A 72,089-nucleotide genomic window follows, 5' to 3' on the forward strand; every position below is an offset into this window, starting at 1 on the left:
GATAGACGCATGCCTGTTGGATTGGCCGCCTTTCCATGCCCCAATGGTATCGAGCCTATATGCGTCGTTGGCTGCTTTCCGTATCACCTCCAAGTGAATGGGGGGTAAATTTAGGATAGCTTCAAGTGCCGCAGTCGGCGAAGTACTCATCGCTCCAGTAATACTTAGGCAACCAAGTCTCAGAATCTGCGTTAGCAGCCTCCTGCTGTTAGCAAAGTTCAGTCTTGGCCACCAGACGATGCATGCATACATCACAATGGGTTTTATTATGGATGTATACATCCTGAATATCCGTTTAGGTGAAAGTCCCCAGGTCTTACCTATCGCATTCCTACAGCACCAGAGCAATCTGCAGGATTTCTGATATTGTTCCTGGATATGATGCTTCCACGTTAACTTGGAGTCGAAATGTACTCCTAAGTACTTGATTGTTTGTGCCAGCTGGATTTCCGCCCCTGCTAAGGTGGGTAGCGTATAGCTGCCCCACCTGACGTTCCTAGTGAACATAACTAGTCCAGTCTTCCTAGCGTTCACCGTGAGTCCATTGCGGAGGCACCAGCTGTGGATTACATGCAGAGTTGCATTCAAGCGGTCACATACCGTGTCCGCAAACTTGCCGGTAATTATTACGGCTAGGTCGTCCGCAAATGCTTGCGCGAAGACGTTTTTGTCCTTTAGGAGCCACAGCAGGGTATCCATTACCAAGAGCCATAACAGTGGAGAGAGAATCCCTCCCTGTGGGCAGCCCCTGAGACATCCTGGTTCAATAGACTTCTGGCCGACCGATATGTGGATTTTTCTCCACTCTAGCATGTGAAGGATCCAACCGATTAGCAGCGGTTCGATTCCATGCCGTCTTGCCGCATCACAAATTGCCGCAAATGAGGCATAATTGAAGGCACCTTCGATGTCCATGAATGCGCCTAAGGCGTATTTTTTTTCGGACATCGCCTTTTCAATTTTTGCCGTAAGTTCATGGAGTGCTGTCTCCGTGGATTTACCTTTCTGGTAGGCGTGTTGCCTATGGTGAAGTGGCCACTTAGGAATGTGTGTATCCCTTATGAACCAATCTACTAGTCTTTCTAGTCCTTTTAGCATAAAGGACGTTAGGCTGATCGGTCGAAAGCTTTTTGCGTCTGTGTAGGTGGGTTTTCCTGGTTTGGGAATGAACAACACCTGCACATCCCGCCATTTAATTGGAATATAAGCGTGTGTTAGGCATGCACGATATATATTCCGAATGTGTAGACCCAGGGCATCCATTCCTTCTATTACTAGCGCAGGGATGATGCCATCTGGACTTGCAGACTTGTATCTATGGAACGAGTTAAATGCCCATTTCACTCGCTCCAGTGATACTACTTTGCATGCCAGATTCCAGTCTCTCGGTTGAGGGCTGTATGCACCTGTTGGCCCCGAGATTAGATTTAGGATGCTGCCTGGGAAGTATACTTCAAGCAAATGATTTGCCGTTTCTTCATCGCTTTCTGTGTACTTCCCATTCTGCAAACCTAAATAACCCAGTTTCTGGCTACGTTCTTTGACCAGAATCCGCTTCAGCTTTGAAGTTGCCTCAAGAGAGTTAGTCTCTTCGCAAAAGCGTCTCCAAGATGATCGTTTAGCCTTATGCTCTTCTTTAGATGTTTTGCCAAATCCAAGTTCCACCATGGTGTTTTACCCTTCTTTGGCATATTGAGTGGACAGCTTTCTTCGAAAGCTTCTCTCATCCTAGATGTGATAATCTGGGTTGTCTTCTCAATTCCAGCAATGGATTTGATGCGCTTCCCAGGGATCGTGACTCGGGCGCTCAATTCTGTTTGATACATTACCCAATCTGTCTTCCTCGGATTCCGAAATGGAGTGGGTGGAGGTGGATCCATGCCCATAACGAGATCAATGCGTTTGTGATCCGAGAGTGTGATATCGTTTGATACTCTCCACTCTCCGATCAGAGCTGCGATATCAGGAGATGCCACCGTGATGTCGATGACCTCTCGCCTGACCACGTTGAAGAAAGTAGGTTCATTACCCACATTTAGGATCTGCAAATCGGTTCCTACTAGATACTCCAGTAGTCTCGATCCTCTTGCATTGATGTTCGAACTTCCCCAGCATATGTGGTGAGCGTCGACATCACATCCTGTTATTACCCCCATACCTCTACTTTTGGCATATTGTATAGCTCTGACGAATGTTCCTCTGGGAACGTCTTCTGCGTCGTAGGGGAAATATGCAGAGCACTATAGTATCTCTTTATCTCCCTGTTGACTTTTTATGGTTAGCTTAGCTGTTGTGGTGTCGCCATCACATAGGTCGTTAACCAGGTTAGCCTGGAAGTCTTTGGAGACTACCATGCAGGTGCGGGGTCAATCGCTTCCATTGGCATACAACAGGTCAGCATGTTGGAAGTTTAGGCCCCTGACTGCCCCACCAACAACCCACGGTTCTTGTATGAGGTATATAAATGTCTCTTGCTGTACAAGACGATGATCTTGCTGGTCCTCCTGTATTCCTCGGAAACTAGGGTTCTTAGCAAGAAAAATTACGAACTCTTGCCCGCGTTTGAGAGAAGAATCCTCCGAAAAATTGTTGGCCCCCTACATGAGGATGGACGATTCCGTAGCCTACATAACGACGAAATCTATGAGCGATATCATCAGGTCAGGTTGTGATTAAAATGCGACTCAATAGGTTACGGTGGGCGGCTCATTTAATCCGTATGGATGAGGATGATTCAGTCCGGAAAGTCTATAAGGGTAATATCTATGGTAGAAAAAAAAGACGAGGCAGACCCTGCCTAAGATGGAGCGATGACGTATGTTAGGAAACCAGACAACTTTTAGGGATATCGAATTGGTGGACCTCGGCGTAAAACCGGGATGTCTGGAGTTCCTTATTAAGGCAGGCCTAGACCGGATACCGATTGTTGCGCCGTTGATGATGGCTTTCAATGCTGGCCATAAATCTGAAATTTAATGCAAAAGGAGGAAAGGGAACGGGCTGGAAATTGATCATTCCTTTCATGAACCCATTCTCAGAACCTACTTAACCGAAAAATCAGGAAAAAAAGTCACGAAGCTGTCCTAAATTTCTTCCTGTTCTTCACGAGTCAGTATTAGCTTCGGATATGACTTAGGCCCAATACCCTTAACTGCATCAACGTAGGTAATGTTTGGCTTCCTGGCTTTTACTTTTCTCACTGATCCTCCTGGGACTTCCTCCGAAGACTTGGGCTTCGCCTCTTCCAAGCTGATTTCCATTACTTCGACTCTACTGTCTATGTTGAGAGCTTTTTTCGGTTTGCGGCCTTACTTCAGATAGTGCAGATATTATTTGGATCCTTTCTTCTGGATCTCTGCCTTCTGATCCTTGCTGATTATGATCTTCGCGTCTTATATTAAGCAGCAGTCGAATCTGCTGTCTACTACTTAACTTCCCCTAAATAGTAAATTTCGTGTTCGTTGACAGATGAGATCAGACTAAGACTTCCAGTTCGAGTTCAAAGTGTTTGTTGACCTCATGAATCAGCTCAGAATCGAGTCTATCCAGATAACCCCATGACATTCCTAAATCAACAGAAAATTATAACCATTGCTTCGTCAGATTAAATCCGGCTTTCCAGCTAAGAAGTATCCTGGAAACAACTGAACAAACCCAGTGCAACCCTGGGAGCAGCCTGAATAGAACTTTGAAGACTGTAAGACAGGAAATGACAGAAACATCAATCTAAAGGTAAATTTTGCCCTCTGATAGCAAGAAGGACATTAGAAAAGTCCGGTAACATAACTTAAGTACCCCATCTCTTAGATAATGCCGCCTGTTGGGCAATACGGTACTATCTAGTTCCATTTAATTGCTCGTTGGGTAGCTTTCCTTCATCCCTCGGAGAGTAAACGTCGCTGGCATAGCATCGTAAAGTGGAGGAACGGCTAAAGGTTTGGACAAGTAGACTTTGATGAAACTTCTAACCTTGGTGCAGTGTAGGCATATGAAAAAGATACTTAGGACAATTTTGTTTTACAATTTTGAGATTCGATTCTATGTTGCAGACTTAAATACAAATAATTTCCACGAAATGGACTTGTTGTGAAAATGTCAGCAGCCAGACCCTCAAAATGTCCCGCTGGTCCTGGGATTCTTATCCTGTTTTAATTTGCTTTAATATTTTGTAACACTATCAATTTCGTTCTCCGGAAATATCCTCTGGTGTTCCAAAATCAGGCTTTCCTTTTACTTGAACCTTCTAACAAATCTCTTGTTTCAAGAAAGTGTCCCCTGCGGTTTAGTTCAATCGACGCTTCCTCCTTCCCTAGTTTGAGGAAAGGGCAAAAGGATACAAAGCTAAGGGTGATAAAGATCAGATAAGTTTCCAATATACTTTCTAAAAAATTTATACTATTTCGGTTTCGATTGGAGACTTCTGGGTGAGCTTTCTCATAATTTGTCCTTTATCATATCTCGTCCTTCCATCTATTTGTCATTCTACCTAAGTAAAATATTTACCTTTCACCAGAAAAACAGAATCTCACTTTATTCCTTCTTGGAAACAGTCTGACTTCTCCTTAATTACTCGTCACCATTATTTCAACCTAAAGAGCATTCCGTAACGACTCGAGTCCTGGGTCATATCATATTTCGTCGTTGTCTTGAATTACTTTCATGAATTATCGTTCTCGACACGAGTCCTTAGCGTCCTCGGGGCGGAAAGGACGAAAGACATTTCCAAGCATCCACATGACAAATATTTTCATAGGATTTTGGCGTCATGATAGGGGCCATTGAAGGGTGGTAGAGAGGTCACGATGTATGTAAACAAATGGGCAACAGGTTGTTTCGACGAGGGAGTCACGTGCTTGTGAACAGGACTTGCGCTGAAACTGCCGATGAATAGGACCCACAGTTTATCCAGGGATGGTTGTATGGCGGTTCTTTTGATTAGAATCACTTTTGCTAGATACGTTCCAAATGTTGAATGCATGGACCGACCGGTCTTAAAGTCTTTTGGTGTTGTGAATGGGAGACAGTTAGTTCCTTTAAAGGATGTGCTTAGAACGGTCGTGTTTTTAGAAGCCTCCTATTGGGAAAACCGTTATTATTCGAACCGTGATTTGTAGAGTTGATAGTGGTGCTTTAGAGAAGATAAAAAATCTTTTATTGGTTTCTGGTGCGAAGTGGCGACGTATAGTATGCAGTGGACCATCAAGTGGTAAAGTGAAAGTGCAGAATTAGTGATCAAAATTGAACTGCATTCAGTGATTGCATTCGAATTGGTGTTGGATTTTGGTGCGTGGGTTTCGGTTCGTTATTTTTTGCTGCTTTACAAGGATTCATCAGCAAAGCATCGTAAGTTGTACAATTATTTGCTTCTTTGGGAAAACTATTTAGTAGTTTTAATTGCTTAATTTAGTGACTGTTCCATAAATGAATTCCGTTTTTCCCCCGTTAATAGTGGATTTGATTTAAAATATTAGTATAGGAATGGTGTGCCAAATGTTGTGACCTACTACGCCAGCATACTTTTTTAATTACATAGACAAATATTGAGCCGATTTTTTTTTGGGATCTAAGAACAGCAAATTTTAATAGGTAGTTTTCACCTCAGATTTGCCGCATAATTTTCACCCCGGCATTAATTTTTTCCTTGCGAACCTGGTGTTGTACCGCTTACCATTTTTGCAGTCTATCGTATGTAAGAGCGACGTAAACCACCAAATCATATGTAACTTTCGTCTAATTTGCTAGAACATGACTTCGCCTTGATGGTGAGATGGTTGAATTGGTTAAGGGTGAGCGCCTCGATCATGTCGTCTCGAATTTGAACCCTGGTTGGTCATGGGTGTTTGTGTTCCGCGACTGCAGGCTTATCACAGTGTGATGGTAATGGAACTGAAGTATAGTCTCATTGAAAATTAAATAAGAAAAAAGAAAACGAGGCTATGTGGAAGCACTAAACTTCACAAGCGAGTTAACAGGGGATATCGAATTACATTGCCTATGAAGTTGCATAGTATGAAGATATTTTTCTGATAACTTTTCTAACAAGTTCATCAGGGTAGTTTCTTTTTGTAACTAGAAATCCCTAGACGATCCTGATTAAATAAACTTCGATCAATCCGCCTGTGTAAATCTTTTTGGCACTGAGTTGCTCATTAGCCCAACATGAAAAGGAGACGCTAGTTTTCGTATCTGCTTTCTGGCTTGTCAGGAGTTTCTATCAGATGCTTCATCTCTATCTCTCTACCCATTGCCGATCCCATCCGATGGCTATAATTCAGTTCAACACACTATGCCGAGTTATGATGTAAGGGTTTCTTGTCCGTCATAGATAAGTAATCTTCACTTCATCTTTTATTTGTTCTTCTTCATTGATTATGCCGACTTGGAAAGGTTGGACAAAGGGAATGTTCCAGTTATCCCCTCTATTATTGCCAGAATTCTGGAAATGACGGCGAGAACAGGACTGGTAGTTCTAAACACCGGATCCACCCCAACGTTCCGCCCCCCGGGCTGCTAAGGAAGCATGCCAGACGTAACCTTTGCGTCGGAATCACTGGTGTCGCTGGTGGACGGGTGGCGAGATCTGGAAGACTTCTCGGCAAGTGACCACCAATACATTGCTTTCGAAGTGGTGGACACAAACTCTCGGTGTGCGCCACCCCAGCGATCTTTCTGTGCATGGAACGTAGCGAAAGTGAACATCGGGAAGTTTGTCGAAACTCTGGGAATAGGTGGGGCCACGCTGGAGAGTACTCCTGGGGGCGGTGGCGCCGCAGCTGACACTGTCGTAAATTCAGTTATGAACCTGATAACGACGGTCTGCGGAGCCTCCATGCCCAGGAAGACATCGAGGCGCGGCAAACTTTCCATGTATTGGTGGACAGTGGAAATCGCAGAGCTCCGGAAGAAGTATGACAGGCTCCGCCGATTAACACAACGACTAGGCGACCGGGAGGAGGCATGCACCATAATGATGGAATACAAATCAGCCAAAAGGAGACTCCGCAGCGCAATAAACAAGAGCAAAGTTCGCTGCTGGCAAGATCTGATCGACGAGGTGAATGGGGATCCGTGGGAACTCGGTTACAAACTGGTAACCCGAAAAATCGGGGCTCTGCGGAAACTGTGTTCACTTAAGGCCGAGCAGATGGACCGCATTGTAAGGGCACTCTTCCCTGCGCACCCCATATGGGATGGTCACGTCAGCGCGGAGAACGCAGAGAATTGTCCACTCTATAAAAGAGTTGGAACAGGTAGTCCTCTCTATGAAAAACAAGAAGGCGTCAGGACCCGTTGGTATTCCAGCAGAGGTATACAAACTGATATTCCAACACCGGCCAGACCTACTGCTCGGCGCATTCAACGCTTGCCTGAAAGAGGGCACTTTCCCTGCTCGTTGGAAAGTTGCGAGGCTTACGCTGATCCAGGGAAAGGCGACCCTGAATTGCCGTCTTCATACCGCCCACTATGTATGCTTAACACTGCTGGGAAAATGCTCGAAAAGCTCATCAGAAGTAGACTCGCTGAAGCAATACGTGCTGCCGGAGATTTATCTCCCCGGAAGTTTGGTTTTAGAGCAGGGAGATCGACAATTGATGTTGTCGTGCAAGTCGTGGACGCCGTTCGACGAGCAGAGGCACATAGCCGCCGAACTCGACGGGTGGTGCTCCTCGTAACACTTGACGTCAGAAACGCTTTTAATTCCGTAAGATGGAAAAACATTCTAGGCACACTAGACAATACCTTCAACGTGCAGAACTATCTCTTACGGATTTTGAGGGACTATCTGAAGAACCGCTCCCTGCTCTATGAAACACTAGAGGGTCAAAGGTGGATGGGGGTTACGTCGGGGGTAGCACAGGGATCCATCCTAGGGCTGGACCTCTGGAACGCTACCTATGACAGTCTACTTAAACTCGACATGCCAGAAGAGTCGCGCCTGGTCGGCTATGCAGATGATGTCGCAGCGCTTGTTGATGGACGCACTGTCGAACAGGCGCAAAACAGACTCGGCATATTGATGCGACGGGTGAGCGGATGGATGACTACTCATGGTTTCAACCTTGCACTGGAAAAAACCGAAGTAGTCATCCTGACTAAAAGGAGAATTCCGACCATGCGTCCCATATCGTTCGGCGAGTCGATAAACGAGTCAAAATCAGCGGTAAAGTACCTCGGGTTGACTCTTGACTCAAAGACGAGCTTTTCTGAGCAAATCAAAGCAGCAGCGAACAAGGCTGCGGCTGGAGTTTCGGCGTCAAGTAGGCTAATGGCAAACATTGGGGGTCCTATGTCTAGTAGGCGACGTCTCCTGATGAGTTCAACGCAGTCTGTCCTGCTCTACGGCGCAGAGGTATGGGCTGGCGCTCTTAAAAAGGAGGTATATCGTAAACGCCTCGCGCATGCACAGAGACGGGGAGCTTTACGGGTGGCGTCTACGTACCGCACTGTCTCTGAACCGGCCGTGATGGTGATCGCGGGAGTGATCCCCGTTGCCCTTCTTGCTAGAGAGCGTCAGGCCATATACAAGCGTAAGGGAGATGAGCCAAGGGAGGTGGTCGCTCGCGAAGAACGCAACACACTCTAGACGAGTGGCAGCTTTCTTGGCAAAATGAAACTAGAGACAGATGGACTACGCGGCTCATCGGCAACTTAGGTGCGTGGCTGAATCGGAAGCATGGTGAGACTGACTATTTCCTTACCCAATTTTTAAGTGGGCATGGAAGTTTTCAGTCTTACCTGCACAAGATTGGAAAGGCGCGTTCTCCGGATTGTGTGTTTTGCAATGGAGTTGTGGATGACGCCCAACACACTTTTTTCTTGTGGAAGGTGGGATGGGGTTCGTCAGCAGCTCTATTTAAATACAGGGGATCTCTCCAGACAACATTGTCGAAGAGATGCTGAGGACTGCTGACAGGTGGAACCGTGTTGCCCATTACGTTCGGGCCCTTCTCGTTGCTAAAAAGATAGAACTCGACAGGTGGGGGAGCCGGATGGCAGGGGGTTCCTTGAACTGACAGTTTCCTTCCTCCTCTCCCCTCCCGTTGGTGAAATGAATTCCCTGATTTGAAGGCTCCGCAAGGCGGGAGAGTTCGGGGATTAGCCCGAAGTAATGTGACAAACGATTCCAGGCTAGCTCGCTGACGATGGGAAGGTGTTTAGTTGATAGTCCGACGACGTACCGAATCGGGAGTCCAACACTGTGTGCGCAAATGCATTCACCTACCCTACCCTACCCAAAAAAAAAAATTATTGCCACATCCATTAATAGCGGCGATCGAAGCATGTCAGGTTTTGGAATAAAGCAGCTTGTTTTCGAGTCTCTGTCGAACCTTATTAGTGTTGGCAATAAGTTCGTGCCAGCAGAGTTTTTGCTCCGGTTGAATACGAAGTGAAGGTCACTTTTCTCATCTTCATTTTCCGCTAACTCAACAATTTTATTCGGTTTTGGGATTTCATGTTTAACGGGCTTTGCCGAAACCTTCGGTAATTCTTACGTAGATGGCCCCAATCAGTTCCTAGGGAGAAGCTCCCTACACTATGGGTTTCCTCCAATTTAAAAGTGAAAGGAATTTGTTAAAGATTCTATTTCAGGAACCACAGAGAAAACTTCGGACTTAGGAGAATCAACGCCTAATGCCACCGTTCTCAAAAGGCCCGCAAGCAGTCTTACATGGCGTAACAGGGTTAGCAAATTATGAACCTTTGGTAGCGGCCCTCTTTTCTGGGCCTGAGTTTCAAGACTCCAATATTTCAAATGCGCTCCACATATCAGAACAGTAACTATAGTTTTTTGTAAAACAAAACCTTACTATCTGCTTGTCTGTCGCATGAACTTTCTTTAAAAATGGTTGCTGCTATTGATGCCAAATTTGGGAATTGTGAACTCCCCGCATGCAGCGAGAAACACCGTTCTATGTTGAATTTAAGGGGGGGATCCCCATACATTGTTTTCACCGAACACACTCGTGTGGTGTATTAAATGAATCAATCAGTACTTCCCAAAGCTGGCCTCAGTTCTGGCGTTTGGTGCTAAAAGATGAATTACGGGGGCTGGAAACTGATTATTTCTTTCACAGACTTTTGTATAGTAATATAATAGTAATATACTATCTACTTATATATATTTATTTTTGGAAATTGACCGAAGTCCCTTTAAATGATCCTAGAGTCATGAAATTACTCAAATTTCCTTTTGTAAGAAGTGCTCCAAATCATTCATACTGGAAGGGCCCAGCTTCCTGATTCCCGGCTTGTTCTTGGTCATAGGTCTTATTTGGATGGAGTCAAGATCACCATGCTGCTAGAACTTTTCATCCCTATGTAATTACCACAATGTACTTTGAGGCAAAAAACAATTTACTAGCAACCAGATCGTGGAAGTGCGGGTCCATTGCCGAAGTGGGACATGTCGAGTTTGGGGGGTCATTCTTTGAAATGACTTGTAACTCGCACATCTATATTTCAAACATCTTCTAGATCCAAAAACTTTTTGCACAAAGGAGAAGAAACAATTCGGTTTCGGCCAGGGTTTGGCCTTGACTCCACGTCTAAGGTTATGTTAACTTCCTCTGCATTTGGCTCCCAGGTAATTCATGTTTCCACAATGATTTGACAATAGCCCAAGTTGCCAATAACAATCTTTCTTTCTTCTTTTTCTTCGGTCTTTGTCCCGTTCACAAGCGGGGTCGGCTCGTCGTGATCGGCTTCGCCATTTGGCTCTATCGAATGCCTGATCTGGGTGCAATCTCGAGGCTTTCAATAACAATCTCATCATCATTATTAACGGAGCAACAACCGGTATCCGGTCTAGGCCTGCCAAGGCCAAGGAACTCCAGACATATCAGTTTTGCGCCGAGGTCCACAAATTCGATATCCCCAAAACCTGTCTGGCGTCTTCACCGACGCTATGGTTCCATCTCAGTCAGGGTCCTGCTTGTCTTCTTTTTCTACCATAGATATTGCCCTTATAGACTTTCCGGGCTGGGTCGTCATCATCCATACGGATTAGGTGACCTGCCCACCCCAACCTTTTCAGTCGGATTTTATCCAAAATCAGACGATCGTGGTATCGCTTATAAATTTCATCGTTATAGTGGTGGCTGCGGAATCATCCATCTTCTTGTAGGGGGCCAAAAATTCTTCGGAGGATTCTTCTCTCGAACGTGGCCAATAGTTCGCAATTTTTTTTAATAAGAACCCAGGTTTCCGAGGAATACATAAGGATTGGCGAGATCATAGTCTTGTACAGTACGAGCTTTGACCCTATGGTGAGACGATAGCTAAACACTTTTTGTAATCTGAAATAGGCTCTGTTGGCACTAATCGTGCGCGGATTGCATCGTCATAGCTGTTATCGGTTGAGATCTTCGACCCTAGATAGGAGAAATTATCAATGGTCTCAAAGTTGTAGTCACCTATCTTCATTGTTTTGGACAGTGCGATTCGATGTTGTTCGTTCTTCGGTTTTTGGCGCTGACGTTGCCACCATATATTTCGTCTTGCCTTTATTAATGTGCAGCCCGAGATCGCACACCACTTGCTCGACCTGGATGAAGGTAGACTGTACATCTCGGGTTGTTCTTCCTATAATGTCAATATCGTCAGCGCAGGCCAGTAGTTAGCCATACCGAATTCTTCCATGGCCGTGTACAGTTTTACCCTGGCCATGCTATCATAGGCGGCTCTAAAGCTGTTGAATAGAGGGTACAAATAATAGCCATATTCCATCAGTATTGCCATCGCTTGCCGCAGAGAGAAAATTTGATCTGTTGTTGATTTGCCTGGAATGAAGCCTCCTTGGTATGGGCCAATGATATTCTGGACATATGGGGCTATCCGGCCTAGTAAGATAGCGGAGAATATCTTATAGATGGTACTCAGCAACGTGTTACCTCTATAATTGCTGCACTGTGTGATATCTCCCTTTTTATGTATGAGACAGATAATGCCTCGTTGCCAATCGTTAGGCATTGATTCGCTGTCCCATACCTTGAGCACAAGTTGATGAACCACTTGGTGTAACTGGTCGCCTCCATATTGAACCAATTCGGCTGTAATTCCATCGGCTCCTGGCGATTTATGATTTTTAAGCCGATGAATTGCACGGACTGTTTCTTCGATACTTGGTGGTGGCAGTATTTGTCCGTCGTCTTCAGTTGGCGGGACCTCCAACTCGGTTGTTCAGTAGTTCATCAAAGTACTCAACCCATCGCTCCAATATATCCATTCTGTCAGAAATTAGATTTCCCTCTTTGTCTCGGCAGGATGAACATTGAGGTGTGTAAGGCTTCATCCTGCTGACTTGTTGGTAAAACTTTCGCGCCTGGGGCGGTTGCTCCCTGTACTTTTCTAGTTCACAGACTTGTCGGTTCTCCCAGGCTTCCTTTTTCCGTCGGCGAAGTCGCTTCTCCGCTCGACGGAGTTCGTGATAAGTCTCTGCGCGTGCCCGCGTTCTTTGAGAATGCAACATTACTCGGTATGCGGCATTCTTCCGTTCCGTTGCTAGCTTACATTCATCGTCAAACCAGCCGTTCCGATTCCTTTTGCGGCTGGGGCCAAGTATATTTGTGGCCGTATCCATGATAACGTTCTTCAGGTGATTGTGAAGATCATTTGTTGATGCTTCATCTCCAGGTCCTCTGTTGACTGTGGTTATTACGGCATCCATTTCCCTCTTATAGGTGTCGCGGAGGGTTGTGTTGTGGATGGCTTCAGTGTTCACTCTCACCTGATTGTCAGAGGTGATTCTCGGTGGTATTGTTATTCGAGCTCGGAGCACCATGCCAACGAGATAGTGATCCGAGTCTATATTGGCCCCCCTATATGTTCTGACATTCATCAAGGCTGAGAGGTGGCGGCGTTCGATCAACGCGTGGCCAATTTGGTTGAAAGTGGCCCCGTCTGGAGAGGCCCACGTATGTTTGTGGACCACTTTCCGGGCAAACCAGGTACTTCCAACAACCATTTCGTGTGACCCTGCTAACTGAATAATCCGCAGTCCGTTATCATTTGTTTTTTCGTGTAAGCTATGGGAGCCAACGTATCGCCTGAATACGGGCTCCTTCCCTACTTGTCTGTTAAAATCCCCAAGTATGATTTTGATATCATATCTGGGACAGGCTTCGAGGGTTCATTCTACTGCCTCGTAGAAGGTATCCTTCTCCGACTCGGCAGTCTCCTCTGTAGGGGCGTGAACGTTTATGAGGCTTATATTTCTAAACTTGCCTCGTAAGCGTAGAGTGCATAGCCGTTCGCTTATGTTTTCAAAACCGATAACAGCATGTTTCATTTTTTGGCTGACTAAGAAACTTAATCCGACCACATGGTTTACTGGATGACCGCTATAATATATGGTGTAGTGGCTCTTTTCCAGGAAACCGGTCCCTGACCATCGCATCTCTTGTAACGCTGTTATATCAGCCCTATATTGGGACAGGGTATCGGCTAGCTGCTCATCAGCTTCATCTCTGTACAGGGAGCGCACGTTCCATGAGAAAATGCGCAAATCGTTAATCCGTTGTCGTTGCCGGGTCCGTCGTTTTAAAGTCCATCCTGTCCGAGGCTCCTTTCGTGGCTCCGTAACATCGGTTTTCCGTGTGGGGTTGTCAGCCCTACCCAATTCCCAACCTGGGGAACCAGTTGGTACAGTTTGTCCCGTTTTTAGGCGCGGGAGACTCGCCTTCATCCTTCTCCGTTTGCAGCTTTTCGTTACGAAAGAGCTCCCAGCGGTCACCACGTGGAGGTGGAGATAGGGTTTGGTAGTAGAGCTGTTGGTGTTGGTTCTGCAGGCATTTCCCAGGTTTTATGCTCCATCGTGGGTACCAATGCACGTTTCGTCCTGGGACCAATACTACCCTTTGACCACCAGGTGATCAATGTCTCTTCTAAATGATGATGGATGGAGGAGGATGATGGTTGTGAACGCGAAACTGAAGCGTTGGCATGAAATTTGGTCTGATTTATCTAACGCAAAAGATCTTTTGTCCTCTTGGAAATCCAGAAGCGATTTCGTGTCTGGCTTAGTGATAGGCCACCAACATGGTACCCTAGGAAGAATTTGGAATATCTTGATTATCTAGCTGGACAGTACAGCTCCCCTTTTCCCTCTCCGTGATGTCCTTTGATATCCAACAGTGTCTCTGCCTTTCTCTCAAGAAGAGCCTACTGCCATTTTGCTTAACAACAAGCGTGCCTCTGCGCCTGGTGCTGATAATATCACTTACTAATAGGTACGCCAATTGCCGCCTGAAGCCCTCTCGGCTTTGCTACAGTGGCTTAATCTGATCTGGTGCAATTTTATCTCACCTGAGGATTGCTCGAATATTCGGGTGGTACCCATCTCCAAACCTCTTAAAGATCGTGAACTGTTGATGAGTTTCCGCCCTTTCGCCCTCATTAATGTGTTTGCCAAGTTATTAAATTCGATGATCAAGGGTTGTATCCATAATTTTATTGATGAATACATAGTCCTGCCGGTCAACTTTTACGCCTATTCTGCAAGCAAATCTACGTCAGCTTGCCTTAATGATGTTTTGTTGTATATCTCGATAGCTAAAGGGGGATCAGCAGTCAGCTTAGTCACGCTTATCAATTTCTTCGGGTACCTATATGTTCAGACATTCATCAACGGTGAGAGGTGGCGGCGTTTGATCAGCACGTGGTCAATTTGGTTGAAAGGGGTCCCGTCTGGAGAGACCACGTTTGTTTGTGGACCGCTTTCCACGCAAACCAAGTACTTCCAACAACCATTTCGTGTGACACTGCACGTTCCCATGACAAAATGCGTAGATCTTTATTCCGTTTTCGCTGCCGAGTTCGTCGCTGTATTGTCAGTTCAATCCGAGGCTCCTGTTGTGGCTTCGTAACAAGTTGTTTTCCGTGTAGGGTTGTCAGCCTAACCTCACCCGCAAGCTGTAACGTTTTGTTAAGAAAAAGCTCTCACCAGTCAGCACGTGGGGGTAGAGATAGGGTTTAGTAGAGTTGTTGGTGTTGGTTCAGCAGGTGTTTCTGAGGTTTTATGCTCCATCATGTGTACCAATGCACATTTCGCCCTGGGACCTGCACGACCCTTTGACCCAATCATCATCATCATCAACGGCGCAACAACCAGTATCCGGTATAGGCCTGACTTAATAAGGAACTCCAGACATATCGGTTTTGCGCCGAGGTCCACCAATTCGATATCCCTAAAAGCTCTCTGGCATCTTGACCTACGCCATTGCTCCAACTTAGGCAGGGTCTGCCTCGTCTTCTTTTTCTACCATACATATTGCCCTTATAGACTTTTCGGGCTGGATCATTCTCATCCATACGGATTAAGTGACCCGCCCACCGTAACCTATTGAGCCGGATTTTATCCACAACCGAACGGTCATGGTATTGCTCATAGATTTCGTCATTATGTAGACTACGGAATCGTCCATCCTCATGTTGAAGGCCAACAATTCTTCGGAGGATTTTTCTCTGACCCAATGTTCATCGATATTCGCAGGCGGGTTATTTAGTATATCTGCCTTTCGAACAGCAAGATAGTTTCCCCACTGTAGAGCGACAGTTGCATCCTATAAACAGTCGATATTTAGATAGAGGGGAGGAAGCTTTCCAAGTCTGTGAGAGGATGAAATTCACAAGCGAACGTAAGCGACCAACAGATCGTTGTTGCTTTCGAGACGGATATCAGCATCTCTCTTGTTACCTAACAGACAACTGGTGAAACTACTGCTGATCGCAAAGTGTTTAATCTGGTGGCTCGTACGATGTTGGTCAGTTGAAACCCAATTGGCCTTATGGCAGGCATTCAGATCACCCATCACAATCACATTGTTACCTTTAGAAACCGTCCTTTACACTATATCGGAAGTCTTCGTTGGTGCAAGTACTGTACAATTACGATGTCCTTGAACCTGGACCGGAATTTTGCAGTCAGAAGTCTATCAGAAACCGGCTGCCAGGTCAAGAGAGCACGACTTGCGGCAACCGTCAGAAACAACCCGATGCCGGATTTGCGTCTGCTACCATAGCATGGCATGGAATGGCTACCTATATAAGAAGTATAAGAATCGAAGCGGTCCTCGTGATACTGAATACTGACGTTGTGCTGGAATATAAGGTCAAATCTCAAGAGTCAAGAGTTGTATCAACCTAGTTATCCTTTTTAGTATCTACCGTGTTATGAGTGGGCTATTACTATTCTTGTAGTTAGAATGAGTTCCTATAATAATGAGTTCCTATAATGCGAGTGGATTTCAGGATCTGCGTCATTGGATTGTCTAGGTTAATATCCTTAAGGGAATTGCAAAAAAGTTTCCTTGTGCTCCTTTCCTAAATGGGAAATAACCAGTTCCCTTTCCATACAGTTCCACTGAAATATTGCATTAATCCATATCCATAAGGCGTCCAATAAGCTCCATAATGAATCCATATGCCAACATTTTTCCTCAACGTGCCACAGAAGTTCCAAATAAATTTTCTGCTCCATTCGCCCGAATTTCAGGCGAAATTTCATGTTACCTGTTTACCTTCAGCCGCCGTGCCTATTTTAATGTTAAGACAAAACAAGCATTTAATCAGGACGTCTCTCAATAAGAACCGTAATAATGAATAATGCAGGATCCCGTGTAGGTTGTTGTGGATTAAGGTCAGAAAATCTTCTTCATTGCCTCTTCCAGTGAATGACAGCGCGACACATTGTAAACGAGTGGTTCCTGTAATGTGGCCATCAGAATGTTAACGTGTGTGGCCTTAATCTGATCCCAAGAGAAAACCGTGCACGTATGTGATTCCACATGTTTACAGGATATTGAGGAGGTGGAGTCATTCAATCTGAGCAAAGGCCAAGTTTGTGGAAGTGGTTAATACGTACCAGTTTAAGGAGTCGATTTATTAGCTCCGCTGGCGCTGCGTTGCAATTTTTGATAGATGCGAGGCGACGTTTATTTATGGAGGCGTGCAACCTTCCGAAAAAGTTCCCTTTCCTTCGACGTAAGGATATCAGAAACTCAGAATTTCTCCATACTTCTGACATGTTCAGATTTTGATGGACAGGAAATAGGAGAAGTTTTCTGATTACTTATACAATTACTCTCTTACACAATGTACACTTAATTAATTTAGGTTTTCTCAGAAATATATTTATGAATATTCCACCAAGTGATACGCTTCCTTGAAATAAACCACGATTCATGGTGAATCTACGCAGCAGGCCGTTGATTAGATCTTGAAGAAAAACAGACAAAGTTTCACGCGCCCTGGAGCGATACGGTTATCACCTACAGAAGCTATGACACCAATGATTTTACGAGTATATGATGTAAGAGAACAATTTCTGGAGCCAGGCACAGACTTTCAAGAAGAACAAACGACTCCAGTTTAGTAATCCTTAATGCAAAATTAATTCGCGTGTATTCTGCTGAATAATTACGGGTTATATGTTTGCGATTTAGTCGTTATCCCTTGTCTGAGAGGTCGATATTGAGGGGGTTAAGCTTTTAATGCCTTTTATCTTCAGAACGTGCTCCTAGATCCAAAGTGGAAAAGGGGGAGGGTGCGTCAGACTGGGTTCAAATTTATGCATGCAGTGGCAAGTAAATTTTCTCCTACCTAAGTTTCTTCAATGGAGGTCATTAGATTTTGCAGATGCACTCGAATTTGGTCCTGCTTTTGCTGTAAAATCTGTTACTTACGCCAATAATCATTTCAATATCCTTGAGGAAATATGAGCTGAATTTCAGTAACAGCTTTCCCGGATGTTCCAAAACTAACTGCAGAAAGCAAGCATGTACTCAAGACACATATGCTGCCAGATATATGTAAATATAAAAGTTACCAACCGCTCGACAATAAGGATTCGCAGATTGGGGGCTTATTTAGTGAGTTTACTCAAGGACTAGTCTCAACAAGTTGTAAACTAAAATCTGGACGCTTATTTGCATACATCACATATGTTTGAAAGATTTTATGGTTCGTTTACAATATTGACAGTGGACGGGGTGATATTATGTGAAAATAAGCAACCTTTCCTTACAAATTTTCTTTACAGCTTAATTGACTATAAAGCATCACAACTAAATGATTAATTGCATCTGGTAACTTATTTATTTGACAGTTGGCTGATAACTCCAGACATCCCGGTTTTGCGCCGAGCTGTCTGGCTATCTGGCGTCCTGACCTACGTCATCGCTCCATCTCAGGCAGGGTCTGCCTCGTCTTCCTTTTCTACCATAGATATTGCCCTTATAGACTTTCCGGGCTGGATCATCCTCATCCATACGGATTAAGTGACCCGCCCACCGTAATCTATCGAACTGGATTTTATCCACAACTTGACGATCATGGTATCGCTCATAGATTTCGTCGTTATGTAGGCTACGGAATCGTCCATCCTCATGTAGGGGACCAAAAATTCTTCGGAGGATTCTTCTCTCGAACGTGGCCAAGAGTTCGCAATTTTTCTTCCTAAGAACCCAAGTTTTCGAGGAATACATGAGGACTGGTAAGATCATTGTCTTGTATAGTAAGAGCTTTGACCCTATGGTGAGACCTTTCGGGCGAAACAGTTTTTGTAAGCTGAAATAGGCTCTGTTGGCTGACAACAACAGTACGAGAATTTCATCATCGCAGCTTTTATCGGTTGTGATTTTTGACCCTAGATTGGAGAAATTATCAACGGTCTCAAAGTTGTATTCTCCTATCTTTATTCTTCCCGTTTGACCAATGCGGTTTGATGTTGTTGGTTGGTTAGTTTTCGGTGCTGACGTTGCCACCATGTACTTTGTCTTGCCTTCATTGATGTGCAGCTCAAGATCTCGCGCCGCCTGCTCGATCTGGATAAAGGCAGTTTGTACGTCTCGGGTCGTTCTTCCCATGATGTCGATATCGTCAGCATAGGCCAGTAGTTGGGTGGATTTAAAGAGGATCGTACCTCTTGCATTCACCTCAGCATCACAGATCACTTTCTCCAGGATCAGGTTAAAGAGGATGCATGATAGGGCATCCCCTTGTCTTAGACGGTTGTTGGTGTCGGAAGGTCTTGAGAGTGATCCTGCTGCTTTTATCTGGCCTCGCATATTGGTCAGGGTCAGTCCAGTCAGTCTTATCAATTTCGTCGGGATACCGAATTCTCTCATGGCCGTTTACAGTTTTACCCTGGCTATGCTATCATGGGCGGCTTTAAAGTCGATGAAAGGGTAGCGGAACTGATGTCCATATTCCAACAATTTTTCCATCGCTGGCCGCACAGAGAAAATCTGATCTGTTTCTGATTTGCCTGGAGTGAATCTTCTTGGGTATGGACCAATGATGTTCTGGGCGTAGGGGCTATCCGGCCTAGCAAGATAGGGCAGAATATGTTATAGATGGTACTCAGCAACGTGATACCTCTATAATTGCTGCACTGTGTGATATTACCCTTTTTATGTATGAGACTGACTTGTTGGTAAAACTTGCGCGCCTGGTGCGGTTGCTCCCTGTACTTTTCGAGTTCACAGACTTATTGGTTTTCCCAGGCTTCCTTTTTCCGTCTGTGAAGTCACTTCTCCGCTCGCCGGAGTTCATGATAAAAGTCTCTGCGCATGACCGCGTCCTTTGAGAATGCAACATTACTCGGTATGCGGCATTCTTCCGTTCCGTTGCTAGCTTACATTCATCGTCAAACCAGCCGTTCCGACTCTTTTTGCGGCTGGAGCCAAGTGTGTTTCTGGCCGTATCGATGGTAATGTTCTTCAGGTGATTGTGTGTTGCCGAGGGCTGTGTTGTGGATGGCTTCAGTGTTAACTCTCACCTGATAGAGGGGATTATGGGAGGTGTTGTTATTCGAGCTCGGAGCACCATGCCAACGAGAAAGTGATCCGAGTGTATATTAATAGTAGGATTTCCATCAAATTTTCTAGGATATTATTAAAATCTGTATCACGGATGAATTTAAGGGGGGTTCTCAGTAAAATTTTTAATGTACTATCAATTAATTTGAGAAGATATCCCAATGGAGTATTTTGAGGCCTAGATACTACATGTATGCACCACCGACATTTTTTTGAGATCTTTCGGTTGAGTAGTTTCTGGGAACGGATCTTTGAAGTAATTGATCCCTTTCCGATTCCCGCGCTGCCCCTCTTTGCAACCGATGTCAAAACTAATATTTATCTCGAAAAGTACTAATCGAGACCCTTCATTTGATACCCTACATGACTATATTTGGTGAAAAAAAATTTACACCACTCTTGTGCGTATATGGGGACGTCTCTTAAGTTCAACTTAGGACAATTCAATTTACCATATGCATGGGGGTTCACAGTTAAAAAACGGTCTATCAAATTTCGTGACAAAAGCTGTAACCGGACGGAGAGACAGACAGATAGTAAAGAGGTCCCAACGAAAAGCCGCAACTTGTCATGCCAATAGTGCCACAGGCGATCCAAGTGACATCGAACCGTATTGTTAGTGACCTGAGGAAGGGATAACCTTCATATTGTCGGAAGGGGTAAAAACCTGGAATTCAGGAATTCGTTGACTGCAATGATAAAATGAGGTTTATTCATATAAACCTTAATCAAACCACAGAAACTGTGACGGTGGTGTATGGGTCACTGACTTGACTAGTAAAGCGGCGATATTGGCGTGCGGTCGTCAAGGTATATGATGCATCTTGAGTCAGTCGGCCAGTTGTTCAGTGGGCTAAAATGAGCGTGTACAGATGCTAACATTGTCTGAATTTGAGGACACGTTAGACAACCTTGTTGTCAATGTAAGGGGACCAAGTCCAAAGGTCATTCCCGGTGACTTGAGTAGGCCGAAGTCTATTAGAGGCTTTCGTCCAGTTGGATTTAGTTTTGGCCAACAAAGTTGATGCAAGCTACTTTCGCAAAAGGGGGTTTTTCTCAATTGTAGATCTGACTTTTGTCAGCTTTGCACTGGTACGTGGATGTTTTGGCACTTTAGGGAGGATTTGAATTGGGGAGGGAGCCACAGGCCAGGAAAACAGTATGTATAATACCGAGAAGGGCATCAGGCTGGTCTGCAAAAGCATTGGAAGGAAAAGCTTTTTGGAGGCGTGGCTAGGCTAACCTAGTAAGGCAGGCGGTCCCTCGAAGAGAGCTCCCCATGTCACATAATGCATCGCCAAGGCATGTGACGCTTCCATGCCTAGGGGTGCCCATTCTCTAGTAGGAGACCCAAATGCTAGTGGAATAGTGAATTGGGTTATCCCCCAGTAAAAAAGGGCCGCTGACACATTTCAGAGATCTTTGGATGTGACGACAATTCCTGCAGTAAGCTGACGAGCTGCTCGAAATCTGCAGCAGAAATGGTGACAAAAAAGTTCCGAACGTGGACGGCATACTGAACAGAGCCCTTAAGATCACCATAAAATCCAAACCAGGCATGCTCGCTGAATTGTTCGAAGCTTACATTGCCTAAGGGGTGTTCCCTACAGCATGGAAGCAGCAGAGACTGGTACCACTGCCTAAGAATGGAAGATCCCTCGGTGAATCATCCTCCTATATACCCATATGTCTTCCAGACACTGTAGAAAAAATGTTGGAGTGGATAATTTACAACAGGTTACTCCCGACCGGGGAAAGCGAAGGAGGCCTTTCAAACCGTCAGTTTGAGTTCCGTAAAGCCAGATCAACCATTGATGATGAGCCCACTACTGTGAAACACCATGTATAATGATGTACTTAACCTTCTGATTCCGGAGGAGGGCATTGTGATTATATAGCATTGGTGGTAATCACGAAGCGTCTAGTGTATCTTGTGTTATACTCTTGCTGTGCTGCTAAGGCCTGGTTGGAGAGTGACGCTTCCAGAAGAAGAAAAAATACAAAGCGCTGGGAGCGAAATTACACCCGAGTTAGAATCGTTAATCCCATCATCACTTCCAACCCGACCATCAAAGACTTGAGAGTGATGATTGATACGAAGTTAAGTTTTGAACAACACGTTCAATATGCTTTCGACAAGGGATCCTCAGTAAGTATGGCCCTGGCAAGGATAATGCAGAAACATGGAAGACCACTTATTGTCAGGATGGTGAGTTCGATTTTGATTTATGCCGCCGCTATTTGAGGAAAGGCATTTCGAATATCATGCAATGCTCGTAGACTGCATGCGGTCTATAGGATAGTCCTAAGGGCGTGTTCTGCCTTCAGATGAGGCTGCATTGGTCATCTCCGGAATGATGCCAATTGACACCTTGGCAGATGAAGTGTCGAGTACATATAATCTGAAATCAGCGTCTCCTTTGCCGCAAACGAAGAACACCGAAAGGGAGACATCTGCAAATAGATGGCAGCATCGTTGGGGCCACTCGGGAAAGTATCGGATCTCTTCCATCAAGGAGTGGCTGGGGAGACAACATAGGGAGATTAATTATAATTTCACCCAGTTTCTGACAGGACACGGGGGATGTCAGCAGTACCTCTACACGTTAAAATTGAACAATTCGCCCAATTGGCACATCAGCTCAGCAGTAGGTTTATTAATTCTGTATAGCAGGAGTGTAGTGTTAAAGGAGGTATCCCTTGACCGTCGGGTTACATGCTTTAGCTTCGGTGAAATTCCGTGAAGTGTTGGTATGAGCAGCAGCAAATAATAAAGATTCTATTAATTCGACTAGGGATGTTAACGGATGCTGGGTAAGTCCATCGGCTTTGATGGTTTTCTCGTGGAACTCCTCTTTTTAACACTTTCACTGCAGTTTCTGGAGAATTGTTATTTCCAATTGTTTGAGAATTCTGGGAATGTGATAGTTTCCCAAACAATGACAGAATCAGATGATTGTTAAGATTTCGAATATAAATCTTGAGTGGGTCGATTGGAGAGTTATTTGGGTGTTTTCTGCTATTACGAACAGCTAAAATTATTCTGGAACAAATCAAGTAGGCTGGTTTCCACTCATAGTTCGTCAGGATTGACTTCATTGACTCCCTTCGGATATAATTATGAAGCATTGTCTTACGTGATTAACTTTCAGAGGAATTCAAAGTCTCTATCTGGAATCAGATAGAGTTGTATCCTTTCATCTTCTTCTATTTTGTAGCTTTTGTCTCGTTCGCAAGCGGCTTCGGCTCGTCGTGATCGGTTTCGCCATTTGGCTCTATCGAATGCCTGATTTTAAATCTCCATCCAGCGTATCAAGCCACCGTTGTTTCGGCCTGCCTTTTGGTCGTTTACCATCGACTTCGATGTTCATACCAATCTTGGCAAGCCAATCCTCGTTAGCACGAATTGCGTGACCGTACCATCGAAAACGCCTCTTTCTCAATTTTTCCACGATCGGTGCAACTCCATAACGATCGCGGATATCCTCATTTCGGATGTGATTAAAACGTGTCATGCCATTAGTCCAACGCAACATCTTCGTCTCCATTACCGCAAGACGGCGTTCATTATCTTTTATAGTCGGCCAACACTCAGAACCATAGAGGGCGACAGGACGGACGACATTGCGTTAAATTTTATATTTGATACGTTCGTTGATACGTCGATCACAAAGTTTTGGTTTTGTATCTGGAGAAGGAGGCAACTTCCGTCAGACAGAAAATAAGTATCAAGACGGCTATTAATGGATTGGAAAGGGAAAAAATCGAGGACATCGAAGAATTTGTATATTTGAATAGCGTTGTTTCTAAGTCGGTGATTCCAAGCTTGATCCCTTTCGATGTATCGAGAACGCAACATCTAATTCGCCGTTTTATAAGAAATCTGTAAATGTAGACATCTCAATACGAATATTTAGTTCAGGATGGAATTAAATATAAGTCAATGTATGCGCTAGATCCTTGCAGACATGTTGATTAGCTGAAAAGGCCTTTGATAAGGGAGTGACAATTCTATTGCAGACTAAGCCATTGAGTGAGACCGATTATCCTAGGATGGGCGATGAAACATATTGTACCTAAAAATAGTGAAGGGCGAGTGTAGACTTCTCGGAAAGTCCTGGAAAGAACTGAAACACACTGTTTAAAATCGGAAACTTTGGCACATTGCGTGTTTGAGGCGATTTACGTTATGTAGGAACCATTGGTAATTGTATAGTTGGTGAACTGAGAGGATAACTATTCTCAGAAGCTTGCGTCATGCTATTCGCGAACATTTGAGTTATCTCCTCAATATTTGCATTATTGATGTACATACTCGTATCAGTGATCATTGCTAGGTTGCTCTTTTCCTGCGGAGGGTGAAGCATACTAATATTAGGTGATGCGGACGATTTTTTCTTTGGCCGCATTTAGCCTGTCTTTTCATGAGATTCGGTACTGGACACGGAAAAATCATTTGCTGGGAGCCTTCCAAGAATGTGATGTAATGTAATAACGTTAAATATAATAATTTCTTAAAACTGGAGTGTATTTACAGCCCATTTAATATTATAGTCGGAAATATTATATAAATTTCATTAATATGAGCTATGTCCAGCTAACATCTGTCAGGACATAGCCAAGTTTCTCTGTGTGAAAACGTGTTACAGAATGAACTTTTCACCTTTTTGATTTCTTATCTAACATTCTTCCCCCCAGACTTTCCGAATTCCTTCGCATAAAATAAGATGCCGGTTTATCACCTTTGCAATCCTGGGGTAGGAGAAGCGTAGAAGTTGTCTTCATCGACAATTCACCTGTAATAAATGTCACCGTCATTAATTTCAGCTACGTTGTTGAGCGCTATGACTACTACGCTTTCAACCTTTCAATGGAGTATGCGAAAACATTTCATTTCCACCTACAGCAAAGACTACGGCAATTTTTCTAGGAATTTCAATAATAATGGATTCCGCACTTAGAGGGAATGACGATTGTCAATGCAACAATGAGGTATCGATAATGCAATTTAATCAATTCCCTGACTATATTCTTGGTATTATGGAATTGAATTTGAATGATTGAAAATGGCTTCTTCAGAGGCATATGTAGAGTTGAGAAGTATTTGATTTTAAAGGTCTTTGATTGGTTTTCCCCCCTTCACGGGGTGCTTTTACGTCATGTAGTTGAATTCATCACAAACAAACATTATTTACCTGTTTCGCAGCCTAAGAAATATCCGCTGCAATAGAGGTCACACCTCATCTTGAGATTGATGACATCTGGATATTATGTTCTGATGGTATCCTCTACTTTTTCTTTGTCTGATGGTTTAGGTCCTTTATTTCAAGGGTGGAAATCAGTTTGAGGGAAGGAAAGATCGCTTTTATCGTGAGGATGCTCTGGACTGCTTCACAGAATGTATTTTTCTTGTTAGTCTTCGAACCGAGGTCAACAAGATTACCACCGGCTTGAATCCGCCGCTAGTTTCGATATCTACCCCAAAGTCTTCTTGTTCGGAGCTATTCCCAATTTCTCGATGGACTTTCACAAAATACCGTTCCATTTGAAAAGAGTGGGGTTTAGAAGTGGTTTGCCCTTCTTTGGCTTTAAGTTTGTCGCCGTTGGGTCATTACGGTGGTTGTTTAACTTACGCTGTTAATGCTGTTAATGAAAAAAAGATTTTGTAAAAGATTGATTTGGAAGATATTTTCCTTTATTGACTAATAGTAATGTGAGATAGATACAAATGGATATTTCGGGGACCAACTGTTCCCTTCTTCAGTGTTTTATCTTTTGATACGTATTTATATCTATTTTAAATTATTATTAGCCAGTAAAGTAAACTATCTTCCAAATCAATCTCGTCCTAAATCCGCATCCACTTGATGTCGGACCGGACCAAACGGAGAGCAACTTACTTTCTCTTTTTTTGGTCCACGGACCCCTCATTTAGTTCCTAGCACCGAAACTTTCAAAACGTAGGGCGATAACGGCTTTACGGTTTCTTACCGGTAGAGATAGAAAGTATGGGCGGATTTACGCTCAATATAATTCGCAGTCAGGTTGTGTTCTGCGAATTATATAAAGGAGCATTTAACGTCTGCGATCCGCTCCGGTCACGCTGCTCCCATGGTAGAGGTGAATCAGTGTCTGACGATTTACCTCTGGTAAGAAACCGTAAAGCCGTCATCGCTTAACAATCTCTTACTCAAAACGTTGGCTAGGAGGTGATTACCTAATTTGAACCAAAGATCTCATGCTGATCTTCTGCAGAACATGGATAAAGTCGGTTCTGACCATGCATTTCAAGTGTTTGGTCGGATGGAAGAAGAAGAACAGGAGCTGTATGTGTTACAACTGTGCTGATCCTAGGTATAAATCCAAGACTTCCGTGTTGTAAAATTGGAGTCTTTCTTGCAAGGAACGTTGTATCCTGAAAGAAGATATGGTTCACGTTTCATATTACAAGTGATGCTAGCTTTTCAGGGAAATGCCGCAAGAAGTGAGAACCTATGCAGCATATTGACATCCTGCAAGCGAATATGCACATGCGTGTAATTGCTCCTGAATTAGTGAAGTATGTATATAGTGCGAGAGTTAAACGCTGACTTGTTCCTCCTCAGCAAGATAAATTCCTTTGCGTTCTTTATGTGTGAATATTATTTTTTGACGTTTGCTTCATATCGAACGATCCTGTGCTTAATTTTTTCGAAAAGTGGAGGAGAAGATCCGAAATGGGGAAGGGGAGTTGCAGTTGGAGGTGACTTTAATATAAGAGCACGTAAGTGGTGCGCGGTTCAACGAGATTCTTAGAAGTGGTGCCTAAGAAGAGAAGAGATCATATTAAATATCAGTGGTAATCCTACATTTTGACGCTCTCGTTGCGTCAGCATTATCCCCGACTAGACTTTTGCTTCGGAGTCCTTAGTCCAAGTAATGAAACTGTGGAGGAGACTGGAGGGTTACACTTATGTCAAGCGTATATATACTAGATCATACGGCGAGAAAATAAATGTAAATTCTCCGGAATTACCTCGGGATAACTGCGCCTCATGACTCGGGGGCGAATAAAAGGACAGTTGTTGAATCACTAGTGAGCTTAACGATGAGCCATATCATTAAGTCGCCTGTACAGTGGACAGCTAAAACAAGCCATGACGTCGCGGATATAAGCTAGTCGCCCATATAGCTAGGAGCTCATCGATCATCCTGTTCTATGAAAGCTATGCTATCAACGGGGAGGGATGTATTGCAGATTGCCTGACTCTGCAAGTTAGAGGATTTGGAGGAAATAGTCTTCACCATGAAGTATAAAATGCGACCAATCGGATGGTTTCCCTAGGGCAGTGCTGAAGCTGGACTCGGTATGTTTATAAAATGGCGAAGATGGGGAATTTCGTATCCAGTAGACGTTGCTTGTCTGCCGGGCGGTTTACTCCGCACTTTTCTATGGCTCCAGAGTCTGAGTGGGTGCATTTTCTGCAGCGTCTACTGCAGGCTCAACATCGGGAACCTTCTCAAATACCATCCACCTATAGCATTGTCTCGAAGTTAGTGGTATTGGTGAGAAGGAGTCATTCTGATCTGTGTACATGCTACGGAGCTAAAATCTACATACCTTAGAGGGGTGAAGAGTATACCGATCTACCATTATTGAGAAGGAAACTTGTATTCGCAACACTTGGCTGCAATCTTCGGAGATAGAATCGAGAGGCAGATGGACCGTACTCAACTATTAACCCGACGCGGGTATTTTCTGTCTTATCTGCATAAAATAGAAAAATCACTCTCGCCTGATGGTATTTAGTGCAAACAGATTATTCACCATACCTGTCATACCTTCTTCTTCTAAAGGAGGTAGACTCCTCATCGACAACATTTCTTTACTGGAAAGGGTCATTTATTTCCAGCCATCTTGATTGAGACTATAGTACCGAGTGAAGATAACACGTTACACTCAAGTCATTCTTATTACGAAGAAGTTGGAAATGGATAGGAGTGACGGTCGAGTAATTGAGGGCTGGGTGTCGAGTAGTTGAATTACTGTGTATTTTAGAAACAAAAGAGGGGCTGTTTCGTATTCTTCCTCTTCTTCAGTCTTTGTCCTGTTCAGAAGTGGGGTCGTATCGTCTTCAACGATTGGACCATTTTGCTCACGGATATCCGCACTTCGGATGTGAAATGGCGTGTTACGTTACAGGTTTTCTTTTCCGTTACTACGGGGCGTATTTCATTGTCCTTTATATTCGGCCAAGATTCAGACCTTACAGGGCGACAGGGTAGACGACACTGCAGTAAATTTTGGATTTGAGACGTTCGTTGACACGTTGTTTGTTGTGGAACGCCGCTTCATTCAAATTCCTCTGATACGTGAAGGAGTTTCCTAATACAGTTCTACATTGGCCCGAGATATTTAAATGGCTCAGTTTTGGGAGGGTTTTGCTATCACTAGCAGTGCCTATTTCATTGGGGTCGGTCGTCAAAAATTCTTCTTCTTTTATTTTGATCCAGTCTGAGACCATCCATTACATTTTTGAACAAGTTGGATCAGCTTTGCTATGAGATGCTAGGATGCTAGGAAAACATCATCTACATAAAGCAGTGTAAAAGGCGTTGGACGTTGGATCTCCTCTACGACCGTGCTCATATCGTGAACAAAGTAGATTGGTGAGAGGATGCGTCCTTGATGAATACCGAGGGAGGCACAAAAAGCTTTCAATATACGCGCCACACTTCGAACTTTACTTTTCTGATAGTGGTAGATCAATCTAACCCAGCACACGAATTCTTCTGGCACTAGGTGTTGTCGTAGAGCATACCAGATGAGTTTGTATGGCACACCGTCCAACCCATTTCTAGATCCAAAAATGCCATGTAAAAAAGGCCCTGCTTCTCCGGGTGCTTCTCATTGAGCAATCGGGGAACGTATACTGTATCAGTATGTCCGCAGTTCTTGGTCTGGTATTATTTCAGCGATGTTTTAAATAGGTTTGTGAAAAATGCGTTTAAAAATCTTCAGGGTATTTGACAGCAACCGGGTCGTAGGGTAATTTAAATATTCTACTAGATTATCTTTATTTTTCCATATTGGAACGGTGGTGCTCTCTTGTCAGTTGGTTTCTACCCTTCAAAATAACTCAATTGAAGAACTCACTGAGTCAAAGTGTTGGGGTCGAGTCTCTCGCTTCCCAGAGTTCAGATGTCATGTCATCAAGTCCTGTTGCTTTCCACAATGTCATTCTTTTGATTGTTTTCTCGACTTCAGTGGCGTTGACAGTTAAGTCTTGATGGCTTTATGTGAGTACCTGCCACGTGGGCTTAATCCCAAAGTCTTCTTAAGACACGGATCACTTTCGTGACCAAAATCAGAGCCCCGCTGCGATAAGAACAACGACACCAGTCTATATTGAGTGGATGCAAGGCCTACCCAAATGTCTACCGAAATAAGCAGTAGGACACACGAGTTGAAACGCACGTTTGAGGCCTGAAGTTCTCTTGTTTGCTTGGACGTAACCATATGATACTCCCACAAGGGGCCAACCGCTAATAACCGGGTTGAAGGTAAAGTGAACCTAGAATTCTACTGAAGCATGGAAATTCAGAGGGCTATCCCGGTTCCAATGGTACAGCGTCTCCCGGTGCCACCACCTGGACCTCCTCCTCGGCCAATTGGTTTTGGTCTAGCTGACAGGGTTATTAGCCCGTTTTTCTTGCCACCACTTCAGGGCACCAATCCTAGGGGGTGGAGAGTATAATTGAGACATTGATAAATTGTTTTCACTTTAAACCTTAGCCTTTGTGGACATTGGGGGACTACTTAAGAGACTGCGAGCTCCTCTATGAAACTCGGGAAGGACAAAGAAAAATGGAGGTCATATCCGGCGTAGCTCAAGGATCTAACCTTGGCCCAGATCTCCGGGACGTCTCATATGATGATGTATTGTGAGTCGACATTTTCGGCAAATTGCATCTAGTCAGATATATGGATGATGTTGAAAAATGTGAAGACTGAGTAAGGAATCTCCCTACTTTAAGAGAACATCGAAGTAGCCATCCTGGTTTAGTTTAGTTTCCTGGGGGAACTGCAGCTGCGACTACTCAGGCCATTGTTAAGCCCATGGTACTATCCCCGTAAATTGCCTATTCAATGGTTTCCCGCTTACGGTGTTCGCAGGCTTTAGTGAATCTGAGAACATTCTCCAGAGGCAGAGAGTGTGGAGATTCTTCATTGAAGGAAACCTTGCCAAGGTGTCTTCGTCTTCGTAGTCATGCTAACGAAAAAGAGGGTTTCTGCAGTCCATTCTCTACAGGTTTAATGAGAATACCTTGAGATAATGATAGACTTCATGATCAGTTTCTTGGGGTAGATTTGGGGTGAGACATATTGGTCGTATCTTCGCTACTTGCCAGCCAACAGTTTAAGTTGGAAGTCTCGCCTCAAGATGGCGTTGTCGTAGATATCTATCTACCTGAGAGATGGTAGAGAGGATAAGAAAGCGATCGTTGATGAGAAGAGGGCATGCGCTCATGGTAGTAATTTTAGGAGAGCGAATCGAGGGGTAGATTGATCGCACGAGAGAGACGTGCAACTATGGTTTAGCTAGAGGCGTGGCGAAAATTTGTATTACTAAGCCGATATACTGTGCTCTTCATGTATGGATAGTGATGAAACCGCGATATTCTTTTCTTCTGTACAAGGTGATTGAAAAGCGGTACAAGCCTATTTAGAACGATTCTTGGGTACTGATCACCTCGTACTGTCACTTTTGGCCGAAACTTAATGTCGACTACTTAAGCATCCTTTCAGATCATTGTTGTCGCTCCACTTTGCTATCCAATTTATTCTTAATAGAGAAAATTTAATTTCCTGCAATAAATTTCATCATTTCTCAATCATCTTCTTGGATATAAGATAACTCTAGACACGTTAATGACTACCCTTTTTCCAAATCGTAGCAAATTGAAGCAGGAAAGTGAACCTAATTAATTTAATTTGTTGCTAACTTTTTAACTTTATAACACATTTGAGAACTCACCCCCTTCATTCCTCTCTGTTTTCACAGGAAACATCTCCTAATGAAATTTTATCACTTTCAGCACTCTCATGAATTTTTGTATCTGTTCTCCCTGAAAGTGGTCCGCTTCTATCTTTTGTTCATTTTCCGCTGGTTTTCGTTGCTCCAACAAATCCGCTCGACGCCGACTAGTTTTCAAATTGTTCAGGCAAGGATTTAATATAATGAAATATTGGAGAGAATGCACTTTCCCGGTAAAGTCGTATTTGTTATATGTATTTAATGTAAAGCAACAGAAAGTTCACCCAACCCCCGGATAATATGCAGCTGAAGGAAGGTCTGCTGGGTTTGCTGGGTCCCCAGATAGCACGACAGTTCAGATTTGAGGGTAGTTTCTGAGAATTGCTGTTGGGTGGCATTCTCATGCGGCTCTAGATATTACGAGTACCACTTGCCAGAGAGAAGTTGATGGAAAATTTCTGGTTACGAATTGGTACAAATGACTGTAAAGCAAAGTTATAAATTCCAATTGAGTTATTTATTGCTCACGCAGACACAGAAAAAGTTTTTGAAATGTTTCTGCAAATTATACATAGTATAGCCATAAGTTCTGCCAGTCAAACAAATCTTTATTTTTCACGAAGTAATAAACCAAATCAATCGAAAAGAACACCGTTAGGAAAGAGAAACATAGAGCTAAACAGGCCCGAAGTCTGTGAGGCCATACATCAATCGCTTCATGTATGGCATTTTTTGAGCTGCACGCACGATACTGGCAGCCTCCTGTAACTAATCCCAAAGGCTGTAGTCTAGAGGAATCAAATCTCGGCTGCCTGAGGCCCATTCATCCGCGGTTATGAAGTCAGGAACATGCGCCGCTAACCATTGCTGAAATATCTTGGCTTTGTGAGCGGGGGCGGAGTCCTGCTGAAAATACCACGGCTTTCCAGCGATCAGAGATTCACTCAATGGCTCGAATACATCCTCTAATATCTTTTCGTACACGTTCGCATTGGTTTTGACGCCGGTCTCGCAGAAATGAATATTATTTACTCCGTAATATGAGACGCCCCACTATACCATGACAGAAGTGGGATGGTGACGACGTTGGACTCGCGGAGCATTTTCATTGGCTTCATAACAATTGTGAGTATATACTCGATCATTTTGTCGGTTGAATTTTTCCTCGATGGCAAACATTTTTTCATCCGAAAATAGAATTTTGCAGAAGAGCAACGCACCGAGTTCGCTGTATTTCCTTCAGTTTTGGCCTTAACATATGGCTAAAGCACCGCCGGTACGCACCGACATGGAGATCTTCTCGTACAATACGAATCATACTTCGAGCTGAAACGTCTATTTCCGCCGAAATTCGTTTCCCCTTACGGACAAACACGCTCACGCGCAGCATACACGATATTCGGGCGACGTACGGAGCGCCCCTCCCCTCGGGACACCTCACCAGCGGCCTGTCAACCACATCAGCTGTTTCGCGGTATCAAGCTAATGTCCTAAAAACGAATCGCTCTTTTACCGGCAGCTTTTTTAACAAACTATGAATCTTTTTCGGCGTATTCTCATATTGGTGCAACGCAATAATCGCGATTATTTTTTCGTAGTTACCGAACTTTATCGTGTTGTCGTTCACGCGCTACTGACCTTCGGATCTTGAACGTCTGAGGGAAGTGGGGTATGGTTAGGTAGTCTACGTGTGCAGTGTTACCAGTTTCGGCGGCCTAACATTTCTCGCTATACGCATCGACTGACAGAACTTATGACTATAATATGTATGTTATACTCATTTGCAGCGTGCAGTGCAAATTCTTCATCATCTTAGCCTACACCCCATCAACTGCATTTTTCAGTGCTGGTACAGCCACAAGACGAAAACGATTGTCTCCTTTTACCGGGCTAATAACCTTAATACTTCACTTCCATATTCTTCAGTTGATCCCACATATCTTCCGAATATGGTAATCTTTCTTCGGGGCTTTAAACTCGATTTCAGATCTCTTTTCCTGGCGAGAAATTCAAGCAGCTTATACCTATGCAAATTCGACATATTACATGGAGCTCGTATGCCACATATCACGTTATAACATATCAAAGCGTTTAGCTGTGTGCATATCCTTCAATTTGATCCCTTTTATCGGTAACTCGCATTACCTAATGTTTCTGTTGAACGGATAAATCCTTGTGAAACTTCGAGAATTACTGTAAGTGCCGTATTGAATGCATTGATGAGAGTATGGAGTCTATTATCCTTTTTCGATAAAGTGAAAGCCTAAACTTGAAATTGATTTGTAGCAGGTGGTGCAGATAAAGGATTGGTTTTCGAAATTTGAAAATGGAAAAGAATACTTTGAAAAATAAATGGGATTAGTTGGCAATTGTTTGATGATTTTGGTAAAAGAATAATGAGTCCTCGATGTTGTATACATTTATTCGTTTGGTCCTACGTCATGAATTGTTCCTCAGTTTGCAGTTTCATTTTATGCAAAACCTCCTCGGTGGTGTGCAAATTAATCCTGGCGCACTAATCTGTTACACTCGATTCGAAAAACGACCAGGACAAATTTCTGATAAGCCCATTTCGGGGGGTTAATTCTCGTTTTATCGCATGTTGGTAAATTCTAAAAGTGTTCCATTCAGAGTCTCCAATCATTCCTCTATCACCAAAGGACTCTTTAATTGCCGCCGGAGGTACACTTCCTTCTCAAGAAGTTCATTTCCCGGGGGGGGGGGGGGGGGGGGAAGGGAACTGTCCATTCAAGGAACCCCATAGCATTCGGCTCCTCCACCGGTCGAGCTCTATCTTCTTTGCAGCAGTTTCATTTTGGAAAGAGAGGCTTTAGTCTTTAGCAAAAAGGGAAACGGAGATCATTCCCGCGATCTTCATCACGGCCGGTTCAGAGACAATGCGGTATGCAGGCGCGACCTTCATCCTCCTCTGACCCTCTAGCGTTTCATAGAGCAGGAAGTGGTTCTTCAGATAGTTCCTCAACATCCGTAAGAGATAGCTTGGCACGTGGAAAGTATTGTCTAGTGTGCCTAGAATGTCTTTCCATCTTACGGAATTAAAGAAGTTTCTAACGTCAAGTATTACAAGGAGCACTACGCGTCGAAATCGGGGGTTATGTGCTTCCGCTCGTGACCAGCATCCACGACTTGAATGATAACATCAACTGCGGATCTCCCTGCTCTAAAATCGAACTGCCACGGGGATAACTCTCCAGCAGCGCGTATCGTTTCAGCGAGTCTACTTCTGATGAGCTTCTGAGCACTTTCCTAGCAGTGTCAACTCCGGGTCGCACTTCCCTTTGCTTGCGCAAGCCTCGCCACTTTCCAACGAGAGGGGAGAATGCCCTTTTTCAGGCAAGCGTTGAGCAGCAGGTCTGGCCGATGTTGGAATACCAGTTCGTATACCTCTGTTGGGATCGGCGCCTTCTTGTTTTTCATAGAGAAGACTGCCTGTTCCAACCATTTTATAGAGAAAAGTAGGCAGTCCTCGGCGCTCTCTACGCCGACGTCATCATCATGTACGAGATGGGCAGGGAATAGTGCCCGTACAATGCGGTTCATCTACTCGGCCTTGAGTGAATAGTGTTTCCGCCGAGCCCCGATTTTACGGGTTACCAGTTTATAACCGAGACCCCATGGGTCCCCATTAACCTCGTCAACCAGATCCTGTCAGCAGCGAACTCTGCTTCTGTTTATTGCGCTGCGGAATCTCCTTTTGGCTGATCGTTTAGACGTTGTGTCAAGCGGCGGAGTCTGTGACATTCCTTCCAGAATTCTGCAATTTCCGCCGTCCACCAATACATAAAATGTTTGCTACGTATCGATGCCGTACTGGGCATGGAAGCTCCGCAGGCCGTAGTTATCAAGTTTATAGCTGAATTACGACAGTGACAACTGCAGTGCCACCACCTTCAAGAGTATCCTCAAACGCGACCTCACCTGTTCTAAGAGTTTCGATAAACGTCCCGGTGTAGACCTGCCTGATGTTCCATGCACAGAAAGAGCACCGGGGTGGCGTAATTTGAAAGTTTGTGTCAACCATTTCAAAAGCAATGTATTGATGGTGGGTTGCCAAGAAGTCTTCCAGAATTTGTCACCCGTCCACCAGCGACACCAGTGATTCCGATGCGAAGGTTATGTTTGGAATGTTTCTCTCGGAGCTTGGGCGCCGGAACGTTGGGTTGGATCTGGCGTTTAAAATTATAAGTTCCGATCTCGCCGCCATTTCGAGAATTCGCTTTCCTCTGGAGTCTGGGTGAGGCGTACTCCATTCAAGTGCTCTGGCACTGAAGTCACCGCCGACCAGGATCTACCCCTCTGTGCCCAAGATAGCGTCCTCCAGAGCATCAAGCCTGCGTGAAAAGTCTGGCATCATCTCAATCGACGTTAGATCATCATCATCAACGGCGCAACAACCGGTATCCGGTCTAGGCCTGCCTTAATAAGGAACTCCAGACATCCCGGTTTTGCGCCGAGATTCACCAATTCTCTAAAAGCTGCCTGGCGTCCTGACCTACGCCATCGCTCCATCTTAGGCAGGATCTGCCTCATCTTCTTTTTCTACCCTAGATATTGCCCTTGTAGATTTTCCGGGTGGGGTCATCCTCATCCAAACGGATTAAGTGACCCGCCCACCGTAACCTATTGAGCCGGATTTTATCCACAACCGGACGATCATGGTATCGCTCATGGATTTCGTCATTGTGTAGACTACGGAATCGTCCATCCTCTTGTAGGGGGCCTAAAATTCTTCGGAGGATTCTTCTTTCGAACGCGGCCAAGGGTTCGCAATGTTTCTTGCTAAGAACCCAAGTTTTCGAGGAATGCATAAGGACTGGCAAGATCATAGTCTTGTACAGTAAGAGCTTTGACCCCATGGTGAGACGTTTCTAGCGGTTACTGCCCCAGCTAATTTCCGATGCTTTGCTCGGGAAAGGTTAACCTAAACATTTTACGGTAAAACGTAGCTGGATGTCTCCCGATGATGTGGTCCTTTGAGTTAAGAGGGGTTTCTACCTAAGCTGTTCGCACCACTCATTATCGTAGCCCGATGGATTGGTGTCTTTATACCAGGCCTACCCTTGGCTTCTACAACCTTGACCGCAAATGAAGGCTTAAGCGGCCGAGCCTTCTTTGTTATGCATCATCTCGGTTGACAAGTTGGGATCGTCGCAGGACCATTGCCAAATGGCTTTATGTTATCAAAGCCTCAATTCTGGATTCAACCCTGTGAACTGGTGCTTAAGAATACACTCAAAGTCTTGTCTGCTTGAAAGTGAGACGCCATAAGGTTGGGTTGTAATTGACCGACACCGTAGCACGACAGGTAACTTCCGTCCAGGGGCTATTGTGACATCGTATTTCTGCTTCGAACTGATGGTGAAAACGCTCGACCGTACTATTAGCTGCTGGATGGTATGCTGTAGTTTTTTTGTGGGGTCAGGTTTCTGTTTTGATCCGAAGTGGTTGAACAAATTGGAGATCCATTTGTCAAGGAACGCTCTGGAAACTGTAATGACTGTTTGTTTGGAGATTGGTGCTACTTCTGGCCAATATGAGAACCGATCTACCATTGTCAGCCAGCAGCATTGCCCCTCACGATAAGGCATAACGATAAGATCCCGATGAATGTGCTCGAATCTAGATGATGGTGGCGTAACAGTCCTGCAATCGGTTTTGACAAATGGTTAAACGTACCTCTGTGATACCAGTTTAACGGTGACCTTTATTCTTTGCCTGGGATAGGTAGTGTAAGCTGTTGAAAACAGTTTCTTGGAATAGGTGAGTGATGTAAGGTCAGATGGTACTGGAGACACATCACACCATAGTTTGGAGCTGTCGCCCGGAATCTGGAATTACTTTAGTCAAAGCCCTGCGTTTCCCTGTTGTGGCATTTTGAGCTCTTTGTTCGCGGACTGAGATGTTGAATCCATACATGATTGTAACTCCGGCAACGTTGTCGCAACCAGATACGTGCTAGATATTGGTGGTAAGCTGCGCAACATAATCTAGATGATTAAATTGACGTGGTGAGCACTCGTTCTTTTTGTTGAAGGCGGCTGGTCATCAGTAAAGATGGCCAACTCCCTTGGTTCAACCATATGATGAAAGTGTTTTATAGCTAGGTACATAGCCAGTAATTCCCGGCCGTACGCTCCGTATTTACAATCCACTGGAGATTTGTTGAAAAGAAGCCAATGAACGCCAGCTGCAGTTAATCCGCTGTTGGAGAACTGTTTCAATCGCGAAATTAGACGCATCGCAGAAAATGGTCAAAAATGCGTCAGATTTTGGATGTGTAAGCAGCGTTGCCTATTCCACTCCGTTTTCGGAAGTTTCAAACGGTGCGGTCGATTCGCTGATCCAGTTGATTGGTGAATTTCCTTTAATTTTCTCGTGAAGAATCTCGTTGAGTGGTGCCTCTACTGTTGTTGAGTATGAAATCTTCTTTAGAAATTTATCATACCCAAGATTGGTCTCCTTCACGTTGGTTGGTTGCGGTTATGACTGGATTGACCAGGGATGTGCCCTCTCCTTTGAGACCAGATTTTCTAAGAAACTAACGTGGTGCTGACCATAAGCGCATTTGCTTGTGTTGTGTTGGCAATCTTTAACTACCAGGATCTAGTTAAATCCTCTTACTAGGTCTATTGTTGAAAAGACACTTTTACCAAAGAGCCTTTTTTTGGCGAAATTCGGATATTTATCGATGCAAATCCGATCATTGAGTGCGTGACAATCTCGGCACGATCTCAACTCATTATTCTTTTTAGATACCAATGCAAGGGTGCAGCCCACCGACTATCCAGTGGACGCCCTGATCCTAGGTGGATCGTGGTATTGAATTCCTTTTTACACAATATTCACTTGTCCGGAGCGAATCGTCTGGGTTTCAAAGCAACTGGTGGTCCTGGCGGCTTTATGATGCTTAGTTCAGTGGCACCCCATTTTTCCAGTTCCGTCCAGGCGATTTATTTCCGGAAACTCCTGTAGGATATCACGATCAAGAGTTGCTCCAGTAATTGTCCTAATGGTCGCAAATGTACATTCTGCCATTTCTCCTTGGTAGGTAACGTGAATTGTTGAATAGCGAAGACATCGATGCTGAAGATCCGGAAGGAGTCTGTTATGTGCTAAGAAATCTACTCGCAGTATAGGTTTAGAAACGTCCGCTATAATTAGTCTCCAAGGGAAATCCCCTCGAAAGGCGGGACTGAGTGTGACGTTAGCAATTCCATATGTGGTAAATGGTGTCCCGTTGGTATCTGGTAGCTTGAACCGTGCGTTTACATGGCCTTTCGAATTTTGAGAGCGGATAAACACATATCTCGGGACCTGTGTCTGTCAAGAACTGTGTCTCGTATTTTCTCGAATATAAAAAGGCGGCATGAGGACGATGAAACTGGGTCGTTTGCCACCTTTAACGGCTCCTGATGGCGTTTTATGAAGTTGTGTATCGTAGTGACACCTTGGGAACGAACACTTTCGGACCTAGGCTGTGAACGCGATCAGAAATGGGGGCGTCGACGTTTATGACTGGAAAAATTCTTGGGATCGTATTCTACCCCATTTGCAGCTCTGCTAGTTGACTTGATAATTGTTGCTGGGCGCGATTATATGTTATATCTCATGTTGCATTCGCGATACTTGACTGAACGGCGCCGTAGACCTTATCAACTAGGTCGGCTGCAGTTTGTAGTGGCTGACCATTCATTGGTTGAAAAGTAGATGGCAGACGTCTTCCCCACAGATTTCGCAACAGCGGTGCTGGAACTGTGGTACCGCCGAGACACAGTAGGGGGGCGGGGGAGTGAGAGGGTTTGTTATCATCCATGTAAGTATAGTTCATCCAGTGAACCCGTTTGCTGAAAGTCGCCAGGACTTAGTTATCGCAGTCCTACAGCACCAGAGCCCTGAAAATTGCTCTGATATTGTTCCTGGATATAACATTTTCACGCTAGCTTGAAGTCGACACTGTTTGCACCAGTTCGATTTCCACCCTTGATAAGTTGCTTAGGGTTTAGCTGCTTTACCTAATGTTCCCAGTCCAGGTTTAATAGAGCTCCCATCGACTACGGGGATTCTCGTCTACTTCAGCATGTGAAGATTCCAACCGATTAATAACGATTTGTATGAATGCGTCCAAGGCATATTCATCATCGTCATCAACGGCACAACAATCAGCATCCGGTCTAGGCCTGCCTTAATAAGGAACTCCAGACAAACCGGTTTTGCGCCGAGGTCCACCAATTCGATATTCCTAAAAGCTGTCTGGCGTCCTGACCTACACCATTGCCCCACCTTAGGCAGGGTCTGCCTCGTCTTCTTTTTCTACCATAGATATTGCCCTTATAGACTTTCCGGGTGGGATCATGCTCATCCATACGGATTAAGTGACCCGCCCATCGTAACCTATTGAACCGGATTTTATCCACATTTTGACGGTCATGGTATCGCTCATAGATTTCGTCATTATGTAGGCTACGGAATCGTCCATCCTCATGTAGGGGGCCAAAAATTCTTCGGAGGATTCTTCTCTCGAACGCGGCCAAGAGTTCGCAATTTTTCTTACTAAGAACCCAAGTCTCCGAGGAATACATGAGGACTGGCAAGATCATTCTATTGTATAGTAAGAGCTTCGACCCTATGGTGAGACGTTTCGAGCGAAACAGTTCTTGTAAACTGCAAAAGGCTCTGTTGGCAGCCAACAATTGTGCGCGGATTACTTCATCGTAGATGTTATCGGTTGTGATTTTCGACCATAGATAGGAGAAATTATTAACGGTCTCTAAGTTGTAGTCTCCTATCTGTATTCTTCCCGTTTGAACAGCGTGGTTTCATGTTGTTGGTTGGTTGGTTTTTGGTGCAGATGTTCCCATCAAATATTTTGTCTTGCCTTCATTGATGTGCAGCCCAAGATCTCGCGCCAATCAACGCCTGCTCGATCTGGATGAAGGCAGTTTGTACATCTCGGGTAGTTCTTTCCATGATGTCGATATCGTCAGCATAGGCCAGTAATTGGGTAGACTTAAAGAGGATCGTACCTCTTGCATTTACCTCAGCATCACGGATCACTTTCTCGAGGGCCAGGTTAAAGAGGATGCTTAATAGGGCATCCCTTTGTCGTAGACCGTTATTGATGTCGAATGGTTTTGAGAGTGATCCTGCTGCTTTTATTTGGCCTCGCACATTGATCAGGGTGAGCCTAGTCAGTCTTATCAATTTCGTCGGGATACCAAATTCTCTCATGGCCGTGTACAGTTTTACCCTGGCTATGCTATCATAGGCGGCTTTAAAGTCAATGAATAAACGGTGCAACTGATGTCGATATTCCAACAGTCTTTCTATCGCTTGCCGCAGACAGAAAATCTGATCTGTTTCTGATTTGCCTGGAGTGAAGCCTCTTTGGTATGGGCCAATGATGCTCTGGGTGTATGAGGCTACCCAGTCTAGCAAGATAGAGGAGAATATCTTATAGATGGTACTCAGCAACCCCTTTTTTTGTATGAGACAGATAATGCCTCTTTACCAGTCGTCAGGCATTGATTCGCCGTGCTATACTTTGAGCATAAGTTGATGAACCACTTGGTGTAACTGGTCACCTCCATATTTAACCAATTTGGCTGTAACTCCATCGGCTCCTGGCGACTTAGGATTTTAAGCCGACGAATTGTACGGACTGTTTCTTCTATACTTGGTGGTGGCAGTATTTGTCCATCGTCTTCAGTTGGTGGGACCTCCAACTCGCCGATGTTCTGGTTGTCCAGTAGCTCTTCAAAGTACTCAACCCATCGCTCCAATATGCCCAATCAGGTTTCCCTCTTTGTCTCGGCAGGATGAACATGAGGTGCGTAACGCTTCATCATGCTGACTTTTTTCAAACGTATCGCCTGAATACGGGCTTCTTCCCTATTTGGCTGTTTAAATCCCCAAGTATGATTTTGAAATCATATCTGGGACAGGCTTCGAGGGTTCGTTCTACTGCCTCCTAGAAGGTATCATTCTCCGGTTCTGCAGTTTCCTCTGTAGGGGCATGAACGTTAATGAGGGCTATATTTCTAAACTTGCCTCGCAAGTACAGAGTGCATAGTCGCTCGCTTATGTTTTCAAAACCGACGACAACAGGTTTCAATTTTTGGCTGACTAGGAAACTTACTCCGAGCACATGGTTTACTGGATGGCCACTATAATATATTGTGTAGCGACTCTTCTCCATCTGTTGTAACGCTGTTACATAAGCCCTATATTGGGACAGGTTATCGGCTAATCGCTCAGCAGCTTCATCTCTGTACAGGGAGCGCACCTTCTATGAGAAAATGCGCAAATCGTTATTCCTTTGTCCTTGCCGGGTTCGCCGTTGTGTAATCCGTCCAGTCCGGGTCTCCTGTTGTGGCTTCGTAACAAGTTGTTTTCCATGTAGGGTTTTCAGCCCCAGTGGGCACCACGTGGAGGTGGAGATAGGGTTTGGTAGTAGAGCTGTTGGTGTTGGTTGAGCAGGCGTTTCCCAGGTTTTATGCTCCATCGTGGGTACCAATCCACGTTTCGCCCAGGGACCTATACTACCCTTTGACCATCAAGGCATATTCCTTTTCGGATATCGTGTTTCCAATTTTTTGCCATTAGTTGATTTATTTCTGCCTTCGTTTATTAGTGTAGTGGCTATTATACGAAGCTGTAAATTTATTCGTGATATATTGCACCTTATCGACGGTTGAGGTGAAGATGAATTGGGTTACACACCCCTTCACTTTGAAGCCGGAATGGCAACATAACTGTCCTATGTCCCCAATGCAGCCGTTAGTCCGTCTGTTGCCGAATCTGCTAACATCCGGTGGGAGAACATGGATAATAAAGAGAGATCTCGCTTTTATCAAGTCTGCTTCCTAGCAGTATCCATGTGGAAGTGTTGAGGTTGTTTTCCAGGTTGTTCCAGAGGGAGGAGCAGTACTGCACCCACTAATTTCTGGTACTTTGCTCGTAGCCCGATTGGTTTAGTTATACCTGACCTATCCTCCGACTTCAATAAACTTGACGGCAAATAAAGGTTTAGGTTGTCGAGCTTTCTTTGTCATGTATCATTTCGGTTGACAAGCTGGGATCGTCAGAGGACAACTGCAATTTGGGGCGTCCTGAGTTGCAGATGTCCCGGACGATCGTTCTTCCTCGACCTGGGTTTTGGTATACTCGAGAGTGGTTTGTCTGCAGACAGCCCAGACAGGCTGCCAGTTTCGAACTCGTTTTTCCCAAAAACAATTCGGTAATGGGAATTGCTTTGTCCAGAGGTAGTTCTTTTGTCCGGAAGTAAATGCTTCTTCATAAGTAGCACTTTGGCCTCACTAAGTGGTGCCCGCTGGAGCGTATTGACAGAAAGGGCCTGCTTCAGCTCGTTCTTTAAGAACTATACCACAGTTGTATTGGTTTCCAACTGAATAGGTGGAATATATGAGTCTAGAATCCTTCTTAGCTTTCGGTTTTCCTTGTAGTTCCCCAGAGGAAATTTATTCCTGGCTTCCCTTTCCATGTTAAGGAAAGTAACCCTCGGGAGAGTCTCGAGGTTAGATGAAAGTTGGATATTAACTTGGACCATCCTCAATATTGTAGTTCATTATAAATAGTTCCATTCTCATAATAATAAGGTGCTTAAAGATTTTTACAAAATTGCGCAACCAATCTAGTTTGGGTAAGGATTCCCAAAAGAAAATTTCGAGCTTAAGGAAACCATAAATTCGATACAATATTCAATGTCAGATTTCAAAGGATACATTCTCAGTGTAAAGGTCTGTTCCCGTCCTCAGTTTTTAAAAGCTACCGCCTCATTCAAGCTTTGTTAATGATACATATATTCTCCTAAATCTATTAAATTGTTGAAAATCTTCAAGATAGGTCTTGAGGGCACCACATAAAATTGAGTTATGGCCGGAATTTGATACCATTTACTGGAAGATTGCCGATCGAATTATGTTGGAAATCGAACACATCATTATATGGATAATGAGTCAAAAATATATTGTGTTTCCATCATATGCACTTCCTTCGTTAACCCAATTCCTATTTGCTCTGAAATCAGTCCGTCATTTTATAGGGGCCTTACTCAAGCGAAACTGGGACACGTCGTTTCCTTCCAGTTTAAAGGAAAATCTCTAGATTTCGTCCCTTTTTATTTTTATTGCTTATCGTTCCTGTAAATCCACTCTAGGAAAGCTGGTATGCTCTCATAAGCCGACACACCATTACTTCGTATGTACTTCCCTAATATCCTCGCTTTCATATGACGTTAAAAGCGTAGCTACAACACGAAGGAATATTCGAATTTGGGAGAGGTTAGGAGAGTTTAGAATTCTAAAGGTTCGAGGTAAATTGTGGAAATTGGCTTCATTTGTTACATTGCTCGTAAAGGTTCCTCGAATTTAAAGGAATTGTTTATTGAAATTGCCACTCATTTCCCCACAGGCAGTTGGCTTCTCCTAGCATCTTCCAGCTTATTGAGGACCTCATCCTGGGTAAATTCACGCAGTATGATTATTTGGAGAGAGGGATTACTACTTGTTGGAGACTTCTCTGGCACTAGTTTTGAAAACTTGATTGGGAAATCTACGATAAATATGCTCCTTACAAGCGATTTGCAGATGTTAGTGCGAGGGTTCCTTGAAGCTTGAATGGTACTCGGAAAATCGTAACTAGCTAAGCGGGGAAACCATTGGAAGGAAGTCTCGAGTTGGCCTCAATTCAATTTTATGTGAAGTGGTTGTAAGTATTTGGAGATAAAAATGTAGCAAAACTCATCCTGTTAGAGTTTCTTGTATCCTTCAGACTGTTTTCATGTTGAATGCGGCCAGAAGGGTTGCTTCAATCTCAGCGCAGTGAACACCCTTTTCAGAATACTTATCCATTATTGAAGAAATTAAATTAGCTAAGCGTGCTTTTCCCAGGTGGATACCTATTATTGAAGCGCGGAAATTCCCGTCGTTGCCTTCTTCGCAATTGCTTTGCTGTAACCACTACGTCGATAACAATTCCCAGGACTACTTAGAGGGTTGGAGAACGAGCAACATAATAGCATTAGCAATTTGATCCTAGAACAGCTCCACTTAAGTATTGTGTGGAAAGAAACCATACGTGCTCGTAACCAGCAGAAAATGCAACTGTTCTGCAGTTTATGGTATCCTTGAGCAAATTATGCGGATCTGTGGAATTTATTTCGCTTTCATACATGACTTTAATATCGAATTCGAGAGGGGACACCAATCATTTCAGGTTTAAGAGGTGATTCGGCACCATTAGGAATATATATCGCTGCCCATTATACATCGTCTATTCTGTTGCTACATAGTGCTACTGCTATTGCCAGACATACATATGTTATACCTGGAAATCGTATGTCTTCCTTTTCGGCATCATTGACGATTTAAAAAGTCGTAAATTACCTGTAGTTCCTCTTGTGCTCCTTTGCGAGAAGGAGGAGAAAAGTGTAGTGGCCGCTTGCTGGGCATTCTTCTGGCTTGATTAATGGTAATCCATGAATTATCTGGGTAGTAGGTCTTTGAAGTCAAGGCTTCATTGTGGTGCCGTTCATGCAGCTTGAATGTAAATTCCGTGATTAACGCCATTGTTGTTATATCCTTGAAAAACTTGCAAGAAATAGTCGTTGAAAGAATTCCAACTTATAAGTATTGCGGTCTAGGGAAGAAGCTAGGGAGCGGTAGTCCATGTTTATAGATACGTAGATGCATAAATATACAAACATTTAGTTCGTCCATGGCTAGTGATAAATGGACGTCTACCTTAACTCGACAATACGTCAGGACTTACTTAACAGCTTTTTCTGGGGATCAGATGGACAATGATACTTCAAGATATGGAATTATTTAGGTGGAATCCTTTTTCACCTTGTCATGCACGCAAACATTAGGAACACCTCAATTGAGTTTCCGGTGCTTTTATAGTTGGTTTTGTTATAAATTGCAGGAATATTAGGTCCTTTTCTAGCTTTCATCTGATGATTTAGGTCAAGTATTGAGAATTCGAGCATATCCGATATACATGAATTTATCTAATTTATTAAGCTTCAACATTGAATATTGAAAGAATTATAATAGATCCTGGAACTAATTATTATTATTCTGTTAAGGGAAAGTCGTCGTGCTTACAGAAATATTGTGCCCCCTTTGCTGGTTATAGTGTACCTAATAGTCATCTGCCTTAAGTGTTCTCCCAGATTGCCTCTCACAATCCCCGGGATGACCGAAGGGGAACTACGGAAGGTCTGTGGATGAATTGGACACAATAAGACTCCGAGGTTGGACGGGATTCCGAACAAAGCCCTGAAGTTGGTTGATAAAATCAGGTTCGCATGGTTCACAAGTATGTTTGAATCATGCATGGTTAAAGGAATGTTTTCCGCTCAGTGGAAGAGGCAGAGGTTCTGCTACTGAAGCCCCAAAAACCACCTGGCGCACCCTCTTTATATCGCCCTATCTACCTTTTAGACACTATGGGGAAGATGTTGGAGAGGGTGATATACAACAGGCTGCTTGTGCTCTTCGAGCTAGCGGGTGGTCTATCGGAGCGGGCAGTATGGGTTTCGAAGAGCGCGGTCCACGATTGATGCCATTGCAATGGTCGTGGACCTGCCCCGGGAGGGATCGGCTGGTAGCAACGCTGCATGTCAGGAATGCCTTCAACTCAGTCAACTGAAGTTGAATTAAGGGGACCCTGGCTAAACTGGGTGTCCCTGGTTACTTAGTTCGGATAATCGAGAGGTACCTTTTGGAGAGACTTCTTTAGTACGAGACGGACGACAGACCCCAGGGCTCCGTACTTTTTGTTTTTTTTTTAAGAGTAGGGTAGGTGAAAGAGTTGACGCACAGAGTGTTGGACTCCCCCAACAGTACGCTGTCGGACAACCAACTAAACACCTCCATGCTGCCAGATAATTAGCCTTTGTACCGTTTGACACACTACTTCGGCAGGGCCACCGCTCTCGCGGATTTGGGATCCTTCAAGTGAGGGAATCCCTTTCACCAACGAGAGGGGAGGGGAGAAAGGGAGTTGTTAGTTCAGGGAACCCCTTACCATCCGATCCCTCCGCCCGTCGAGTTCAATGTTATTCACAATAAGAAGAGTTCGAACATAATCTGCAACACGATTCCAGATGCCGGCGCTTTTCAGCATCTCTCTGACAATGATGTCTGTAGAGAGCTCGCCTGTGTGTGCATAAAGCTGCTACCGAAAGCCGTCCCACCTCTCGCAGGGGAGAAAGGTGTGTTCAGCGTCGTCCGCCACTCCATTGCAGAACACACAATCAGGAGATCGCGTCTTCGCAATTTTGTGCAGATCAGACTAAAAACCCCCATGACCGCTTGGAAGTTGGGTAAGGAAGTAATCAATCTCACCGTGCATTGGGTTCAACTACGGGTCTAAATTATCGATGAGCCGCGCAGTCCATCTGCCTCTTGGCTCATTTTGCCAAGAGAGTTGCCACTCGGTAAGGGTGCGTTGACGTTCTTCACGGGAAACCACCTCTCTTAAGTTTAGTGTAGATAGCTTTGCGCTCTTTAGCAAGAAGGGCAACGTGGATCACTCTCGCGATCACCATCGCGGTCGGTTTGGAGACAGTGCGATGAGCAGACGCCACTCGCAAAGTTCCCCATCTCCGCACTTGAGCAAGGTGCTTACAATGCATCTCCTTGTCAAGGGCATCAGCCCATACCTCCGTGCCCTAGAGCAGAACCGACTGCGTTACTCCCATAAGAAGGCGCTTACGATGCATCTCCTTGTCAAAGGGATTAGCCCATGGCTCCGCGCCATAGAGTAGAACTGACTGCGTTGCTCCCATAAGAAGACGTCTCCTGGTAGATATAGGGCCCCCAACATTCGCCATTAGCCGACTCAAGGGCGTGATTCCAGCTGCAGCCCTGCCGGTTGATGCTTTGATTTGCTCGAAGAAGCTCGCTTTGAGTTGAGCATTAGACCAAGGTGTTTAACCACTGGTTTTGAATCTATAGTCAACTCGCCGATCGATATGGGCGCAGGGTCGGTTCTCCTCCTGGTCAAGGTGACTACTTCAGTTTTTTTTCAGCGCAAGGCTGAAGCTGTTAGCAGTCTGTTTTTCGCCGGTTCAACAGTGCGCCCGGCAGAAAGTACCGCAACGTCGTCTGCATAACTGACCAGGCGCGACTCTTCGGGCATATCGAGTCTCAGCAGACTATCGTAGGAAGCTACTCTTGACATGATTTCCATCCTCCTTTGACCAGCCAGCGTCTCATAGAGCAGGGAGCGGTCCTTCAGGTGTCCGCAAGAGATAGCTTGACACTTTCTGAGGTCTCATAGGCGCTCAGTAAATGAGGCCTGTGGCTATAGGGGACACAACGACTTCTAGGTAATCTGCATGACAATCAACGGCAATTCGAGCTAAAAAAAATGGTGATTTGCTCGGTTGGATGGCAAAAGCTTTTGAGAGGGACACGTTTATCGCGGCGAAAAGCCAGACATATCCTTCGATGATAAGGCGAGGGAAAAGTCACTCAAGTCACCTGATAGATGATAGATCTCTGCGATGCTGCTACGCCTGAAGGTTACTGTTCCCAGGTACGCAATCCTACTACTGGGGGAACAACGAAGTCGCGCTGTTTGCGAGTCACATGTTTCCTCGTAAGGGACACAAAAATTCTTCGCGCAAGCATTTGCAGACGACCTAGCCGTGATAATTACCGGCAAGTTTGCGGACACAGTATGTGACCGCTTGAATGCAACTCTGCATGTAATTCACAGCTGGTGCCTCCGCAATGGACTCAACGTGAACGCTAGGAAGACTGGACCAGTTACGTTCACCAGGAACGTCAGGTGGGGCAGCTATACGCTACCCACCTTAGCAAGGGCGGAGATCCAGCTGGTCCAAACACTCAAGTACTTAGGAGTACATTTCAAGTTAACGTGGAAGCATCATATTCAGGAACAATATCAGAAATCGTGCAGATTGCTCTGATGCTGTAGGAATGCGATAGGTAAGACCTGGGGACTTTCACCCAAACGGATATACTGGATGTATCCATCCATAATAAAAACCCATTTTGATGTATGCATGCATCGTCTGGTGGCCAAGACTGAATTTTGCTAACAGCAGGAAGCTGCTAACGCAGATTCAGAGACTTGGTTGCCTAAGTATTACTGGAGCAGTGAGTACTACGCTGACTGCGGCACTTGAAGCTATCCTAAATTTACCCTCCATTCACTTGGAGATGAAGCGGAAAGCAGCCAACAACGCACATAGGTTCGATACCATTGGGGCGTGGAAAGGCGGCCAATCAAACGGTCATGCGTCTATCTGGAAATTCCTTCAAAAACATCCGGTAGCCCTGATGCCGACCGATCATATGGTTTCCAGATTCGTCTTTGAAAAGACATACACTGTCGTAATCATCGAAAGAGAAGAATGGTCGACAAGTGGCCATGATTCTTTTCAGATTACAGATCTAATAATCTTCACCGACGGGTCAGTCATGGAAGATGGATCGGACGCAGGGGTGTTCTTGGAGAATCCGATTATAGAACTGGCCCGATCCCTCGGAAAGATGACGACCCAGGCGGAGATATATGCCATTTCATTGGCAGCAGAAGAATGTCTGCGACAAAAATGAAGGGGTCGGGTGTTCTGACAGTCGGGCGGCATTATCAGTACTAAATGGCAACGACATATCAAGCCAGTTGGTGTGGAGTTGTCATCAGGTGCTCCTAAAACTTGGCCGACTGAACGAAACATTCCTGATGTGCGTGCCGGAGCACTCTAACATCGCCCGTAATGGGGAGACTGACACAATGGTGGGACCAGAACCAGCTCTTGGAATCCGACCATCTACTGTCAAATCTACTCTGAAGGGTGAAATTGCAAGGATTCACGCAATCGAGTGGAGAAATTTGGACTCTTGCCGGCAAGCGAAAATCCTTGTGAAGGAGCCTAGGGCCACTAGAGCGGCATTTTTGTTGTCCCTTAAGAAGTGGGACATGAAAACCTTAGTAGGGCTTTTGACGGGTCACTGCCCCTTAAACTACCATATGGAAAAGATTGGGGTAGTGGTTTCGGCTATTTGCAGCCAATGTGATTAGGAGGACGAGATGGCCCTGCACTTTTTATGCAGCTGCCCGGCATCCTCAGATCTCAGACGAAGACACCTTGGCAAGGTTTTCTTCAATGAAGAATCTGCACACTCTCTACCTCTGGAGAATTTTCTAAGATTCGCTAAAGCCTGGAAATACCGTAGGTGGGAAGCCATTGAATAGGTAACTTACGGGGATAGTATAATAGGCCTAACAATGGCCTGAGTGCTCGGAACTGCGGCTCCCCCCAGTTAACTAAACTAACTAAGGAGGCTTTACCAGATGCTCGGGGGAAAGTCCGGTAGCGATGGTGGTGAGGAAACATATAGGCAACTGCGTGACCCTTAAGATAAGTCATTTGGAGAAATAAGAGAAACTGCTTCGACCAGCTCTGCGACCATGCCGATATAAACCCTTGGGTGGGGACTACAGGGAAGTAATGAAAAATCTATGAAGATCGCCCCAGATGATTTGCCCGGGCCTCCTGAAATAGATTGTTATCATTCTGTTTCCTCACCACGAAAACACCGGAAGGCAAACAGTTTTTAGCTGAAGGAAGATATAATGCCTCCAGTAACTGTGGAGGAGCTGCGACAAATTTGTGGTAGGTTCGGGGCAGCAAGTCTTCAGGTTTGGATAGCATCCCGACAGCATTGGGAGAACTGAATCTAGTTTTCGCTATGTTTTCCGATTCTCAGATCCCAATACATCTGTTTGGTAGAAGAGCTGATGTTATTTTCAAAAGACAGAACAGGGTTCTGGAGCAAGAGTCTACCTCTCGAATAAAAAGGAGCAGTGGGCTTTTCCCTTGGGACAATATACAACGGTATTTCAGGCTGAAGTGTATGCGATCCTAACGGCGGCAACCAGGATGATTGACGAACGGTTGAAAGGCAGACGCATCGCAATCTGTATCATTCAGAAATTTAGAAATTGAGTGAACTCTGTTTCAAGATTCAATACGGTGGAACTATTCTGGGTACCCGGTCATTGTGGTGTAGAGGGAAATGAAATCTCGGATGCTTTAGCAAAAGAGGGTTCAATTTCCCAATCCCCGGATCAGAACTAACAATTGGGGTGTCAGTTGCATTGGCTGTTGATGTTATTAAAAACGGGGAACAAGCTTCCCATAATGACAGGTGGCGAATCCTTAATGCTGCTAGACACACCAAACTTTTCTTGTCAGAATCAAACAAACATACTGCCAAGTTTATCCAGTCGAAAAGCAGTAAGACTTGCAGAAGTATTGTGGGCGTTCTGATTGGTCATTGGGCATATGTTCAGAATAAGAATTATCCAAGATGGTACGTGTTTATCCTGTAATAAGGACGTTTACGGACGCATCAGATATCAGATTTTTGGGGCTGATGTGCTTCAACTGCAACGGGCAGCATCACATCCACTAATGGAAATTCAGCGATACATAAACGAATCTGGAATATTCAGTTAGACGGGGGAGTTGATTACAATGGACCAATAAGGTCTGAGTGCTCAGAGATTGTGCCTCTCCCCCACCTCAAACACACACATACATACAGGTTTGATATTTTCTCTGGAGGGAATATTCCCTACCCAGTGGCTAAAGTTGTTTTTGTCTCTCATCCGGTATCATTTCGCCCAATCTGCCTGTTTGGTACAATGGGGAAAATTATGTAGAGAATCATCTACTACAGATTCCCACCCATCGTCGAAAGCAGCAGTGCCTTGTCGGAGCGCCGGTGTGCTTTTCGACCTGCAAAACCTCCGGTGAATACAATAAACATTGTCATGAATCTGGCAAAAGGCGCACTGGTTTTTGGTAGCTGCCTGGCTATGTCGGCTGACATAGATGTTCTTGGGTATTTTGCGAGTCTGGTTGAGAATTATTTCTCAGAGAACAGAGACAGAGAGGGGGACCCTGTAATGAAATGTCATGAATAATGGGCTGCACCCTCTTCTCGTCACAAAGAAGACTATAATCGTCGACTTTGTGGATAATCTAGCTGTGGTTTTTACAGCAAAGCACTCAGAGGATGTGGAGGTCTACGTGACGGAAAGTCCCGGCTAGAAACAGCCGAGTTAAAATCAGCGGACGAGAAAGTGGTATTGGTATTAATAACAAGCAAATCGGCGAATATACATTCGCGTCAAAGGCGGCAACCTGGGGGTGATAATTGACGTCAAACTCAGCTTTAGGGAGCACCTAGAATGTGCACGCCAAAAGGCACCGCGGTACTTGTAAAAACGTTCTAGCCCAAGCGCTACTTTAGTCATAGCCTGTGTAGGCAGATGCATTTGTGAACTCTCAGTGACAAAAACAAGTGAATTCGGTTTACTGGCTGATCGTTTTAGGAATCACATCAGATGAGACAGTACTGGTGGTGGTAGGTATGATCACTGTCGACACTCTAGCGAAAGAAATGAGTTTGCCGTACTATGCGAAAGGTATGGAGGGGCGTACAGAACGCGGGAATGCGAAAATATTAGAGTCGCAGGATCTTTGGCAACGCAGATGGGACGAGTCTTCGAAGGGTCGGCGGACGCCCAGGCTCATTCTTAACATTAGAGTTTGAGCATAAACATGGGGAGACCAACTCATTACGTAGCTCCTTATGGGACATGGTGGTTGTAAGAGGCAGTGTGTGCACCGCTTTGAGTTGGATGATTCACCAAATTGTCCTAGAACCCTAGCATACCGGCAGATCCAGAGCATGTGATATTTGACTGCCCAATGTTCGCAATGGAAAGAATGAATCTGAACCAAGTGTCGGGCAGGAGCATATGCCCGGAGAATCTCGCTGCGGAGAAACTGATGTCGAAGGAGCTGCCTTATTGTTTCCTCCGTAATTTTAAAACTACAACAGTAGTTACTGAAGGAAGAAAGAAGAAGAAGCGGAAGGAGAAGTGTTTGAAGGCAAATCCAACTCGTTGGAGAGACATACCTTTCTAAAAAAGATAATCGGAGTAACAGTTTGGTTTTTGTCAACCTCATTTTACAACAAATAGCATAGACGTGGCAATCTTGTGTCATAATGTCGAAGTGTGGCAAGGTAAGAATCACTGAAAAAGTGTCAATCACGGTGAGATGAGCAGCGCCGAAACGGCAAATATGTCTACCACCTGAGACAATTTCTAACAACGCATTGTAGTTACAGGTGTGTACCCCGATTCAAGTGGGATGGTTCTCCCATTTGGCTTGAATATTGCTGCTCACCTGGGAATCTAAGGGGAGTTTGCTCAGAAAGAAGTAGCTTAGAGGACTCTCATAAAGTCAACATAAGTGATAATACCAGCACACAGTGAACTTCGCAATAAGATGGATTTAGGTAAGAGACGAAGACGAAAAGCAATCTCGATAACTCGTTTTACTGATGAAATCAAAGATTTAATGCCCAGAAACCATCGGATGACAATTATGGACTTTGCTGATGCTGTTGTTATTTCAAAAGTATCAGTCAATACCACTTTATAAGATGTTGTAGGCCTGAATCCCGATTTCATTGATACAAAAAAATACCTTTCTGTCACTGAGAATGTAGCGCCTCTTTCATTTCCAATCAGGCTGCCGGAGATTTATCTCCCCGGGTTGACTCTTGACTCAAAGATGAGCTTTTCTGAGCAAATCAAAGCAGCAGCGAACAAGGCTGCGGCTGGAATTTCGGCTTTAAGTAGGCTAATGGCAAACATTCGGGGTCCTATGTCTAGTAGGCGACGTCTCCTGATGAGTTCAACGCAGTCTGTCCTGCGCTACGGCGTAGAGGTATGGGCTGGCGCTCTTAAAAAGGAGGTATATCGTAAACGCCTCGCGCAAGTACAGAGATGGAGAGCTTTACGGGTGGCGTCTGCGTACTGCACTGTCTCTGAACCGGCCGTGATGGTAATCGCGGGAGTTATCCCCGTTGCCCTTCTTGCTAGGGAGCGTCAGGCAATATACAAGCGCAAGGGAGATGAGCCAAGGGAGGTGGTTGCTCGCAAAGAACGGCAACACACTCTAGACGAGTGGCAGCTCTTTTGGCAAAATGAAACTAGAGGCAGATGGACTGCGCGGCTCATCGGCAACTTAGGTGCGTGGCTGAATCGGAAGCATGTTGAGACTGACTATTTCCTTACCCAATTTTTAAGTGGGCATGGAAGTTTTCAGTCTTACCTGCACAAGATTGGAAAGGCGTGTTCTCCGGATTGTGTGTTTTGCAATGGAGTTGTGGACGACGCCCACCACACTTTTTTTTCTTGTGGAAGGTGGGATGGGGTTCGTCAGCAGCTCTATTTAAATACAGGGGATCTCTCTCCAGACAACATTGTCGAAGAGATGCTGAGGACTGCTGACAGGTGGAATCGTGTTGCCTATTACGTTCGGGCTCTTCTCGTTGCTAAGAAGATAGAACTCGACTGGTGGAGGAGCCTGATGGCAGGGGGTTCCTTGAACTGACAGTTCCTTTCTCCTCTCCCCTTCCGTTGGTGAAAAGAATTCCCTGATTTGAAGGCTCCGCAAAGCGGGAGAGTTCGAGGACTAGCACGAAGTAATATGACAAACGGTTCCAGGCTAGCTCTCTGACGATGGGGAGGTGTTTAGTTGGTAGTCCGACGACGTATCGAATCGGGTGTCCAACACTGTGTGCGTAAATGCATTCACGTACCCTACCCCCCAAAAAAAATCAGGCTGCTTTGCCACAGGTATAAAAATATATCCTAAACAATTAACTTCCCAGAAAACCTTAAGTCTTCCTAAACGATGTTCTCCATCCTTCAATAGCAAACTTCTTAATCAGAAATGGCGTTACAGCCTACGATCTTTCCCAAATTGAGTGTACATCAATTAGTCTTTCCTGAACGTTGGACAATCGAAGGATTACTTTTCAAAGGAAGCTATCAATTTAGTCCTAGTAATTCCATGATCGCTAAGTATTATGTAAGTATTGAATCCTTTCAGTTTCTGAATCAATGCATTTTCTCTGGAAACTTTGTGGAATCAACTTATTCAATTTCCTAATGGAGAGCTCCTGTCTGCTTTGTATTTCTTAGCAAATTTTGCTTGACTTTTAAACTAAGGGAAGCCATTGTAGACTTTGTTCTATTCTACAATAGCTGCCAGGTGCTGCCAGGTAAGGAGCTTGGTTGCATTTTTCAACTCGCAATAGAGAATTAAGAAAGGAATCATCGAAGAATTTCAAAATGTCAATTTGGCAGACGTAAGTCCTCTTTTGTCCTGGCCTTGCTAGACTAATTGAGATGTTTGTATGTGGGGGTGATGTTGACAGTAGGAAGATGGAATGAAATCTATCCTTTTTATCTATTCTCAAAGTTAAAGGTAAAGCACAGATGACTTTTCTTCGTTTTCAACTCAGTTTAACATGTTGACCTGGATAAGCACTGCAATGTCTATTTTTGGTGGATATCGTTATGAACGCTGTGGTTTAGAAGCAGAAAGGAAGCAAAAGGAACTTTAATTAGTTAAGGAATTTAAGGAACGCTATAACCACCTGGACTTCTTTTTTGCAAACGATGCATTTCATTTAAACTGTTTTCGTGGTAAAGTTTTTGAAAATTTCTTCCAGTTCCTTGTGAGAAGTAAAGTTCTTTTCAAATCAAAACAGTACCATATTTGCGAAACAGTACCATATTTGCGAACTTCAAGTAGTAATAATATACATAGTTTCAACAAGATGTGCAGATGGATGCTATGTAATTTGAGGGGGTGTACATATGGGGCGAATAATCTTATCTTTTCGGTTGCTCTATCTGTCTGTTGACCACCCAAGCCTCTATCAGACCTTTCCAAGCCATTAATCTAAATCCACTTCAATGAAGCTACCTTAAAAATTGCCCGGTTCTTTCTACCAATGCTTAGTAGAAGCTGCCTGAATATTCCAAAGATCCTTCAAGTCCGCTGCAAAATTTGCATGTACTCGTTTAAGCTGAAAGGATGTTTACGAGTACTGCAAGAAAAGTGGGCTATTAGCTCACTATACTTTGTTTTCGGCCTCATTCTACTTACCAGTGAAGGAGGTCTGGCTGTTTTTGTGCCAAACCCGAGAAACTTTTCAGAATGATTTATGTGCTTCCTGTGAACTTCTCTGGGGAGCGTAGGACATCCAGACAGTTTTCTCTTCCTTATAGTTGCCTTTTTCCACACTTTACTGGACTTTGATTTAATCTTAAGTTATTGAAGAATTTCTTCTCGAATTTATTTTTCTCTAATCCTTTAATTAATTTGTTGTTGTTCAAGCGAGCTTAGGGCTTGGTCATGTCAATAACTTTGCCTTCATTTTTGGGGTTGAGTATGAGCGTGAGGATATCCTTAAGTACTAATGACGTTTGATTCTATTGAAGTTGTTATTTACTCAATTCTATCCTGATAGTTTTGGTGATGATTTCTATGATGACTGCTTGTGGTATTTAATGATATTTGTACTGAATATAATTCGAAGATATCCTGAACTGACTCTTTCTCGCCGTTACTACACAGATTGGCACCATCATTGCCGTTTTATTGAATTATGCTTCAGTTCTCTCCAGGCCTCGAGGAGACTACACTCTTCCTTTACTGTTCTGTAATGGTCACTTGAGGATAGCAATAGAATTGCACGATATAGCCAGCAATGGAATTGTCGCCCTTTCTCAAAGTGTGACCTATTCACTGCCACTTCTGCCTTCTGATCAACATGATACTCTGTTCGGCCGGAGTTCATTGACAACACGGTGGTAACAAGAATGAAAGAAGGTTTGATCTTTTCCAGTAACGGTGGCGGCCACTTTACATGTACTGATCCCAGATAGTATCACAGGGACAATATTTGCGCAGAAAAGCTTCATATCAATGTTGAAATAGTTGTATCTCCGTTCTCTATTCTATCGGCAGAAACAAAGTTTCCTAGATATAGAAATTATAAATAAATAAATAGCTGGTCCCAAACTCGGTTGTGGAAGGAGGAAGGATAGATAGCTCCGATCTGAATGGCTGTACGCCATCGTAGCGTCTCAGGGGGTAGGTGGGGAAAGTGCAGGAACTTTGCAGTCTTGCAGATTATTCACTGGGGGAAACTATCACCACACCTGGCAGTTTGGTATCAAAATGCAAACTCAAAAATGAAGAGGTGGAGAATTTCGAGCTCCGGTATGGTTAACCGGCGGGAGTCATCTGATTTGGTGATTGGGTCGGGCTCCCGTAACGGTCAACAGAGCACCGAAACCGCTAATCGTGCGGCGGTTCGACGTCTAGACGCCGCGATGACCAGGAGCAAGTAGACTGACGAAATGAAACTCTTTATCCTCCCCTCTTACTACGAAATAATGGCGGGGGCAGCTACAACGTCTTACCGACCCTTGTTGCACCAGAGATTCGTCGCACAGCGACACAATCCCGGCCACCATCGTTCGACTTGAAGTCATCGCTTAAACTGCTGACCGACAGTCAATGGGGCAGAGGCGGTGGCATCAACAACACAACCCCGCACTACAGACAACAGTTTCAGTTCTAGCCGAAGAACTCTCCTTTACTAAAAGCGTGTATTGAATTTTCGGAAATGGATTCTTTGCATAGACCAGATATTCCTAGGCGTTATATATCTCCAGCAACTCCGAGAATTCTACCTCAAATGAATCATGAGATTACATCTTGACTGTGTGCTGATATGTCGCTGCAACTACGGACATTTGTGTATTGTGGTGCAGTTACGGCTGTCAGATTGCACGGTCAGAAGATTCGCTTTCGCGGGAAATTCGTCTACAACGTCGACGTGACTCACTAACACAGGACATTGCTTGGCAAATTAAAATCAGCACAGGCAATGCTACCAGACGGGTGAAAATTAAAGTGCAAATGGTTTAGAGTAACTATGGCATTCCCAGTAAAATACCCGTAGTTGAAATTCTGGACACACTAAAGCAGAAACTTTTTGTCATATGCAGTCGGTTACGATGGCATAGCGAAAGTCATTTCAGACGTGTCCAGAATGCAACTTACGCGAGGAACCCGCGAAGTTTTCTCAAATCACTCAACGAATCCCAACAAGGCGTCCAGACAGTACAGTTTTCGATGAGGGAAGCGAAAGAATATTGGGGTGGCCTTTGGAGGTTGCCCGCTCAGCATGCTGAATATGCTGAGTGGATCACCGCCATGCCACAACGTCTGGCATGCATTTTGCAAATGTTACCGAAGAGGAGGTTCGACGAGTCTTAAACAGCTCGAAGAACTGGAAAGACCCTGGCCTGTATCGGGTATAAAAAATTTGCCAGTAAACCATCGGTTGGCACATAGAATAAATTAGTCGCCGAAGGAATTTCCACCCTTCCTCACTGCGGGAATTACCTACCTTGTCCGCAAAAAGAACGCGGTGCAGGACCTCGTGGATACAAGACCGGTTCCTTGCTTACTAACCCTTTACAAATACATAACATCCATTATTAGCGGAAAGGCACCTCGAAACCAATAACATTTTGTCCGAGGAGCAGAAGGGCGGCAGAGTTGGGTCAAGGGGTTATAAAGAGCAACTCATTATCGACTCGGTAGTTGTAGGACATGCAACTAGAGGCCAAAGAAACCTCTCTCGATTATGCCAAGGCTTTCGATAGCATCCCGCATACCTGGATAATGGATGTCCCACGTCTGTATGGCATTGATCCGAAACTACTAAAGTTTTTGGCGACAGTTATTGGAGGGTGGCATACCACTTGTCAGCGCGTTCTTCTGAGAGTGCTAATACCTCAGAGCCTATCCATATACGAAGAGGTATCTACCAGTCCCTCTGGTTTTCCATGGTACTAAACCCCTTTCATGGCTAGTGAATGATGCAATAAAGTATGGCCTAGTTGCTAAGTGCGAATCGACACACTTGATGTATTTAGATGACATCAAGTTGTATTCTGGTACTGACGACCATCTTGGAAGTCGAATAGTAGACATGTACAGCCCTGATATTCGGATGGAGTTTGGATTAAACAAGTGTCGAATCCAAGCCATCCGCAAAGGTCATCACGAGCCGCATGGCACACATAGCATTGGTGACCTGCACATCGAAGCTATGACTGAGACAGACTTCTACAAGTACCTAGGAATTCTGAGAGGAACCCATGCTCGAGCTGGTGATCTGAAGGATGCTCTGTTGTCCGAATTCCTATGACGTGTAAAGCTGGTGCTGAAATTACATCTCTCGGGGAAGAATAAAATAAGCGCGTTGAATGTATTCGCTATCCCTTCATTGGCTTATGCATTCGGAATAATGCCGTGGACGAAGATCGATCTAGAAAACGTCCAGCGGTGGACAAGGATGTCCAAATTCTGAATGCATCATCCAAACTCTACCGTGGAGCGGATGAACCTGCCTGGTGACATCGGAGGTAGGGGCGTGGTTGATGTGGCGCACAATATCATCACCAAGTCGATTCACTGCGCGCTTATTTTTACAGCAAAGAGCAGGCGAGTCCCTTGCATGCGATTGTCTGTAAGGCGGACTGTGAGCTGATTCGTCTTAACGTGAAGCATCGATCTTTCAATCCTCTGAGTGGGATGAAGTTGGACCAAGAGCGGATCGATGAATGGAAATTAATAATAATAATAATAATCGTTGGCGCAACAATCCATATTGGCTCAGGGCCTTGAAGTGTGTTAGAGCATCTTATTCAAGACCGTAACGGTACACTAGGAGGCAATGTGGTCAGCATTGCGCTGGATGGAAATTGGCAACCATTTGTCGATTTGCATGTGTCAAATAGATGGATGTGGGCGTGGGAGCTCTTTTCCGAAACGGAGGGGTTCATGTGTGCCATACAGGACAGCGTGGTCGCCACCCGAGCTTATAAAAAGCTCACCATGAAATAACGGGTGAAGAACGACGAGTGCAGAATGTGTGGTTCGGCGTTAGAGACGTTGGACCATCTCATTTCTGGCTGTGCTGTTATGGCACCGTTGCAATACATCACCAGGCATGGCTTGATAGTTCTGCTTACAGCATGTATTGGAACCGGCAAGTTCTGACTGATCGCCATACTCCACATAATAAGCCTGATGTACTGTTAGTTGACAAGACGGGTCGCTCCGCGTATATTATTTATGTTGCTATCCCTCATAACGGCAACATCGAACGGAAATACGTGGGGAAGAAGGTGAACTATGAGCCATTGGTTTGGGAAATCAAAGAAATTTGGCGTCTCGAGCGGGTGGTTGCTCCCATAATATTGTCAGCTACAGGTATTGAACCTAAATTCCGCACGGCTTCCCTTGATGTCCTGGGACTTTCGCACAGTCTGGTTCAAATCATGCAGAAGGACACCATTTTGCATACCTGCCCGATGTCGCGGGGGAGTTCTCGACGGATTCTCTCATTGACCTACCACCGGCTATTACCACCAGCGCCCCTTTGTAATTTAAGTAGGTAGGATCGTCCGAGTTTAAATGCTTGGCACTTAGTGCTAGTATTAGGTAAAACCGGCATCTGCCGAGATTGTGACATGTCGGATATAATAGTAATAATAACCCTGGGCGCAACAATCCAATTGGATCAGGGCCTTGAAGTGTGTTAGAACACCTCATTCAAGACCGTTACGGTACACTACAGTTCACTGTAGGAGACAATGTGGTCAGCATTGCGTTCGCCCGAGATTATTACCCTGATTTGACTCAGGTACTCATTCACAGCTGAGTCAATTGGTATCCGACATGAAATCACGATTCAAATTCCACAGGCGCCAGTGAAATTTGAACCATGACCTTCCGTACGACAGCCTTGTGCTCTAATCACTCTGCTATCCGGACATCGTCCTACAAAATACTGACGAAAATTCTAGAGCTCCACAACCGACCAACTTTCAATGGAACCATGAGGGACGTTAACGGTAGGTCCTTCATCTAGAATGATGACCAGGTAAAGAAGTGAAAGGAGCTCTTCATTACGATTCTGAATTGTCAAACTGGCGGTGAATTTCCACCTTTTGGGAATGATATGGCGAGCTACCGTTACATTCGGATGCGGACTCATCCTCTAAAAGCGAAATTGACTTTCACTAACGCACTTAAATGGAATAAAACCATCGGCCTTGACGGTTTCCCTGCGGAAGTTTTCCATGCATCTCCTGAAGTCTCTGCAGAGTTGTTACTTCCATTCATTTGCAAATGCATTAAGGGACACTTCGAAAGCTGGACAAACATTCAGCAGATTGGTTTCTGCTCTGGGTCCTCCTGTATTGATCACATTAACATCCTCCAAATTATTGTACACCAGTGTGCGGAGTTTAGGTTACCGTTTCAACTGCAGTACATCGATTTTGAGAAAACGTTTGACAGCGTGAACCGAGAACGTATCTGGAATGCTCTAGGCAAGAGGGGCATTCCTAAGAAACAATTAGCTATTTTCAGAGCAACATATGATAGTGGAAAATATTATCTGCTGCGTTGAGGTAAGATGAGGCGGAATGAGAAGTTCAAAGTAAAGTCCGCCAAGGTTGCATCTTGGTGCCGATACTTTTCCTTCTTTTAATCGGTGACGTTCTTTATGATGGTTTGGATGGAAGATATGCAGAAGTTCAATGGAGCATCTCATCGTTTCTAAGACCCCTCGACAATGTTGACGACATCTGTTGCCCTCCGTCAGAGCGATCGACCTTCTTTAAATTCCATGGATCTTTTATATTAGGCAAGCGGAGTGTGAAAGATGACAAAACCAGAGTCCTCAATCTGATCGGTAATCGCTCTCTTCCTCACTTCATCGAGGTCGTCGAAGAGTTTTTGCATCTAGGTAGCTTTTATAAACTCATGTCATCAAATGAAGAACTTGGCCGCTTTACTTGTCAAATTCCTATTGACTTGATCAGAGGGCAAATGTTCCATTGGATAGATCACTTATTAGAGAAGGGCAACCACTCCGCTATGGGATATTTTCTGTAATGGACCCTTTTTCCCAGGATGGTTAACGAATGAGTTACTCTAAAACTACATGGCAAAGAAGAGTGAAGGAGGAATGCGAGTTTGTCAGGAAAAAATTTAGGCAGCCGGGAACTGACTGCGTTGGCGCGTAATTGAGGTTGATGCTATATGCTCCACACGGGGACTACACATATAACATATATATATGATAGACTTGGGCGTTTAACCCAAAAAAGAGGAGTCCATAAAGGGGAAAGTAAGTTGCTTCCCAAGTGGTCCGGCCCGTCATCAAGTGGATGCGGACTCAGGACTCCTAGTATCCTCAACAGAAAACTAAATTGTCGGTCTGATAAACTTTCCAGATTCTCAACAACGAGAAACAATCTGTCTTAGATCATTCACCTCTGCACTATCCCCATAGCCTTCCAAAAGCATATAGGTCTATAAAACAATGGCTCACTAGGATGTTTGCCAGATTTCTTTGGCGGCGGGAAGATTTCTCCACCAGATAGGTCTCGATGAATTGTCCTTGGCTTATTGAACATTCCAACGTTGCAAATTTTACAGAAGGGGTTACCACATCCTAATGTATTTGGAGACTCTGCTCGTGGCTGTATTTCTGAGGGGTACCCCAGAATAATCTTTCAGAGAGGATCCGAACACATAATTCATGGAGATTGGTGACTTTTGAATCTGACCATAATAACTGCCTGCACCGAAAGATTTGCAAGTCGCTCTCTCTCTCTCTCTTGATTCCCAATATTTCTCGATGGAGGTTTCTGCGAGTTTCTTTGTAAATTCACTGTTCTACTTTTCGATTTGCCCTAACTGACAATCCTTAGGGCGCAGATGATATGTCAACCGAACTGTTGAATCTCCGGCTGGGGAAAGTGTCTCGTTCTAGCATTGATAAGTCGTATACCAGTCCAAAGCATTCTGTTATATGAACGGCTGCCTCGATGGTGCTGGAGTACTGGTTCAACCAACCAAAGTTACTGACCTCTATAACCGAATCGGCTCCACTGATACAATCATTAGCTTTGATGGATTTCCACAGGGAGTGACTTCTTCATTCGTCAGTAAACTTCCCCATTCTGTGGCCCACATATCTAAGTCACCAGCAATGACTTTTGGTCATTGTCCTTTCACATCCGAGATCAGTCTATCGAAGGCAGCCAATATGAACCTTGGGGAGCATAGAAACTGTAGATATATGTATATTTCTATATGGGCTGGTTGCTGTATACCTTATCACAGGTACATCAAGGATCTTATGTGGTTCACTCATTATGGCAAATTGAGCCTTTGAGTAGCAGTTTATTCTGTAGCAAACCTTATGAAACTGAACGCAAATATGGAGTCAGTTTACTCCTGCAATTTGGCCCTTGTGAATTGAAAATTTGCCCCACTTATGATTCGGATTACGATTATTACTGAATCCTGAAGTCTTCTATGGCTGAAATTTGAGAGTTATCTGAAATGTTAATTTACGATAGGTTTTAGTAAATCGAAGATATTTGCGTTATTCATCTCCGTTGTCCCAACATATTATATATGTAGCTTTAGATAGGCGGTACATTTATTCAACTAAATCTTTTTCTATAGGATCACGTGCTGCTAAAAGGATAATCACTTTTAGCTGAATTATATCCTCGTAATGGCTTCCTTGAAAGATCGCAAATGGCTTTTATGGAAAGTATCTATTTTCAGACTATCCCACGCTCAAAACACAGTTCACGTAGCTAAAAGCTATTCATTCATTCATTGATGTACGCATTAAATATTTGCTTGTAAGATACTCCCAAAAGGATTCTAATATTGATTTCCTTGCATGGTAAATGAACCCCGTCGCCAATGTCATCATCATCTTTACTTCTTATCTCATATTTTTTACGTAAATGTCAGCCAAATATTGAATACTAATTTTCAAGATGAAATAACTTTTCCATTCAGACATAACAAGATATTTTCGAAAAGTTGGTAAATTTTTGATTTATTAAGATTTTTATCCGTACCAAGTTTGTTTAGGATAAGAAAAGTATCGGATGATGGAAGGCTGAAAGGAAAAGACAAAACATATCCGTCTGATGGCTCCAGGGAGTTTTCTCAACGGTTTCATTTTCAGTCATCTAAAATTGTTGAAAACGGAGGGTTATTTGCTTATCCCTTGAATCGTCTAAAGATTTTCAAGGGTGGATATGGAGAGATTATATGTTACGTGCAATTTTTGACGAAGATATTATTTGTCATGTTGATAATTTTTCTCAATCAAGTCCTGTTAAGTTGGGATTGAATTTATATTTGTCCTGGTGAAAAATGAGGAACATCGTTAGGATTGCTCTTGGGGCAGATAATTTAAAAGGTATTCCAGTTCATCCTTTTCCGGGGTTTCATTGGGGAAGCAGAAAAAATTCAGAATCTTTTCACGAAAATCTGATTAAATCCTACCTGGGTGTGAAAAAGATTGTCTCTTCCCAAGATATTGTGGGTTTGTAATACTTAAGGATTTTTTTTTAACTTGTTCCGCTTGTCGTACGAAGGGATTGAATTTACGTTACGTTTCACTGCTTAGCGAGGTGAAGACTTTGGTCTGGAAGTAAAGCTCCATTTTGCAATCCATTTTCATAAACGTTATGACTTTAACTGGAGGAATTTATCTCTGCCGGATGTTAGTAGCAAAAAGGAAGAGTTCACGTATTTGAAAATGTTGCGCATTCTACTGGAATCGAAATGACTATCTAATATATTATAATCTGCGTAGTATTTGCATACCTAGAACCATTGTCGTATCTTTTTAAGGTGTTGTGTAAAATTATGGTAGATCGTCTGCGTTTTTTCACCCTTCAAAAGCTTGTGTTGGCTGCTGCCAGCGGGGGGTGGGACTATTACCAGTAAAAACACTTCCTTCAGAATTTATCCTGCATTCGGGCTCACGTTGTGTTTCTCACTCGTTCCATCTTCCGGCTCCCCCATATGATTCGGTGGGTCCTTCAGTCTTTCCCTGATTCGTTGTATCTCTCCTGCCACTCCGTGATAGTCTTGTTCGGTGCAAATTGCCGCCGATGGACGGAAGGTTCTAAGGTGAAATACGCTCGATCACAAATCCGTTGTCCTTCTTTCAAAATATCAATTAGGATCATCCCTGTTATCACACAGGCGCTGTATCGGCCTGCAACATGTTGAGAGTGCAGTTGAGTTATATAAGCTCCCATTTCCCTTCGATTTAATTGTTTTTCTAGTGCATCCGCTCAATCTGCGGCTGCATAAAATAGGATCGAGCTGACCACCCTTCAAAGGGGGAGGCAACGGCTCGCTTTAGGCTACCTGTGTGGTTGCCGTACTCTCCACATATAATTTGAAATTTAGCCTTTGCGTCTTGAACGGGGGGCTGGGAATGTATTATTTGCGTCCATACTTTGACCTTCATAAACGTGCTCTTCCTCTACTTTTTGATTAAATAACAGTTCTGTCTTAGCCTTTGCGAGGACTTAATGTGGTAGACTGTCTCATTGGCCTAAACCCCTATCTACTCTACAACAAACGTCAGCCCAATGTCGTCCGCCGGTGGTAGCCACACGGAGATCCAACATCAGCACTCCATTGTACATAACTATCCACAATGGTGGTTCCAGGACGGACTCTTGAGGAGCTCCACATGTTGTTTGAAATGATTTTGGTCTCTCATCGATTAATAAGTTGGCAATGATGTGCACTAGGTATATCGGTCCTCCCAATTTAGAAGGGCCTGAAGTATTTTCTTCTTTTCGCAGAATTAAAGGCATTTTTTACGTCGAGTGTCATAACTGCACATCATTTGTCCTTTTCGAGAGCGGATTTAACAACAGATTAGTCATATCGGGCGTAGACCTTTTCTTTCGAAATCTAAGCGTTTCTCAGAGAGTCCACTTTCCTTTCTGGTAATGGGAAGTAATCTGTTGTAGATTGTCCGTTCAAATAATTTGCCAATATTATTTAGAAGGCATATTGCGCCACAGGTTTGTCTGGCTTGGAAATGAAAATTAGCCTCTACCTTTTCCACTCTGACTGAAATGCTCCTTCTGTTTTCTCTTCCTTGGGAAGGAGAAGGACTCGAACGTAATGCCCTACATGGCTCCACCTGCTAGCGGGTCTCAGCATCTTCTCGACAATATTTGCTGGAGAGGGATTCCCCTGTGTTTAAATATTGTTTTTCACGAATCCTATCCCATCTTCCACAAGAAAAAAGGTGTGATGGGCTTCGTCCACAACCCCATGGCAAACCACCCAATTAGGACTTCGTGCATTTCCAATCTTGCATAGGTAAGGCTGAAAACTTTTATACCCACTTAGGGGCTGGGTAAGGAAATAGTCCCACCATGCTTCTGATTCGGCCACGCACCTAAGTTATCAATGAGTGGCGCAGCCCATCTGCCTCTTGTTACATTTTGCCAAAAGAGTCGCTACTCATCTAGTGTACGTTTCCGTTCTTCACAAGCGACCACCTCTCCCGGTTCTTCTCCCTCGCGCTTGTACATGGCTTTACTCTCCTTAGCAAGAAGAATAACGCTATCTCTATGACGGCCGGTTTAAGGGCAGTGCAGTACGCAAACGCCACCCACAAAACTCTCCGTCTCTGTACTTCTGCGAGACGCTTACGATATACTTCCTTGCCAAGAGCGTCAGGATATACCTCTGTGCCGTAGAACAAAACAGATTGCTTTGGATTGTTAGATGTAGGACTCCTAATGTTTAAAATTAGCCAACTTAAGACCGAAACTCCGGCTGTAGCTTTGTCCTCTGCTATTTTGGTTTGTTCCAAAAAGCCCATCTTTGAGTCAGGAGTCAGTTCAAGGTATTTAACCGGTAATTTTGATCGATTAATGATTCGCCGATCGATATGGAAAGCATGGCCCGTATTCTCTTGGATCGTTTCCTAAGATAATATATTAATGTCCTTAAGCGATAGCTCGTCGAGCTCGGTGGCTGTGATGAACGGCTCGATGAACGGCATCCACGACTTGCATGACAGGACCCCTTCGAAGCCGAATTGCCATGAAGATAAGTGTCTGGAAGCACGTATCGCTTCAGCGAGTCGAGTTTTTCGAGCACTTTCCAGGTAGCTTTTCACTTCGCTGATCAGGGCAACAACCTTCCAAAGAGATGGGAAAATGTCCTCCTTGAAGCAAGCGTTGAATGTGACGAGCAGTATGTAAAGCCGATGTTGCTAAACCAGTTTGTATACCTCTGCGGGGCAACTATCGGGTCCTGGCGCTTTTTTGTTTTCCATAGAAGGGACTGTCCGTTTCTACTTTTGATAGTGAAAAGTAGGCAGCCCTTGGGCTCCTCCGCGCTGCCATCTTCATCTCGTATGGGGTGTGCAGGGAATAGTTTTCGTACAATTTCATCCATCTGCTCGGTCTCAAGTGAACAGGGTTTTCGTAGGGCCCCGATTTTTCGGATTATGAGTCTCCATGGGTCGCCATTCACCTCGTTGATCAAGTCCAGCCGGCATCTCCTCCGTAAACAAGGTAGTGTCCTCCAGAGCATCACGCCTACGTCAAAAGTCCGTCATTGCCTCATTCGGTGTCTATCCGACACGTTATCACTAAATGCCGAATCCAGGCAAAGCCATTCCCTCAACCTTGGGCATAAGGGTTCATGACAGGGGTACTTGATATGTCAGAGTTAGATGACGGGGGGGTTTTTCTTTCAGCACTGTTCACTGATGATCACTAGATCAGCTTTGATCTCCGCAACAAACTGTGCTAGCAACTCGTGAGCGGTTGCAGTCCGGTGCATGTAGAATGCGGATCATGTTAACCGCGTCCTAACTCTTTCCAGTCCTGCTCTGAACGCTGGACACTGCTGTTTCCAGGACTTCTTCTTCGCTTAGCATTGGAATTTAGAATTGATTTACTTGGACAATATATAATCTTTTTATTGCTATTGGCAATATTTACCTTTTTTGCTGGAAAAGGTTAGTCACTCTCTCATGTAGCCAGCTAGAGCAATTAATCGGTGGTGCGCGTTTGCCTTTGATACTGGTTCAAATCAGCTTCCTTACACCGCCGCTCTAAGCCACAAATAATTTTTCCGCACCTCTTTGGATTGTTTATGAAGGTGCTTGTATGCAGACCTGTTTCTGTTTCGCTGACTGCATCTTCTGGCCTTGAAGTAGATCATGCGGCATTCCTCAATTTCAGGATTCCACGAGAAGTTCAATACTTGTTTCTCGAAATCATACGCCTTGGTGGGGGGAAGCCTTATCATTCGCATTCCTGTTTAGTGTTGTGTTTTGCAGCAGAATTTCTTTGAAAACCTTTTCGTCAAACCAGTTGACTGCCCACTTTACAGCTGCCTTCCGAGACTAATTTAATTTTGTAAGTCGTCTGATTTAAAAAATGTTGGCTTGGTGCTCAGTGTATGGGTAGCTTCCACTAACGTGCCCTTGGATGTCCTTAGCTAAAGCGTCATTAACAAATGTGAAGTCTATTAGCGATCCTATTTCCCTTCTTTGGAAAGTGCTGACGCATCCAGTGTTTGCATGAACAAGATTCAGACCAGATAGAGCTTCAAGTAATATATGTCTTCTCGCATTTATTTTTCGGCTGCGGTAAAGTCACCAACTATGATTTCAGGGCTATGTTCGTTTGCGTCACTTGCTAGTCTCTCCGATATTGCTTGAAAGTCCTCTCTCTTAAGACTTGGTGTCCCATAGCAAGTGTAGAACTGTCCCATAGCAACTGAAGTTACTCTCGAGGATCTTCATTGTTACTTTTCTGGCTCGATTTCCATATGTCCATATGGCCGCTTTCCTGTTCATATCCGCAACCCAAATTCCAATCCTTAACCATGTGACCTTTTTTCGCATTTACCGCACATCACGGAGCTGTCGTGTACACTTGAACAGTTTCATGCCATGTGCCCAAATTTTAGTAATCTAAAGCACCCTTTCAGTGAAATCTGCTCTCGTAACCGGCAGACAACCCAACCGATTCGGTTTTTTTTTGGCAATGATAGCTCTCTTCGCCGCTTCAAGAAGTAGATTTATTGACGGATTTTGTGTGTCGCTATACGCTTGCCTAAGTCGTAAGATGCTAGTGTCCTGAATTGCCTGTATTCCAAGCTGAGATAGTAACTTGGCAAGTTTACTCCTTCGTTGTCATTTCGTCTAAGCGGTTATATTCAACGACTACTCGATTTCTATTCAGTTTAACTTCCACCGTTTCCCCAAGTGCCGACTCCATTTTCTTCTGTAGGTTTTCTGACTTTTCGCCTGATTTATGATAGCTTTCTGCGTTCGCCTTCTACCCTTCACACTTTCACCTAGACCTATCAAGGAGGTGTCGGTTTCTCTATTTGTTTGCCCTTCTGTCTGTTTTTCATTTTTGGGCGTTGGAAGGTGAAAAGGTTGAAAACCAACCGCTGGCTCCTCCCACACGGATATGTGAGACTTTTATTCGCAACTACCTCCTTCTCCTTAGCTTACTCTGCGGGACTGGCAATTTGGTATTACAATTTTCGCCTTAGCTCTGTGTGCGGCAAACCTCGGGCAGTTAAAAGCAATATGCTCCGCATCCTCCGAGATCATCTCGCATGTCAGGCAATATGGGGACCCGTCAGGCCTGCAGCTTAGAAATCGAGTTAGGTCATAACTAACTTCACCGTGCATCCGGTCGATCCATTTTGAGACATCTGGAATGATTCTGTGAGTCCAGGATCCTTTAGGTGAATCATCCCACCTTTTTTGCCACTCCTAAATAACTGTACTTGATAATTGCCGACGATAAGTACAGAACTCGCCGACCCTCATTCTTCGAGATGTCGGGGGGGACCATGTCTCCTATAACGTTCGCAATGCACCCAACCGGTATGGGACTGTGATTTTGACGATGGTCAGAGCTGCATAAACAGGATGGAGCTGACAAGTTTCGCGATAAGGAGCCGACGGTTTTGCTTAAGGCCACCTACATCTGGTAACATTTTTGCCACCAATGTAGGAATCCCGAAAGCTTTTGTTTTTAAATCCTTAAGATGGCTTGAAATTCACCCTTTGGTTAATAATGGCTACTAGGAATGTAAGCGTTGGTTACGAATGTGTGATCCGTCCGTCAATTCTGATCTTTATCGACTTTTGTTTCCTCACTTGGTGTCTGCGAGCGTCAGACCAGTGTCTTCTAGCTAAGATCTCCACAATATCTTGTGCCACGATAGTCAATCCGATGTTATCTTCGAAGCCAGTGCTTGTCACTTTTTTGGGCAGTTGCAACTTTCATCATACATTGTTATCCACACGAGAGGACTGAGGATTGATCCTTGTGGAACCCCACCGGTTGTTCTATACGCCTTAGGTCCCTCGTCTGAATAGTAACACAATAGCCTCTCCCGAAGAAATTCTATGACTGTGTGCACCAGGTAATATCTTGCTTCATTTCGCAGTATTGAAGGCACTCTTGACATCGAAAGTGACTACCGCGCAAGATTTATAGGCCTCCATTGCTTCCTCCGCAACTTTCCTCACCATACCGATCGCATTGACAGCAGATCTTGCCTTTCGGAATCCGAACTGCCCACCTGAAAGACCACCCTCCCTTTCTGTGATCGGTACAAGCCTATTGAAGATGACGCCGTTTAATACGCACATAGGCCTATAAGAAGAAGGATTACTCAAAGGTTTATTTGGCTTGTAGCTTAGCACAAGCTTCTGTTTCCACCACTTTTCCGGGAAAATCAAGGAGCACGTCGTAAATGTTCAGTGAACAACCTTAGAACTATTTCCACGACCACTGCTGGAGCTTTATTCCACGAATGTCTGTATATCTGCCTGTCTGTCTGTCACACCAATTTTCTCAGAAACGGCTGCTGCTATTGATACGAAATTTGGTGAAAAGGGGGGAACTGTGAATGTCCTCGCATGATGGGAGTAACATTATTCTACGGTAGGTTTAAAGGGGGCGCAATATTTTTTTTCACCGAATGTAGTCTTGTGGGGTATCAAATGACATTAGTTGTAGTGAGTGCGGGGATCTGAAAGGCGTGAATTACTTCAAAGACCCGTTCTCAGAAGCTACTAAATTAAAAAATCTGAGATGATGTGCATAAATACAACGAGCTAGGTACAAATGGGGCACAACTTTGTCTAGCTTTACCATAAGGTGCATTTTTACGGTTTGTTGAGATGCGAATGTTCATCTTAAATCATTTTCAGCATAAATTGTCTGATATAAGCTTTTTTCTTAGAAAATTCCGTCCCCATCCTTTTCGAATATCAACCACCAGATACTTTTCGTGAATAATTCTAGCAATTTCGACCTGTCTCAGAACTTCCGAATATTAAATGCAAATGTTCAGCCTGCGGATACAGCCAGAAATCATAGTCATCCTTGCCTATACCATGACTTCCTTCGATGCGCCAGCAATAATGATGGAAACGGAGGAAGTGCTAAAGAAAAATAATGACGGGAAGTGAGTAAAGTTTGTTAAAGACAGCCGCCCTATATTGAATTTTCCCTCTGGCTATGAAAAATCTTAAGTGCCGCTCCTGGAAAGAAAAGGACGACGCCGTACAAGTAATTGGAATTATTGAACTGAACTATGATATTGAAGCTCTTGGATGCTGAGGATGTCTACGAAAAAATTCCAAGTTACTTAGTGATTTTCCGTTATAAGAGCTCCAATCAAGATGCAAAGAATTGGATTTGTTACGCCAGGATAAGCACTTTTAAGGGGACATCCTTTATTATGATTGATTGTTTGGAAATAATGCGAATTCGTAGTAGCAAATTGATACAATATACTTGTATGCATGAGAAAATAGATTAAATCTGGGTCTTTGATTTCTCAAGGAAAAATTATTCATGGTTCATGCGAAAACAAGCCGATTATTATGGCCGATATGGTGAATAGTACAATCTGTAAGGTTTTGGAGACTATATTTAAAAATTCCGACGAACCATGTCCGACAGAAGCTCCAGTCAAGTGTTTAGTAACTCATGGATTTTTACTTTGAAATGGATGGACCGGGGACGGGAATCTTTTTCCAGACTTTCTTGAAGTGACTTTAACAATTGTGCAGTTTTTTAGGATTTCGTGCGAAATAAAACCTTGTTAAGATGGATTTGTCCGTCTGTCAGTCTGTCACATGCACTTTTCTCAGAAACGATTAAACAAATTGAAAGGATATTTGATGTCGCCCTGGATTTATGAGCGCCTATGAATGCACTGCATAACATTGTTCTGCGATGAATTAAAGGGGGGTGGGAGATTCATACCTGCAGAAGGATGTGCCAATTTTTCTTCAAGAAATATATAACAACTCTCTGAAGTCGATCTTTCCTACTACTTGTAAAACAGGTGAGTGGGGAGTGACTGGTGTTATTCTCAGAAACTAGTTAATCCAAAAACCTAAAGAAAAACATGAAGCCACCTCTATAGGACATCTAGGTCACAAAATACTCTGCACACTGATTTCTGTACAAATAAACGCTGAATAACCAACTTCTTTCCTTCCTCCGACGCTAGAGGGCAAGAGGAGGATGGAAATCACGTCGGGAGTGGCACAGGGATTCATTCTAGGGCCGGACCTCTGGAACACTTCCTACGATAGTCTGCTGAGACTCGATATGCCCGAAGAGTCGCGCCTGGTCGGTTATGCAGACGACGTTGCGGCACTTCTTGCCTGACACACTGTTGAACAGGCGCAAAGCAGACTAGGCATATTGATGCGACGGGTAAGCGGATGGATGACTGCTCACGGTTTCAATCTTGCGCTGGAAAAACCCGAAGTAGTCATCCTGACCAGAAGGAGAATCCCGACCCTGCGTCCCATATCGATCGGCGAGTTGACTATAGAGTCAAAACCAGCGATTAAATACCTTGGTTTAATGCTCGACTCGAAGATGAGCTTCTTCGAGCTAATCAAAGCAGCAGCGGACAAGGCTGCAGCTGGAGTCGCGGCCTTGAGTCGGCTAATGGCGAATGTTGAGGGTCCTGTATCAACTAGGAGACGTCTCCTCATGGGAGCAACGCAGTCCGTTCTTCTCTATGGTGCGGATTCATAGGCTAATGCCCTTGACAAGAAGGTGCATCGTAAATGCCTTGCTCAATGTACAGAGGCGGGGAGCTTTGCGAGTGGCGTCTGCTTATCGTACCGTCTCCAAACCGGCTTTGATGGTGATTGCGGGAGTGATCCCCGTTGCCCTCCTTGCCAAGGAGCGCAAAGTTATCTATCGCCGTAAGGATGAAAACTTAAGAGAAGTGGTTGCCCGTGAAGAACGTCAACGCACCCTTAGCGAGTGGCAACTTTCTTGGCAAATTGAGCCAAGGGGCAAGTGGACTGCGCGGCTC

The sequence above is a fragment of the Hermetia illucens genome, chromosome 4, assembly GCF_905115235.1.
Source record: "Hermetia illucens chromosome 4, iHerIll2.2.curated.20191125, whole genome shotgun sequence".
In the NCBI taxonomy this organism is placed as follows: Eukaryota; Metazoa; Arthropoda; class Insecta; order Diptera; family Stratiomyidae; genus Hermetia; species Hermetia illucens.